The sequence below is a fragment of the Cupressus sempervirens genome, chromosome 1, assembly GCF_028749045.1.
Source record: "Cupressus sempervirens isolate cs-2001-9-10 chromosome 1, ASM2874904v1, whole genome shotgun sequence".
Classification (NCBI taxonomy): Eukaryota; Viridiplantae; Streptophyta; class Pinopsida; order Cupressales; family Cupressaceae; genus Cupressus; species Cupressus sempervirens.
This window is the reverse complement of record NC_143118.1, coordinates 49,354,671-49,426,759: the sequence shown is the minus strand read 5'-3', so window position 1 is coordinate 49,426,759 and position 72,089 is coordinate 49,354,671. Positions and strand designations below refer to the sequence as shown.

Here is a 72,089-nt window from a genome sequence, read left to right as displayed (position 1 = left end):
ATATCCTATTTTTATTGGAGTTCCTCTATTCTTTTCTATTTCATCTTTCTTCTCTCGAACTGTCTCATCCTTGTCAATTTCTGTGACCTTTTCATGCCCTAAGACTGGATTACTTTGTACCAATATACTGATAGTGGAAGTTGTTGTCTCCTTCCTTTGATACACTACAATAGACAATGTAGTGGGTATCAACAAAAATTGAGGAGGGGTTATATATATCTCTTGTGTTTGGACTTTCTCCCCTATAGATGCCTTGTCTACCTTCTCAATCTCACTAACACTCACCATTACAGGATTTTCACAAATTTTAGCCTAGGTAGTGGGTTCTACTAGTATATTCTTCAAGTCTTTCTTTATAAGGGGATTGATGTTCTAAGTTACAGTATCAGAAACATCCTTAATCTTTATAGTATCACTTTCTATATTCACCTCATGTTGAGGACTGACACTTGGTACTAGTGTATTTGGTACACTCTATTCTGTTTGCTTCTCATCCTTAGTTGGTGCCTATGTATCTTGATGTGTTTCAATGCCTTCCTCACATGCAACTATCTCAATGTCAACTATAATCACCTCAGTTACCTATTGTTGTTAATATTTTTCCTCACCTACTTTAATAGGTGCCTACAATATTTTTCTTAGGTGATGTCAAACCACATAGTGATTTCCAAATCTGAGAGGTCTTTTCTACAACACCCTCAATGTCATTTTGTAGTATGCTAAATGCTTTGTATTTAGGTGCAGATTTCCTTGCATGCTTCTTTATTTCCTTTGACATTGTCACCCTATCCAATTCTAGCATCACTTGGGCAAGTGTAGTCTCTATAATTTGTCTTTCTATTGTGAGACTATATTTCCATTTTTGCTCAACTCTATTAGATAATGTTACCATCATGATATATGTTGACTCCTCTACTTGGTTCATCTCAATTTTTCCAAGTTTATCAAACACAACGTGTGTAAGACTAGATAAACCAACATTATTCCTTATATTTTTACATTTATTGTCTAAATCTAAGGAAGGATGGTGACTTACCACTTTGAATTCGCTATTGTCATTATATTCTATCCTCTCTTCATCAAATTCAGTTGGAGATATGTACTTTCTCTTTGGTCTCTTCTTAGGCTCATCTTCTTTGTCAGCTGATCTAGCCCTCTTCTCTTTTGGTTTATCTATCTCTTGAGCCTTCTTGGTAGTAGTCCTTGTGCTTGCTCTAGTAGTATGAATAGTAGGCTTAGGTTTTGCAACCATCCTTGTTTTGATAAGTGCTAGGGCTTTGGCTTTCCTTTTCTTTGTCTTAGGTGGTTCATTGGCTTTTTCTCCCTTGACACCTTCTTAAATTTCTACTTCTTCTACTTGATCTTCTCCTTGACCTTGAGTTAAGGATAGTGATGCTTGAGAAGGCATATACTCTTCTTCTTCTTCTTTAATTTCCTCTACTCCACCAAATTTCTGCTTAAGCTTCTTGACAAGCTTGTTCTTCTTTCTAATGACTAAGGTAGTCTTAAAATCCATTGTTATCTTAGATTTAGCCATGTCATAGTTCCCAAAGGCAATAACCATAGCATCTACATCTTCTGCAAGTAGTGTTGTTATTGCTACAAAGGTTTCATCCACATTTATCTCATAGCCTAGTGGCCTTAACCACCTTACCCTTGGAATATTAGCTTGAACATGTAAAATCATTGTCAACTAGAAAGAAAACATAGTTGAAATGTTTCTCAACTAGAAAAACTAGTATCCTCAGTCTTTTCTTCATTGATTACTTGAAATCCTCAAATTAGCTTGTCATTATAGACTCAAAATTGTTTCCAAGTTACTTAATAAATTCACCTATCTACACCACAATAGATATGTTTATTTTCTATGCAATTTTACCAAAACTAGGGAATACATTCTATATATAAAAGAATATACATACAAGAATTGAACCAAATTTATTTTGTGCACTTTTGGTCTTCCTTATTGCTCCTAAATTTTTTGACAACTATTGCACCTGCAACTTGACAAGGTCATAGGTATAATCCTTCTTAACTATCTTATAGCCCATGTCAATAGAAATACATTGTACATTGTTGAGCCTGCTAGATTGAAAAAAATTATGTTCTATTATCCTCACTACAAAAGCAATTAGGGGATTTGAGATTGTGTCAATTGTCATTCCTTATTTGTTGCACACTGCCCCTGTATTCTTCTCAATAATCTCTTTAGATTCACTCCTCATGGTTTTAGGTTGGTCAAGTGTTGGATACCCTGTTACTCTATCTACAATTTTTTTTTGTGATTTTCACTAGTCCATTATCTAGCCATATAGAATTATCATGAATTCTATTCAAAACTATCTTTATCCATTCAATTTTGGAGACATTGGAGAAATCTTGGGCATGGGTTAACCCTTTCCTCTCTACAATTTTGAATTCATCTTTTAATGCTCTATTTTCACACAATTTCTCATAGGTTTCCCTAATCTCCATGTCACCTATGCTACCCACCTTTCATGTGTAGAAACATCTTACATCTTGAATCATCAAAACTCAAGGTGGTATCATTGATAATGCACTAGATAGATCTTGCTTATAAGCAATATTAGGAGTGGCTCTAAAGTTTTGTTGTCTAATCTCATTGATTATCAATTGCACATTAAAAAATTCTTTACCCTCTTTAACCTTAGGAACTAAAGAACTAAATGCCATTCTGAAGAACTAGGGTTTGCAAAAATTCAAATTGCATAGCTCAACACATGATTAATACCTTTGTAAACATGTTGTGATAGTGTCAAGTGACTATTGAATCCTGTTGGTAAACACTTGGGATGATCTTTTTCAATTCACCTTTCATTCTTCATGCTCTACTTCAAATTTGAATGATGTCAAATGAGTAGAAATTGATCATATAGACCTTAAAACTTCACATTTAATGTCCAATTCTTACATAGTTTTAAGCTTGACTTCAATAAAGATTTCAAATCACTTGGCTTCCATGAAGTTTCTTTTTACTGGACAACCATTACGAGCTCGATCAACACTATCATCTTTGATAGCTTACTATCAACTAATAATTCACTCGACAACCATTGTGAAACTTATCATGCTCAATAGTAACATGAAAAATGACAAAACTTAAAGATTTATTCTAGATTTTTTAACAATACTTTGCATCTTTCTTCTTGCAAATATAATCTTTTTAGAACTAAATCCTTGGAATTGATTTATAGTATATCTTTTAAATATTAGTCCCACACATACATCTTGATTTCTTAATTGGAGGTGATGTGATCACTTGACCCATTGGGTGAAGTGATCCCATCTAAACTTGATGTGCTACAATTTTCCTTTCTCTTCCATGTCTTGTTCATCTCATCTCTAACATTCTCAACATTTTTCTTTCCTTTTTGACCTTGTTTTAAAATTCTTACTTATGTGACCAATCTTCAAATAGCTAAAACATGTGGTTTGATTCAATCATCTTTTGTAGTCACATCTAAAATGTGTTTTTATGCAATTTTCAGCAACATGTCCATATTCTTGACAATAGTGACAACTATACCTAGTATTATAATCCTAATTATAAGAGTTGTCATTGTGCTTTACCTTTATCTATTTGTTTGATGACCATTTAGGCTTGGATCTACACTCATATGCTCTATGTCCATACTTCTAACAGTTATAGTAGTATCCTTCAAATCTTTGTGTGATTATGGTCTTTGTTCTACATTCATGTGCTTGATGTCATTATTTGTTGCATTTGTGGCAATGTCCCATGAGCTTCTACTTAGGATTCTAATTTTCCATCTTTCTTCTATAAAAATCAGCAATATGACCTATCTTACGACAGTTATGACAAGTAGGTTTGGAGTTCTTACCTTTTTTACTTCTTTCTTTGCCACTTTTGGATGATTCTCCTTCTTTAGTACTAGTGTAACCCAATCCAGAAGTGTCACTGTTGGATCTAGGGGATCTCATCAATTGCTCAAAGTATTTGATCACTTCACTAGGTTTATTGAAACTTTTAGAAAACTCTTTTTCTCTTTTCAAATCATTTCTCATTTGTTCATTTTGCAACATTAGTGTGGTGACTTCAATATCCTTTGCATTCAATTCATGATTTGTAATCATTATTTGACTCAAAGTTTCTATTGGTATATTAGAAATCTTACTTACCTCTAATGTTTTCTCTTCTAGTCTATTGGTCAAGATCCTCTTGTCATCTTCAATCACGATTTTTTCTTCTTCAACTTTCTTTTTCTACTCGATCACTTCACATAGCAATACTAATTGTACTTCTTGTTCACTCTTGAGACTTTTGATCTCTTCAGTAAGGGTACCATTCTTTTCCATCAAATCTGCAACTATTGCATCAAATTCATTGTTGTTTCTATCCAAAAACAATTAATTAGTGTTAAGCTCTTGGTAGTATGTGGCATTCTCTTCAATTTTTATTTCCTTTGTTCTTTTCAATGATCTCTTTAACTCATCTCTTACTTCATTCAACTAATGTAGGGAAAGTTGTATTTCAATCTTCTGGTTCTCAATAGTCTTTCCCAACTTGTAGACTTCCATCTCCAAGATCTTTCCTCAAAGCTACAAAGCTTTATTTTCTAGAGAACTAAGCTCTTATACCAATTTTTGGAAATACAATAGCAAAGTAAACTCTTCAGGGGGGGGGGGAGCGCAGGGGTGAATCAACACTTTAAAACTTTCAATCTCAAAATCATTCAACACACATCCATCCCACAATCTATGCATATAAATTGAAATACAAAATTAACCATATACATCCATAGCATGAAAGTAAAACATTCAACAAATGCATGACACAAGATATTTGGTTACCTAGAAACCCTCCAAGGAGAAGGTAAAATTGGGGTGAGGATGACACCCAAAAAACTTCAGCACTACAGTAATAAAGTGTATCCAATAAAGGTTACAATATTTTGATCATGAAACATGATCTACTTTATGAAAGGTATTCCTTGTTAAAGGCTTACAATATTGTTAGATCTTACCCTGTTAAAGGATTTCAACACCCTATTAGAAGTTCGCCTGGTAAAAGGACTTTAACTTACAATGAAGTAAGTACCCTATTAAAGGATTTACAATAGCCTATCTAGACTAATCTATTAAGAGATTTAACTAATTAACTTGTTAGAATATCTCAAAAATGATCCTTCAGTTAGCACTCTATTGCTTGATGTCAGTTCACATCTATTATGATGTGTACTTGATCCTTCCTAATCATATGTATCTCTACTATCTTTTAATTCCTTTCCTTTATTCTCCTTTAACTAATTCTACAATGTAACTCAAATTATAACTCCTTAGTCACCATGAATGCTTTATTTTGACATGCAAACTCTCTTCAATTCTCCTTAAGCATTTGTTAATTTTTTTAAGGTTTTTCTTCCTTAAGAAGACCTAGGTAACTTAGGGTTAGGTATGAATCAACAATTGTGATTCATTCATATTGCCACTTAATCCTTCCTTTTTTTTATTGGATGCATGTAATTCATAGGGATTCACAATTAATCTTTTTCTTATCATCTAAGATCGTAATAAAATCCTTAAGTTGGCCCAAAAATTGTTTACATAGAAGTTTGTGCCATTAAAAAAAACTATGTCAAACTTATATAAATCGACACTTAAAGTCCTTGGTGTTCAGCATCAATTTCAAATTCAATGTTGTAACTCGACCTTTGAATGACTTAACATCTACTAATCACTCGACATCTAAATAGGTTGACTCATACTATCTTCTCGACACTTAGTAGTTACTCAACACATACTAAATATCTATTGCTTGGCATATACCATCTGACAATTTATGCACAACATGTATTACTTGTTCGGCATGAACTAAGTAAATAACTTAAGTATATTGTCACTCATATGTCAAAACCAATTTGAGATTAACACAAACCTTAATGCTTAAAATCCTTCTCCAAAATATCTCCCCAAACCTATAGGATAATAATACTATATCCATTGACTTTTTTTTTTTTATGAAATGAGGAGAGGGCTCCTTATATAGTCAAGTGTGGAGGTGGGAGGCTTCTCAAAACTAATATGGGATAATAGGGTTTGATCCATGTGAGCAAAAATTCCACCAATGAGAAAAGAGGAGTGTTTGACAAGAAAGTGAAAAAGGGAAAAATAAGCCCACTTAGAAATATGTGCATTTGAGTGTAGAGGAAAAGGATTTTTATTTGTTTTTATTTGTTTTATTTCCCTTTTTCATCACAAAGAGATATTTATCTAAAATTTTTATTTATTTAATTAAAAGAGGGATTTTCTTTTAATTAAAAGGGGATTTATTTTATTTAATTAAAAGGGCAATTTTCTTTTAATTAAATGAGATTATTTTATTTAATTAAAAGAGAAGTTTTCTTTTAATTAAATAAGACTTAGGATAAAATGATCAAACCTTAAGAAATATTGAAATAATTGAATTAATTATGATTAGATCAAGGAAAATGATTTCAATTGATTTGATAAAATATCGCAAGACATTGATTCAAGCAATTGATAAATTGATAAAAAAATGGGGGCCCATAATCTAGGTGACCATTTTAGGGTGCATATAGAATGGAGTAGTAGAAGCTCATTGATTTGTTTGCCCCTTGTGGCAAGATGTGAATTGCATCAAATCATGTATATTTCTTAAGGTGATGATATATCTTAGTTTCTTCATTCTAATGCACATCTGTAGTTCTTAGGAGTAACGAACAAGATGATTTTTTCTCATTTATTTCTTTTGGTCTCAAGAAGAGTCCATATTATGAATGGAAAATATATGTAAATGTAGAAGACTTTAATTGGAAACAAACTGCTGAGCTTGTTATGAAATTATATATAAAATCTATAGATGGCTCTAAAATAGAATCAAAGGAGAGTGCTTTGGTTTGGCATTATTAGGAGGCTAGTCCAAATTCTAGATCTTTCTAGGAAAAGGAACTACTTGATCATCTTGAGAGTCTACTTGCAAATAAGCCCATTTCTATCAAGAGTAATATACATATTGTAGAGGTAAAACCTTAGGTATGAAACCTTCTATACATTAGATCATCATGTACCCTATTTTATAATGTACTATTTCTAGACTATGACAAGTTAGTAATGCATCTATGACTTTTTGATGGATTAAAGTGCTATAGATGCCATCAAATGGGACACCTGGCATCAAAGTGTCTTGAGAAAGGAAATAGGCAAGGAGAAAGGAGGGAAAAAATAGACAAGGAAGAAGAAGATCAAGGGAATAAAAATCGAGGATCTTATGTATTACCTAAAGAAGGAGAGAACCTTTCTAAAGGAACCAGTCACCTAAGAGCCACCCCAATGGAAGAATCTATTCAAATCATCATGCAAGATTGGAGGTAAGATATGTAAGTTAGTAATTGATAGTTGTTCTACTAACAATCTGATCTTTGTTGAAGCAATAGAGAAGTTGATACTGAAGAGGATTCCACACCCCACCCCTTACAAGGTATCTTGGCTCCCAAAGAACCAAAAAATAATCATTGTAAAGAAGCCTTGGGTGGAGTTCCAACTTGGAAAATACTGAGACAAGTCATATGTGATATTTTCCCAATGGATGATTTCCACTTGCTCCTTGGAAGGCCATGGTAGAATAATGTGGAAGCACATCATGGTGGGAGATAAAAAACTTACACCATCAAGCACAAAGGTGAAAAAGTAACTTTCTTGCCTCTATCTAATAGCCTTGAAGTTCAAAGTGAATCGAATTTCCTATTTGTAGGTGAGGAGTTTTTGAAAACCATGAGAGAAGAGAGAACTCCTTGTTATGCAGTATTTGTTTTACCTAAGGATAATGGGAAGAAGGGAAAAGGGATGGTGGTAGGAACTCTGAGAAAAATAGGCCCCAAGGAGGTCACTAATTTGCTAGCCAAACATAAAGGCATTTTGTCTAAAGACTTAACTAGTGAATTGCCCCCTATTAGGGAGATAAGCCACCATATTGATCTCATTCCTAGAGCCACTTTACCTAATAAAGAAGCCTCTAAATTGACCCTTGATAAGAATAAAGAGATGGTTAGGAAGATTCAAGAACTTATAAATAAGGGGTTGGTAACCAAAATTTTAAGCCCTTGTATAGTACCTGCCTTATTAGCCCCAAAGAAAGAGGGTACATGGAGATTGTGTACATATTCTAGAGCCATAAATAGGATCACCATTAGGTATATGTTCCCTACACCTAGAATTGAAAACCTACTAGATAATTTGGGGGCTGCAAAGTACTTTTCTAAGGTGGACTTGAAGAGTGGATACCACTAGATAAGAATTAGGGTTGGTGATGAATGGAAAACAACCTTTAAAATGCCCAAGTACTTCACTAAACACTTCCATGATCATATCCTTTACTATTATAAATCCATTGAATAGACTTAAATACCGGGTATATGTTTATCAAATTTTAGATGAAGAAAAATCTTATAGGGCTCCATCAGAGAAAATGCATGAGTGTAGGGAATAATTTTATAGTCTATAACTCTTTCAAAGTGACTTTCAAATTTTTGAGTTTTCATAAAAATCAATTTTTCTACCTTTCCCTTTGATCATTCTTTTTCTCTATTTTTTTTAATATAAGGGTTTTTATACTCATTTAAAACAAATTTTAATTTAATAAATAGTTCTATCAGAATATAGAGCCTATATTTGATTTTAAATTAAATGCAAAAATTAAAATATGAGATTGTGATTAAGATGTCATGTTAAACCAATTCACTTCCTAGATTTTTTTTGTGTTTGACTATTAAAAATTTAAAAATATTTAATTTGTTTTATATATTGCGGCAAGTGGATCTAAAACTACCTAGTCCATCTTTCTTTCCTTATTCACACATAAATTTTAATGTAGCAAATTCTGTCAAAATGTAGTGCACTGCAACCTTGAACTATTCAAGGAAAGTGAGCTTTCATGACATTGGAAAAATCACCATATGCCCTCAGTCACATCCAAGATTGTTATGTTCTCATGTGCCCTGTTGGTGTTTGAAAATGATAGAGGGTTTTCAATTATCCTAATGAGAATATGACATATCTAGGGCCAACTAACTCCCATTCTCAACATATCACTTCAAACATTGGGCCAACTATAAGGCATGAATCTTCTTCTACTTCAGGTTTTGTAAGACCTAGGTGGGTAGACCTTAGATTTAATTGATATCATACCAGGGAAAAACATATCCCTAAATCTATTTACTGCAAAAGAAAACCCTTTATATCTCCTAATAACTCATGAAATGACACAGATCTACAGTAGCTAAATGAGAATCTATGAATCGCGTAAGCTAAGTGAGGGTTAGACTATTCTAGCTCTATAATATAAAATGTAAAGATGATTTGAATTTGATTTTGATTTTATGTGGGTGGGGAAAGTGGATGAAAACCAAGTATGGACAACAAACTAATGATCTTGTAGCTAATCAATGCCTGATCCATTGGGCAATTCATGAATCTCCCTCATGCATTTTGGATATCTGATACTTATTAATATATTATGATATATGATCTATCCAATCACCTTGTAAATAGACATCAATGTTCATCTTAAATCTCATTCTTACTAGATATCTTCCTCAATAAACCTACAACCCTATTGAATCTCTAAAGCATTTACATAATTCCTTGAATTACAAGAAACAATGAAGCAACATATAGCCTTATGTGACTGCACTTATGATCTAGGCTATTTGTTCAAAGACCATAAAACATCACAGCTCAACTGAGAAAGGAGACAAAATTTAAACTGAAACTAAACACTTGTTGTTACTTGTATTGATTTCCTTGAAACAATACATAAAAATGCATGAAATTAACTCACAAAGAACCTAATAAACTAGACTATACAAGAGAGAAAATAGCGGGAATGAGAAGCTAATGGGATGGGAAGGGGCTATCATAGCCAAAGCAAAAGCTTCATGGTTTGGAACCAGCACATCCCAGATCTTCCATGCAGGTTTCACCATTTCCAGAGCCAATTCTACTAAATGTTTTCATTCTAGAGAAAACTTTCCAAATTTTCCAACCCCTACAATGAATGAATGAAAGAAAGATATAGGAGAAAGTGAATTCCCAGATTTGATGTGAGATTGACATGTGTCCACTTGAAATTCCCTCTCCTAGCAAAGAAAAGACTCTCTCTCATCTCTCTCTTCCATGGGTGAATCAAATCCCTCAACGGCTAATCATATCCTTTCTATATTGCCTTTCCAAATGAAAAATATCTCAGCAAAAGACAAAGATCTGCTAATAAACCCAGATATGTGCCAATTTATCAAATTGAAGCCAAAACATCACAAAAACTCAAAATAATCTGATACAAGAATCACTGAACACTTTTATGATGTTTTTTCACTGAATTCTACAACTGGTGACTTGAAACACTTGATAAAACATGTAGATCAACCTCTAAGAGAAAACCTCCTGTAGCATAAACCAATGATGTTACGTGCAAAAACTAACTCCATATTCAAAAATTTTGGTTTCTCCTGGTTCTAACGATATATAACATCGCATGTTTTGCTTACCAGGAACCTCCAAAATCTCTATTTGAAAAATACTCCTCTGCCAAGGCTCTATGACTTGCAACCTTTAAAAAAAATTTAAAAATCAAATATTTATAAAGGTCTGAGGACTGAACTTTAAAATAGATGTCTTTTTTTATTTTAAAGCCCTTTGAATGTGCAAACATTTTAAAAATAATAAAATATTACTTTGTATTATTTCCAAATTTTTCCTTTATCATCTAAAATTTGAGATCAAACTTTTGTTGACTAAATGCCACATGGTAGCCTCTAATTGGTTGCTTGAACATGCATGCACCATGTTAGCACTACTGGGACCTATTGCCAGGTGGTGCATGCCCGCAATCCTACATTTTTTATATGTCGAGCACTTTCGTAATGTGGGCATGCGCTAACCATCGGATCGCAACACATGTGATCTTGTGCTTCGCGTTTGAACCTGCACATCTCTGCTACATCACTACCAGTCGGGACCCAATGTCGCATGTCAATCTGGGGCATTCCTGCATTATTTAACTCGTGAGCATCTTCATCTTGTGGGTATGCGCCAATCATCCGATCTAGACACGTGTCTAAATCTCATGCAATCTCCATTTTGTGCATGGCATGTCATCATTTTTTCTTTTTTATTTAAAATTTTGCATTTATTACCTCCAGTTGGTCGACCAAGGTGGGTCCCTCCTTACATCACGTAGCTTCCAAAAGCCTGACCCTTTAAGACACAATGTGTTATGTGTTAGATAGTATTTAAACTTTTAAAATTTAACCACCTATTGCATGTGGGATATATATGACTTCAATGGTTTTCCTATTATTCTCTAGTACTTCAAATTTTGATACCACCTTCCTCTACCTTTGCATAGTTTTGAAACGTTTGAGCACCCTACAGCTTCAAACGCCTTCATTAAACTCACATATAGTTGAGATTGGAGATCATTGCCAATCATATTCAACTTTGCAATTTATAATTACTTCTAACCTCTGGGAGATTGGAAATGGAAATGAGGAAGGGAATTAAAAGAAAGAAAAGCACAGAGCATATTGCGGTGGCTTTTCTTCACATGTCATGTCTTTGACATACTCTTTCAATGAGGCGTGTAACTTTTTAGTCTCCCCTACAGATTCGTTGTGGGTAAAGCTTCTGTTTTTACAATATTGATTTTGTATTCCACAAACCCTGCATTTATTCTTATTCTTGTATTCACCTTTGCATGGCTCTAATCTTTTTTATGGCTTTCTCTAGTGGCAATTTCAAATTCTTCATGAGTGGCTCATAGACATCAATTATCAATTACATACATTGAAACTCTTTTTCCAAGTTGTGGGTTGCCCTACAATTGACGTGCCTTCCACTTGGCTGCTACCTCTTGACTTATTTATGTTTTTCCCAATATGTGTGGGCTTACATTCTCCAACTCTTCTGCTTGGCATGAGTCAATGTCCCTCTCTATTTAGAAATTGCATCCAACAGCCCCATGATCCAACTCTAGTGTTTCTAAAGAATCAATAATATTCACTAACAGTAAAGATGTGTTAGATGTTTTTCCCTGCAAGTTGCCAGTTGTAGAATTGGATACAACATCCATTTTATCCTCCTTAGTAGGATAATATTATAGTCTCTCATTTTTCTAGTTATTATCATTAGGCAAGGAAAGCTTTACAAGTTCATTAACAACTGATTCTGCTAGCTCTGCATCCTGATTGATTTGAACTGGCTTATTGGTATCTAGTGACTTGACCAAACTATTTTCTTGAGATAGAGATGAGCCATCTCTATAGGAAAAGCTTTTAGATTCTAGAAGTTTTTTTGCAACTTTCATGCTATCCTTTTGGAATCCATTGGCCTCAGCCAAAGGTTTACCTCCAGAAATCTTTTTAGATCTCTTGTCTGTAGAATTTGGTGGCTCTGCCCTTCCAATCATATCCTGCTTAGATGTTGCTATCTATGCTTCTATCTGTTGATCTTCCACTCGTATAATAGTTTTTTGGAGTCTCCATTGCTAGTTCTTTCTTTGCAAGGAGCTCTACTTTCTTTGTTGATTCAAAGGCAGCTCCCTAGCTGCTCACGGCTTCAAGATGGGGCTACTTTTTTTTTTTTTTTATGTGAATGTTTTTTCCTTTGACTTCTACAAAGAGTCACTCATTCATTTTTAAAAATTTAAAATGAAACTACATTGCCTCTCAAAAACTCCTTTAACGTCATAGGGTGTTTTCATCATGTAGACACACTTTCAATGTATTTGAGAACTTTAATCATGTATTCAAATAACTTGAATTATAATAATGTTTATTTAATATTCCCAATCACCCATGCCTGAAGAAATTAGTCGGACCCCAAAGCGGGTCTGGCTAAATTTTTTTTCCTTACAAACAACTTGCATCCTCATATTTGTCACTTAACCCCATTAGACATCTCGGACTAATCGAATTCAAATTCAATCATTGATTCATTATTTAAAACTCACTTTTAATCAAATTTACAAATTGTGAATTTGTGTCTGGAGGCTCACCAGTTGGCTTTAAAAACTAATTCAATAAAGTAACCAAGGCACAAAAATTGACATGAGTGTTCAATCCTACACACTCTACCATAATGCAAATTCTTAGCCCATGACAAATTTCTAGTCAAAGATTTTAATTGCCAAGCATCCATACTTCAATTACCATACAAGCAAATAGTGTTAAAAAACATAAACTAGGCTCAGGTTCGACACTATAAATTGGGTTATTGATCATTTGAGGTTTTGAAAACTAGGATATAGGTTCTTTTTCATGAGGAGAATATAATTCTATGTTTTGGGCTCATGAAAAATCACAAGACACATTTGGCAAATTTTTGAAAATAGGCACTTGGAAATTTTCAACTAGCAAATACGTCAAAAAGTATTTTTTTGCAAACGGATAGACATAAGAAAGTATGCAGATGGATTCGTCATGACTTAAGAACTGGCATACTTCAAGGATTTCAAGGACACAACACAATGTAAAATTCATTTAAGCTTACCAATCATAGAATCAAAGTTATAACGTGCTAAACAGGGGTACGGATCAATCTAGATACCTTAGCCATAACAAAATAATGCAAAGTAGGTTTGTAATCATGTTAGCAAACTGAACAAATGGATTCGTCATGATCTCAAAATTGTAACATACAAAGTGTCTAATCCCTGGAACATAATGCAAAAAGAATTTCTTCATTTGTGTCAACTGGGTCAAAGATATCATAGGTCGAACAGGGCTTCCCATAATTGTGAACAACTACACAAATGCACAAAACAATAAATGACCAACTTTAAGGGGTTCAAAACCTAGTCAAGCGGATTCAAAATGACTTGAAACTTGGAACATAGGTTCTTTGATATGCATACTAAACATCTCCAAAGCAGCGGGTCATGGAACATTCTTGGGTAAAAGATATTCAAATGAAAACTAGGAAATTCATGAATCTCCCTCGTGCATTTTGGATATCTGATACTTATTCATTTATTCAAATATATGATCTATCGATTCACCTTGTAAATAGACATCAATGTTCAAATTTTAAATCTCATTCTTACCTAATATCCTCCTCAATAAACCTACAACCCTGTTGAATCTCTGAAGCATTTATATAATTCCTTGAATTACAAGCAACAATGAAGCAACATATAGCCTTAAAGGACTACACTTATGATCTAGGCTCTTTGTTCAAAGACCATAAAACATCACAGCTCAACTGAGAAATGAGATAAGATTTAAACTAAAACTAAACACTTGTTGTTCCTTGTATTGATTTCCTTGAAACAATACATAAAAATCCATGAAATAAACTCACAAAGAACCTAATAAACCATACTATACAATGAGAAAATGTTGTCATACAAGAGAGAAAATGGCAGGCATGAGAAGCTGATGGGATGGGGAGGGGATATCATAGCCAAAGAAAAAGCTTCATGGTCTAGAACCAGCACATCCCAGATCTTCCATGTAGGTTTCACCAATTCCAGAGCCAATTCTACTGAGTGTTTTCATTCCAGAGAAAACTTTCCAAATTGTCCAACCCCTACAATGAATGAATGAAAGAAAGATATAGGAGGAAGTGAATTCCTAGATTTGATGTGAGATTGACATGTGTCCACTTGAAATTCCCTCTCCTAGAAAAGAAAAGACTCTCTTTAATCTCTCTCTTCCATGGGTGAATCAAAACCCTAAACTACTAATGACATCCTTTCTATTTTGCCTTTCCAAATGCAAAATATCTCAGCAAAAGACAAAAATCTGCTAATAAACCCGAATATGTGCCAATTTAACAAATTGAAGCAAAAACATCATAAAAACTCAAAATAATCTGATACAAGAATCACTGAACACTTTTATGATGTTTTTTCACCAAATTCTGCAACAGGTGACTTGAAACACTTGATAAAACATGTAGATCAACCTCTAAGAGAAAACCTCCTGTAGCATAAACTAGTGACATTTCAAAAATTAACTCCACATTCAAAAAATTTGGTTTCTCCTAGTTCTAGCCATATATAAGATCGCATGTTTTGCGTCCCAAGAACCTCCAAAATCTCTGTTTGAAAAATACTCCTTTGACAAGGCTCTGTGACTTGCAACCTTTAAAAAAAATTAAAAATCAAATATTTATAAAGGTCTGAGGACTAAACTTTAGAATAAATGTCTTCTTTGATTTAAAAACCCTTTGAACATGCAACCATTTAAAAATTAATAAAATATTACTTTTTATTATTTCCAAATTTTTCCTTTATCATCTAAAATTTGAGGTCAAACTTTTGTTGACTAAGCACCACGAGGCGGCCACTAATTGGCTACTCAAACATGTATCTACCACCTCAACACCATTGGGGCTCATTGCCATGTGGTGCACACTTGCAATCAAGATTTTTTATCAGTTGAGCACTTTCATAATGCAGGCATATGCTAACCATCAGATCATGACACATGTCGTGATCCTCTGCTTTGCATTTGAATCTGCACGTCTTTGCCATGTCACTGCTAGTTAGGACCCACCGCCACATGTCAATCAGGGGCATCCCCACATTATTTAACTTGTCAGCATCTTCATCTTGCAGGCATGTGCCAATTGTTTGATCTGGACACGTGTCTAAATCTTGTGTAATCTCCATTTTGTGCATGCCATGTCATTATTTTTTCTTTTTTATTTAAAATTTTGCATTTATTACCTCTAGCTAGTCGACCAAGGTGGGTCCCTCCTTACATCATGTGGCTTCCAAAAGCCTGACCCTTTAAGACACAATGTGTTATGTGTTAGATAGTATTTAAACTTTTAAAATTTAACCACCTACTGCATGTGGGATATTTATGACTTCAATGGTTTTCCTATTGTTCTCTAGTGCTTCAAATTTTGATACTGCCTTCCTCTACCCTTGCATGGTTTTGAAACATTTGTGGGCTATTTGAAATGATTGAAAAGATCTTTGAATGAAGAATGATGGAATTGGTAAAGAATTCTTTCAATCATTGTTTTGTCATTGATGTCAAACTTGCTAACTACAAGAATGACAATTGCTTAAGTGATCCAAATACTATCACTTAGTTGATTGACAAGATGTAACTAGAACACCTAGAGAAAGTTTGAAGTTATGATGTTGTAATGAAGTCTAAGGATCAGCTAAGACAATGATGAAATCATGTATTAATGACATACTTTAAGACATAGGGAATGGACACTACAAAATGCAAGGTTTGACTAAACCATTTGCAAAGACTGACTAAGTTCATTTGTGAGTGTCGAGAAATCCTTTAGGTGTCGAGCATCAAAAAAAGGTAGTGGATGCTGAGAAAATTTCTTTAGAAGCTAAGAAATCCTTACGGTGCTGAGAATCAAAAAAAGGTAGTGGATGCCTAGCAAATTTCTTCAGATGTCGAGCAAATATCTTAGGATTTCGAGCATCTGTAAATAGCGGTAGAAGCCGAGTAACCCAATTAATGTTGAGCATCAGTAAACCAATGATGTCGAGTTGTTGCATTATTTGTTAAGTCAAAAGAATTGCCAGATCAGTAATAATAAGTTTGTTACATTGAATTTTGTGAATCAATTGGATGATAAGGATAATGAGTAGATGTCATAGAATTTTATGTAAACCATGCAAACCAATTCAAGGCGAATACTGTTGGATTTTCTAGAAGAAATAGTTTGGAGGGAAAATAATTTCTAAAATCAATTCAAATTTATAAATAGGAAGACTTGAGTAGAAAATGAATAACAAAACATCTTTATAAGGAGTTATAGGTCAGAGATCAAAAATGAGAGAGTGATTTGGTCATAAGTGTGGTCCTGTGAAGAAGCCAAGAGAAGGCTAGTGTGAAGTGATAAGAAGAGGACACAATGAGGAGTAAGCACAGAGCATCAAGACTCTGAGTTGATCAAGTGACCATAGAGTGCATTAGCATAACGAGTGGAAGAACTCAAGGAGATAGATCTTGAAGGGTGGACAAGCTGTCAGCACTGCAAGGAAGAAAATCCAAGCAAAGAAAAGAACTGAAGAGTGATCTGAAATTTGCAAGGTTAGAGTTGCAATCTTCATCAAATCAAAACCTTTCTAATACTTTCTTACCATTGTATTAGATATTGAAATCCTACATTGATAGGTTAGCTTAATAGCTAGGTGGATAAGCCTCAAGAAAAGGATAGAAGATCCCCAGGAGAAGGATAAGAGATCCTCAGGAGAAGGATAGGAGATCCTTAGACAGGGATAAAAGATTCTTTTGAGAAGGTGACTATAAATCCCATGGAATTGGGTGGGCCTAATAGCTTTGTGTAAATCCTTTAATAGGATGGCATTCTAAGTTGAATGTTCTTAAGTCCTCTAACAGGGTACACTCCTAACAATGGTGTAAAAATCCTTTAACAAGGTCACATCTAATAGTGTGTAAAGCCTTTAACATGGCAGGCCTTTAACAGGGAAAACCATTAGAAGTGGTTGAAATCAATTGCGCAGTAATTTTATGGGTGTCATCCCCACCCCAATTTTACCTTCTTATTCTTGAAGGGTTTCTGGGTCACCAAAATCTCAAGTGTTACATGGTGATGCATGTTTACTTTTCATGATGGTTTAATGTTTAATTGCATGCATGATAATTTCAATTATATGTCATTAAGGATTTGACAAGAAAGTAAAAAGGCTAGTACTTCTAATTCACCCCTATTTTATTAAAAAAATTGTATTAGACATTATTCGACCTTGAATAATTGATTCACCCCTCCTCTCAGTTATTCTATAATAATTCTAATAATTGGTATCAGAGCCCACTGTTGATTTGTTTCAAGGTATTAGCAGCAGGAAGATCAAGATGTCCAAGAGAAGTTTCCAAGCTAAATAAAGACAACTTTGTTGCATGGAAAAGTTTGATGAAGTTGCACCTTGGATCAATAGGTGACTATGCACAGACCTCAGTCACGGCTGATCATGTAGACCCTGCAGGAGCCCTCACTGCAGAAGACATGAACAAGAAGAAGGACGACAATCAAGCGATGTTAGAGATTGTTTCAGCACTAAGCTATGTCGAATATGATGACATCAAAGAATGTGGTACTGCACATCAGATGTGGAAAATATTATCAAACATCTATGGAGGAGATGATAATGTCAAGAGAGCCAAAAGAGAGAGCCTAAGAGGAAAGTTTGATCACATGAAAATGGAAGAAGGAGAGAATGTTGCTTAATACGGTGCAAGAATGAAAGAAGTGGTAAGTGCCATAAGAAGCCTAGGAGGACATTTATCAGAAGAAATAGTATGTAGCAAATACTTGAGAAATTTTCTTCCTATCTATGTTATAAGAGTATTATCCATCCAAGAGCTAAGGTGTGTACCAGGCAACACATTGTCATTTGAAGGAATAATTGGAAGACTCACTACCTTTGAGCTATCCAAATTTGACAACTACAAGCTAGAAAACTTTGAATCTGCATTCAAAGCCAAGACAACAATAAAAGACAATGAGGAGGTACAAACAAAGAAAAATAGTGGAAAAGGAAAGTATGTATCTAGTGACAACAGCACTGATGAAGATGATGTAGACCAATTGGAGGCATTACTAGCAAGAAGATTTCACAGAGGAAGAGGCAAATTCAAAGGTAAGCTACCAATCATTTGTTTCAATTGTAATGAAGTTGGTCACATTGCAGCTAGATGCACACAAAAGAAAACTTACAAGGATGGAGGCAACCTCAAGAACAATAAAGAGGACAACAAGGACTACAGAGGTAAAGGAAAAAGATGCTACATTATTGAAGAAGACTCTGACGAGAATGAAGATGAAGTAGTCTATGTGGCTATGAAAAATGAATCAAATGAAGATGAAGCAACTACCCTAGTAACCTGCATGAACAAGAATAACAAATGGATCATAGACAACAGATGCTCTCATCACATGACTAGAGATAAAAGTAAGTTCATTACCTTTATTCAATATGAAAGAAATAGTGTTAGATTTGGTAAAAATGTACCATGTCAGATCAAAGGGAAAGGTAGTATCAAGCTTACTGAAAAGATATCATGTGATAATGCATACTATGTTGAAGGCCTAAATTATAACTTGTTAATTGTCTCACAATTAGGCAACATAGGATGCAAGGTTGAATTTGAAAATGGAGTTACCAAGATCTATGATTCTCAAGGAAGTCTAATAGGAAAAGGTGACCAAACTAGGAGTAATTTTTTCTACCTAGACATGGAAGATGCTTCTTATCTCATTGTTCAAACTGATGATGTATGGTTATGGCACAAGAGGCTATGTCATGTAAATTTTGACAATCTGATAAGCATCAGCAAAATGAAGAAGGTCAGAGGTCTACCAAAGTTGAAGAAGCCTGATAACACCATGTGCAAACAATGCCAACTAGGGAAGATGACCAAGTCAACTTTCAAAAGCAAGGCTTATATTCTAATAAAGTATTAGAGCTAGTTTATACTGACTTGTGTGGTCCTATTGAAGTACGAAGCTACAAAGGTGACAGATACATAATGCTATTTGTGGATGACTATTCAAGGATGATGATAGTCATTTTCCTGAAACAAAAATTAGATGCATTCCAAATGTTTAAATGGTACTTGGTTAGAGTTGAGAAAGAGACTAGGAAGAGCCTAAAATGTCTCAAATCTGATAGAGGAGGTGAATTCACATCAAGAGAATTTGAAGAATTCTGCAATGAAAGAGGGATCAAAAGGTAGAAATCAGCACCCAGGACTCCACCTCAGAATGGTATACCAAAAAAAAGGAATAGATTAGTTATTGACTGTGCTAGAACCTTAATAATGGAGAAAAATGTTGCACTCAAGTACTGGAGAGAAGCTGTAAGGACTATAGTATATACACTCAATAGAGTTCAAGTCAAGAAAGGTACAAATGCAACACCTTTTGAATTATGGTATGGGCATTCTCCTAATGTAAAACATTTCAAAATATTTGGATGCAAATGCTATATATATAAAGAGTCTAGAAATGGAAATTTTGATGTAAAGAGTGAGGAAGGCACATTTCTTGGTTATTCTACTAGAAGCAAAGCTTATAAGTGCTTGAATGTTAACACTAACAAAGTAGTAAAAAGCACAAATGTGAAATTTGATAAGCTTGTAGAAGTTCAAAGTGTTGAGAACATCAATAAAGAAAAAGAATACAAGACCTTTGTATACTTTTATGAAGGTATACCTAATTGTGGTGAAGTTGCAACTTAGAATGACAGTCAGCAACAAAATCCAATATATGCTAAGTCACAAACAGTGAATGCTAAGCAGTAGACACATTCAGAAGTCAAGCTGCAGAATACAAAGAATGTTCATTCAGATTTTGAGAACTTTCAACATGAAGGAAATGAAGAAATATTCAATGAAAATACACATGAAGATTCATATTCTGAAAGAGACAATATGCAAACAAGGAAAGAACTAGTATTTACAAAGTATGTAAGAAGACATCATCCTACAGATCAAATTATTGGAAACAAAGAGGCAAGACCAATGACAAGGAATAGACTTAGAAGTGAGACATGTCTGCTCAGAAAAATAGAACCAAAAATAGTAAGTGAAGCCATAAAAGATGATGACTAGTATAATTCTATGATAGAAGAAATAGAACAAATTGAAAAGAACAAGACATGGACCTTAGTCTCAAGACCACCTGACAAAAATGTAATTGGAACCAAGTGGGTGTTTAGAAACAAGTTAGATGAGAATGGTGAAATCACAAGGAACAAGGCAAGACTAGTCTGTAAAGGGTATGCACAAGAAGAAGGACTAGACTATGGAGAAATTTTGCTCTAGTTGCCAGAATGGAAGAAGTAAGGACCTTACTGGCATATGCAGCCTTCAAAGGATTTAAAGTTTATCAAATGGATGTTAAGTCCACATTTCTGAATGGTATACTTGAAGAGGAAGTCTACATAGAGCAACCAGAAGGATTTGTTGATGAAAATATCAAAAACAAGGTATGCAAATTGCATAAGGCTCTATATGGATTAAAGCAAGCCCCTAGAGCTTGGTATGAGAGACTTCACAAGTATCTAGTGCAAATAGGATTTGAAAGAACTGATGATAACAAAAACATGTACATCAAATCAAAAGAAGGTAAGGATATCCTTGTATCTGAAATCTTTTTGGATGACATAATTTTTGGAGGAAAGGAAGCGATTTGCAAAAAAATTCTAATAAAATGAAACATGAGTTTGAGATGTCTATGTTTGGAGAAATCAAGTTCTTTGTTGAATTGCAAGTACATCAACTAAAACATGGTATATTCATGACACAATCAAATTACATCAAAGAGATACTCAAGATGTTTGGATTGGAAGACTCCAAACCTATCAACACACCAATGGAAATAGGACATAAGCTATCCAAAAATGATGAATCAGCTAAAGTCAATCAAACAATATATAGATTCATGATTGGAAAACTACAATATGTTGTACATAGTAGACCAAACATAGTATTAGCTGTTGGAATAGTGGCTAGATTCTCTGTTAATCCTAGAGAAAATCATCTCATGGCAGTAAAAAGGATAATGAGGTATCTCAAAGGAACTCATGATTTTGGCCTATACTACAAAAAGAATGAGAAGTTTGAGCTCAATGCATACATAGACATGGATTGGGGAGGAAACATTGATGACAAGAAAAGTGCAAGTGGAGGAGCATTACTCTTAGGTAAAAGGCTTAGAGGCAAGTTGGGGGTAAAGTCCCTAGCTCAAGCAGTTTAAAGCAACAAAGAAGCTTCCCTACATCAACAGGAGTAGATCATTGAAATATCAAAAGAATGATGCAGAGGATGACAATAGGAACATAAATTCCAGATCAATCGCAAGCATGCTGACAAAGGAAAAAGACATAAGATGCAAAGCTTAAACCAAGCATGTTGAAGATGCTTCACCTTTGGCATTTATGTCAAAGAGGGAGATTTATGAGAAACTAATCAATAAAAGGTAAGAGGGAGATGTATGAGAATGTATGAGATTAGTAGTAGACCAAAAAAAAAACAAAAAAAAGAGATGAGAGAGGGAGATTCAGAAGAGATAAGAAACTGATCAACAAGTAGTTATGAAGGATTAGGAATACAGAGTAAGGATGCAGCAGTAAAGAAGGAGAAGTAGAACAAAGGATTTAGCTTGTATTAGTAAAAGAGGGAGACATGATACAAAAAGGAAGATATGTAATGGCAACCAATTTTCTATTTGGTATATAATTTTGGTGGTAACTAAGTTGATCAGCTCAATCAATTGATTAGCTTGGTTTGCCATCAATGCCAAAGAAGGAGATTGTTGGAAATGATTGAAAAGATCTTTGAATGAAGAATGATGGAATTGGTAAAGAATGCTTTCAATCATTGTTTTGTCATTGATGTCAAACTTGCTAACTATAGGAATGACAATTGCTTAAGTGATCCAAATACTATCACTTAGTTAATTGACAAGATGTAACTAGAACACCTAGAGAAAGGTTGAAGTTATAATGTTGTAATGAAGTATAAGGATCAGCTAAGACAATGATGAAATCATGTATTAATGACATACTTTAAGACATAGGTAATGGACACTACAAAATGTAAGGTTTGACTAAACCATTTTCAAAGACTAACTAAGTTCATCTATGAGTACCGAGTAATCCTTCAAGTGCCGAGCATCATAAAAAGGTAGTAGATGCCAAGAAAATTTCTTCAGATGCCGATCAATCCTTTAGGTGTCGAGCATCAGAAAAAGGTAGTGGATGCTAAGCAAATTTCTTCAGATGCCAAGAAAATCTCTTAGGGTGTCGAGCATCAGTAAATAGCAGTAGAAGCCGAGTAACCCAGTTAATGTCGAGCATCAATATACCAATGATGGTGAGTTGTTGCATTATTTGTTAAGTCAAAAGAATTTATAGATCAGTAATGATAAGTTTGTTACATTGAATTTTGTGAATCAATTGGATGATAAGGATGATGAGTAGATGTCATAGAATTTTGCGTAAACCATGCAAACCAATTCAAGGCGAATATTATTGGATTTTCTAGAAGAAATAGTTTGGAGGGAAAATAATTTCTAAAATCAATTCAAATTGATAAGCGGGAAGATTTGAGCAAAAAATGAAGAACAAAATGTATTTATAAGGAGTTACAAGTCAGAGATCAAATATGAGAGAGTGAGTTGGTTGTAAGTGCGGTCGTGTGAAGAAGCCAAGAGAAGGCTAGTGTGAAGTGTCAAGAAGAGGACACAGTGGGGAGTAAGCATAGAGCATCAAGACTCTAAATTGATCAAGTGACCATAGAGTGCCTTGGCATAATGAGTGGAAGAACTCAAGGAGATAGATCTTGAAGGGTGGACAAGTTGTTAGCACTGCAAGGAAGAAAAGCCAAGAAAAGAAAAGAACTGAAGAGTGATCTGAAATCTACAAGGTTAGAGTTGCAATCTTTATCAGGTCAAAACCTTTCTAATACTTTCTTACCATTGTATTAAACATTGAAATCCTACATTGCTAGGTTAGCTTAACAGCTATGTGGATAAGCCTCAAGAAAAGGATAGAAGATCCCCAGGAGAAGGATAAGAGATCCTCAGGAGAAGGATAGGAGATCCTTAGAGAGGGATAAAAGATTCTTTTGAGAAGGTGACTGTAAATCCTATGGACTTGGGTGGGCCTAATAGCTCTGTGTAAATCCTTTAACAAGGTGGCATTCTAAGTTGAATGTTCTTAAGTCTTCTAGCAGGGAACACTCCTAACAAGGTGTAGAAATCCTTTAACAGGGTCACATCTGACAGTGTGTAAAGCCTTTAACAAGGCAGGCCTTTAACAGGGAAAACCATCAGAAGTGGTTGAAATCAATTGCGCAGTAATTTTGTGGGTATCATCCTCACCCCAGTTTTACCTTCTTATTCCTAGAGGGTTTTTGGGTCACCAAAATCTCAACTGTTATGTGGTGATGCATGTTTTACTTTTCAAGATTGTTTAATGTTTAATTGCATGCATGATAATTTCAATTATATGCCATTAAGGATTTGACAAGAAAGTAAAAAGGATAGAACTTTTGATTCACCCTCATTTTATTAAAAAACTTGGATTGGACATTATTGGACCTTGAATAACTGATTCACCCCCCCTCTTAGTTATTCTAAAATAATTTGAATATGGGCACCTTGGAGCTATAAACACCTTCATCAAACTCACATAGAGTTGAGATTAGAGATCATTGCCAATCATATTCAACTTTGGGTTTTATACTTGCTTCTAAGCTCTGGGAGATTGGAAATGAAAATGGGGAAGGAAATTAAAAACAAGAAAATCATAGAGCACGTTGTGGTGGCTTTTCTTCACATGTCATGGCTTTAACCTGCTCTTTCAATGAGGCATGTAACTTTTTAGTCTCCCCTGGGGATTCGCTGTGGGTAAAGCTTTTGTTTTTACAAAATCAATTTTATACATATTCCACAAACTCTGCATTTATTCTTATTCCTGTATCCACCTTTGTGTGGCTCTAATCTTTTTATGGCTTTCTCTAGTGGAAATTTCAAATTCTTCATGAGTGGCTCATAGACATCAATTAGCAATTACATAAATTGAAACTCTTTTTCCAAGCTATGGGCTACCCTACATCTGACGTTCCTTCCACTTGGTTGCTACCTTTTGACTTAGTTATATTTTTCCCAATATGTGTGGGCTTACATTCTCCAACTCTCCTACTTGGCATGATTCAATGTCCCTCTCTATTTAGAAATTGCATCCAACAGCCCCATGATATCATTGGTCGAACAGGGCTTCCTAGAATTGTGAACAACTACACAAATGCACAAAACAATAAATGACCAACTTTAAGGGGTTCAAAACCTAGTCAAAATGGATTCAAAATGACTTGAAATTTGGAACATGGGTTCTTTGATATGCATACTAAACATCCCCAAAGCAGCGGGCCATGAAACATTCCTAGGTAAAAGATAGTCAAATGCAAACTGGGCCTCTGGTCACTATTTGACACTTGGGTAGAATTGCAAATTTTGACACTAGCTCAAAATGGGACTTCGCAAAATGGTTCGAAATGTCAGTTTAACTTCATGGAACACATGGATGCACTAAATGAAAGGTGTTAGAAACATGAAACACCACTTGGGGCTCAAAGGTACAACCAGGTACAATCTCATTTAAAAGCGCTCATAGGGCTCAAATTCTCAATGGTACTCAAAATTGACCAAGCAATTTTTAGTCCCAACATGCCCTTCCACTCAAATTTGGAATCAAAAGATAAACCCCTCATTTTCAATTTTCTCAAATAGTCAAAAGAGGCCAGATTAATTTCATGTGTTTTTTTGGCTCAACTCTTAAGAAGATTGAGAATGGGCCCCTCGGGGATGTTTGTGTTAGATCAAGGCCATGTCAATAGAATTGGGCCATACCATTTACTAATGATGATTCAAAGAGTAATCTTATAAAGACCTTGTATTCATTATCTCTATTTGGTCTTTGGTATCTCTTCAATATTTATTTCAACATTTATAACAAATAGGTTTTTAAGGCATATCCCTTACCAATGACAATCACAAACTTCCATTTTCTAGTGGGAATTGTAATTGTATTATTCATGTGGTATACTAGATTACATAAGAAACCTAGAATACTTGGTTCATAGATAATGATGATTTTATCTTTGGCATGTTCCTGCACCATGAGAAATTTTTTACCAACATGAACCTTGGCAAAGTTGTTTTTTCTTTAACACATACAATAAATCCATGGAGCCCTTTTCTTCGATTATCTTGTCAAAATTATTTCTTGGTGAGACATCAAATCCATTGGTTGTCAATTCTCTTGCATCTATCGTCGGTGGAGTAGCATTGACATATATGATAAAGGATTCTCTTAACTAGGTTGGATTTGGGAATCTAGTCACTTCAAACTTGACATTTTAGTTTCATAATGTTCTTAGTAAGAAATTTATGGCGAAGAAAGATGAATCTCTCAACAATATAATTTTTTTCTCAGTAATAAAGTTATGTCATTTTTCTGGCTTCCTCTAGTAACTCTTTTCTTTGAGGGTTTTAAGTTTACACCTACTTACATGCAGTCTACATGTTTAGATGTGAAGGTGATATTTCTGTAAGCTTTGCTAGCATGGGTTCACTTTTTTTCCCCATATCAATGGTATTCTGCATGATAGGTTAGAAGATATCTCTACATACACATTCTATGGGTAACTGTGTTAAGTAAGTGGTTGTTATAATTACCTTAATTCTTATCTTTAGGACACCCATTTCTCCAATAAATTTTCTCAAAATTGGTATTGCTCTAGTTGTAGTTTTTGCATATTCAAGGATAAAGAAACTAAAATTGAAGCCCAAATTGAAGGAAAACTAAGGTTTGTTGAAACTAGTGGTGAGCTTGGTTTTTGACATGATAGGTTGAGCACAGTGACAATTACCAAAATTTATGTATGATCTGATAATTAACATGATATTGTTTTTAAAATTAATAAAATAAATTTTGGCATTCACATGTTAGCAAATATCTATGTAGTCATTTTACTCTTTCTTGTAGACTCTTCTTGATGTTTTGTTTATGCAGAGAATAATTTTTTTGTCAAAAATAAATTAAAACCTAATTTGCATCAAATTATTTGGTAGTTGCATACTGTGATATAAGTAGGAAAGATCCTAGTTAAGCATTGAAACCCATATAGGCTAAATTTCTATAAAATAGAGCTCTTGCACTTAAAACCCCTGAGAGTTTTCATAGAGAAGTTATCTTATTATGTAAGTGTATGGGATGCTTTTTTGAAGGCACATGTTTTTTGGATTCTAGATTAGAGAAGCCTTCAACTAATTTGTTGAACATGTGCAAATATTACAGGTTTTCAATTCTAAACTAGGTTACCCTCTAGAAATATGTAGCTCTATCTTGATATCTCCTATTTATAACAAGAGTTTTAAATTTTTTGTGTCATAAATTTTTTTTTCCAATTTTCCTTTGAAATTTTTTGTGATTTAGAGAAAACATGATGAAATTGAAGACAAATTCTCTAAGGAGAGAGTTGCTTTGAAAGCTATATATCTGAAGTTGCATGAACCACTACATTCTAAGGTATATTTTTGTTTTCCAATTAGTTTTGGCATAATATCAATCTTTTATATTTTTTGTTATGATTTTTCAATCTATTACCTAATCTTTTGAGCACATTGTTTGTTACCATCATTTAATTATTTTTCAGAGGTATGAAATTGTTAATGGCATAGTGGATGTTGAAACTAAGGATGAGTTCCATAATGAAAATATAATAGAATAAAATAAGGAGAACTCTACCAATTTGTAGATTTGTATCATGGAATAAGTATGGACAATATTTTATAAATATTTTCAAGGGAAATTTAGTTAGTGTTAGGATTCAAATAGTTGCACTTTCCATGAGTTTGTTAGTGTTAGAATTCAAACACTTATATGCTTTGCTCTTAGTGGAATATCCTAAGAATATACCTTCATCACTTTTTGCATCAAGTTTTCCATGTTTTTTATCCTTCAATATATAAAATTTTCTTCCAAAAACTTTGAAATATTTTACATTTGGTGCACCATAACTCAAAGGGTGTGATATTTGTACCTTTCTTGACTTGTACTCTATTCAAGGTATAAATTGCATTACTTATAGCTTCTCTCTAGTACTTTGGTGCAACATTATTCTCCATCATCAATGTCCTAGGACATTTCATGATTGATTCCTCCTTTTAACTATACCATTCTATGGAGGGGTCATCGATGTAGACATTTATCTCTTGATTCCTCTATCATTGTAGAATATGTCGAGTTCCTCAACTATGAATTCACCTCCTATTAAAATAGTTTAATATTTTATCTATTTCTATTTCAACTCTAGATAAATACCACTTAAAAATTTGAAAAATATTAATTTTTTCTTTAAGAAACATCAAAACCATAATTCTAGACTAGTCATCAATAAATATAATAAAATATTTTTCACCATAGTAGCTTTGCACTCCAATAGTTCCACAAAGGTTAGTATAAACCAACTCTATAATTACATTAGAAGTATAGGTCTTTCTCTTGAAACTAGACTTTGTTATTTTCCCAATTGACATTGTTTACACATCACATTATCATGTTTCTTTAATCTTGGTAATCCTCTTACTCTCTTCATCTTAAGTTAATGCTTATCGAATTGTCAAATTTTACATGACATAAAAACTTATGCCATAACCATATATCATCACATTGTGTAAACAAACATGTATCATTAGATAGGTCTAGATACAATAAGTTACCTCTTGTTCGATCTTCACTTCCTATTGATTCACTAGAACCATTGTAGATCTTAGTATTATTAATTGAAATTCAACACTGTAGCTTGAACTATTTAACTATGCCACAATAGAAAAATTTCACTTAAGTTCTTCAACCTAATAAGCATTATCACATCTGATCTTATCACTCAATCTTATTGATCCTTTACCTTTCACAAGACATGGTGCATCATTACCAAACTTAACACAACTTCTTTTATAATGTTCTAAAATTTCAAACTTACTTTTACTACTAGTCATGTGATGTGATCAACCATTATCAATCTTCCATATATCACCCTTACTCACATATGAAATAAGTACAATTTTCTCATCTTTATTAGAATCATCTTTCATAGCAACATAAACAATGTCTTCATCATGACTAGTAGAATCATCACCAGTCTCTTCTTCAACAATGTAACAAGACTTCTTTCCATTTCTTTTTTAGTCTTTGTATCCTTTGTTGTGTTTTCCATCTCATTTTCCTTTGAACTTGATGTCTTTCCTTTCATCCTTGTCTTCCCTATCAAGACATCCTGCAACACTAAGACAACCTTTATTGCATGAAAAATAGAGTATAAGAAGTTTACCTTTGAATTTACCTTTTCCTCTTGGTACTCTCCTAGCCATTAATTCTTCAAGATCTTTAAGATCATCATTAGAAGATTCACTCTCACTATCCTCATACTTTTCCTTTCTTCTTCTGTAATGTCCCCACTAATTAGGACATTAATACCTATAAAACCAAAATTAGAATTTATAAAAATATCTATATAAAAATATATTTTACTATTCTAACCATTTGGCATCTAGCCATTCATATAGGATTACTCATCTCTCACACTGGCACTAAAGCCATTCACACAAGGAATGTAACTCCTATACTGACACTATGAGATTTCATTTACTCAACTAGTCATTCATATAGAATTACTCATCTCTCACACTGGCACAATAGCCATTCATACAAGGATCTCATCTACTATACTGTCACTATGAGATTCCATTTTCTTATTTAGCCTTCATATAGATTTCTCACATTCTCTACACTGGCACATAGCCATTCATATAGAGATGAGCATAGTTCCTACACTGGCACTATAGAGTTTTAATTAACCAACTAGATATATTAGAAACACATCACTATAATATCTTAATAATATTGTTAATTCATTGAGTCTCATACTTAATTAATATTATCTTTAAATACTATTTATTTAACATTACCACTTATATATATATACATATATATATATATATATATATATATATATATATAAACGATCAATGATGCATAATATAGCAGAAATATATTAAAGGAAACTTAAAAACTATATCGTCACCTTTCATGGGCTCGTACCTGCAAGCCTTGATCATTGTTTAGTGTACATTGGAGCCTACACTAATGTCTTCCTCCAAAGTCTTCGCTTGTAACGTTAGACTCCTAATATTATATTTTAACATCTTTAACAAACTCCCACTCTTGATTCTGGACACATGCTTATTTGCCACCTCTCCTTTGTGTTGCCCAGTGTGTGATCTGTGTGGAGGCTCGTACCTTGGTAGTAGCATCTTTCACATGCATTACGTATTCCTATGCTTGAATGGAACCTACCGACCTCGTCCACATCCTAAAAATTGTACGATCTCTACACTCCAATCTTCGAAAGGTTTATATAAAACTCCTTCTCCCCCCTCCTTTCGTGGACTCTTTCTTGCTTTTATATGTGTAGATTTGAGTGATCATGTCACTTCATGGTATAATAAAAGGGCCCACTTTATTATTATTTTATTTATTTGTTTCACTCTCTTAAAAAAAATTGTTTGATATATATATTAGCTGGGTAATTTGTTGATTTAATAACTTTGATATTTGATAAGATATCATTTATTTAATTATTATTTACTCATTTTTATTCATTATGGATAAAAATTAATAGCATTAATACTATGATTATTTTATTGATTAATTATTATATTATGTTTAGATATTCAAGTCTAAAGAATAATTCTTAAGAATAATGTACAGACATATGCATTCGAAGTATTATTCAGACATCAATTTAGGCCCATGACATCTTCTTAGACTTATGTAAAACCAATTGTGACTTAAATATAGATTCAATAACAAGGGCAGTAAAATTATCAAAATTTGAAAATTCAAAAGTAGTAGGAGTATATCTTAGTTCTTGTAATGCATAAACCCCAATAACATAAATAGGAAGTAAGGTTCTCAGTACCTTGTTGATCATAGTCTCATCACTGATATTTCATTTAGCTCCTCTAGTAGCATTCACTACTTCATTGATTCTTCCAACATATTGAGTAATGTTCTCACCTTCTACCATCTTCATGTCATAAAAATTTCCTCTGAAGCTTTCTAATTTGGCTCTTAGTAAATTTTTATCTCTTCTATGGATCTTTGTCAACTTTTTCCACATCTTCTTTGTAGTGTTGCAGTCCTTTATATCATCAAATTGTGATTAGTTTAAGGTAGATGAAATCTCCAACATTGCATGTTTATACTCTTGTTTCTCTTATATCTATTCGGTTGTCATAGGTTTAGGTACTGCTATACATTCATGATCAATTTAGTATAGTGTCGAATGTCCAATTCTATAAATGTTTAGCTTCATCAAAAAAATTCATGTAATTTTTTTTTCCTTGTTCGACTTGGGTATCTCCTTTCTATACATCTTGATCTTTAGCTATAAGTAAATTTAAAATTTTCTTCACAAGTACCAAATCTCATCTGCCAATTGTTAGAATGAATTAGAGTAACTAAGAGAGGGAGGGGGGGGGTGGGGGGTGGGGTGGAGTGTGTGTGGAGGTGAATCAATTATCCTTAGGTCCAGATGTACCAACTAAACTTTTGAATACTTTAAACAACTTAGATCTATTCTTTAAATATCTCGATCTCTATAACAACTTATAAATAACATAAACTTGCAGTCCAGTATCTTGATATTCACCTACTTACATAATGTAAAACATTAAATAGTAAAACATCTCAAACAAAATTCACACAAGTATAACACCAAGATCTAATGAGGAAATTCAAATTGGAAAAAATCACCAGTAACATGCTACCAAATTTTCACTCTTCTGAAGTGAGCTTTGTTAGGAGCCAACCCTATTAAAGGTTACAATACAAATTGCTAGGTGTGACCCTTTTAAAGGATGTAATCACCCTAATAGGAGTGGCCTTATTAGAGGACTTAAGAATATTCCATTAGAATGTCACCTTGATTAAAGGATTTATAAATGACTATTAGGTCAACCTTGATTAAAGGATTTTAAATGATACAAAGGTTGGAAAGTAACAATAGGTTGATCTAATAAATATAACTTTAGTTTTACAAATATAGATCATAATGTAGCTCATCTACTAATTCATTGGCATAACTTCATTCATGTCTCCATCTCCAATCTTTGTTATTCTTGGAATATCCTTCAAGCAACCACTCTTCACCTTTTCTCTACTCCTTCCTTACAGTCTTCTACTCTAGCTCACTAGTCAATAAAATCAACAGTTGCTAAACTCTTTTGGTCAATCCTTATGCCTCCTTAAATAGGTAACTTTGATCTTTTACCACTTAAAAATAATTGTTGATCTTAGGGTTAGGTCAGATTCATCGAATCCTTCCATAATTTTGTTTCTTCCTTCTCCTTCTTGATAATTCTCAAAAAAATCTTTGAATCCATGCCTAGGAATGCTATAGCATGGTTTCTTAACATTAAATGCTCCAGCTCATCAATACTTATCATTCATGCATTTTGACCAATCTAAAATTTACCTATGTTAGCTGGGAATCTAAATTCCTTTATAAACTATGAAATTCTATCACTTGGTCAATATTGTGTTCCTTGGCCTCAATCAACACTAGATAAATTCATCATCACTAAGCTTTCTTGCTTGGCTTATTGTTGAGAATAGATTGAAGAAGTTAATCAAAGAAGGAGATTGTTGAAAGAGGGAGATTGGTGATAATATACAAGTATGAAAAATATGCTTCAATCATTTTTTTGTCACTAACGTCAAACCTGCTATTTGATGGTGAGACAATTGCTTATAAGATTCAAGTACTGTCACTTATTTGATTGATGAAGAGGATTTGATCAAAAGATGTAACAATAGAACCTATAGGAAAGGTTGAGTTATGATTATGTAATGATGCACAAGAATCAATTAAGACATTGATAGCATGATGTATTGATAATCTACTTAAGGTTACAAAGGCTGGCTACACTAAGAAAGTTTAGAAGAACAAGTTACACAAATTTTGTCTGCCAAGCTTGACCAAGTGGATAGTAGATGTCAATCAAAGGCAATGCAAGCCAAGTAGAAAATCAATTGGAGTCAAGTAAAAGTTCATTCTAGTGTATGCCGAGTAGAACATTGGATGCCATGTAAAGTCTAGTTGATGTTGAGCATCAGTAAACTTTAGTTCATGCTGAGTAATTTCATAGTGGATGATGATCAACATAGTATGTGCCGAGCATCAGAAGTTTGATAATGTCGAACTACTACATTATTTAAAAAATCATGAATTTGATGAATTTGAGTTGACAAGTTTGTTTTCTTAGATTATGTGAACCAAGTGAAAGATAAGGTTAATGAGCTGGTGGCATAGAATTCAAGGTAAACAATTTTAAGGTGAATTCTAAGTGGATTCTAGGAGAAATTCCTATAAGAGATATGGAATGTGGGGTAGATTCATTGTATCCTACCTAATCCATCAAAACCCTAATTTGGACGATGGAGAATGAGTGATAATATCTTAATTTTGTATTTATAGGAATGGCTAGTCATGAAGCAAGTTTTTCACGTGTGAGAACCTAAGGAAGACAAGCGGTCAAGGGTTTCTCTTCATCTAGTGACCTAAGAGAAGAGTCTACAATGGCATGCTAAGAAATAAGGCTTAAGGTACAAATACTTAAAGGGAAAACAAGTTATCAAATCTATAAAGTATGAAGGCTAAGTAGAATTGAGGATTAAATAGTGATCTATAATCTACAAATGAAGTTGTAAGTTGTATCACATCAAAGCCTTACTATTACTCTCTAAAAATTGTATCATTCTAGGGTAAATCCTTTGGATTAAGGTTGACCTAATAGTCATTTGTAAATCCTTGAACTGGGTGGCATTCCAAGTAAATGGTCTAAAGTCATCTAACGAGGCTCACTCCTAATAGGATGATTGAAATATTTTAACGGGTTCAGATTTAACAATGTATATTGTAACCTTTAATAGGGTTGGCCTTTCACCGGGCATCACTTAAGAAGAGTGAAAAGATTAGCACATTACTAGTGGTTTTTCGATTTCCACATAAATCATTGTGTCAATTGTGTTAATGAATCTATTATGTTTTATGGTTTACATTTTTGTAAGTTGACTTGATAGTAACCTACAAGATTTAAGTAATTGCATAATCTTATGGATGCATCCATGATGAATAATGTTTTATGGGTTCACTAAGCTATGAAAATCTTTATTTATACATCTAGACCTTGGATAACTAATTCACTCCCCCCTCCCCCTCCCCACCCAGTTATTATAAATTATTCCAACAATTGGTATCCAAGCCATCTACTTAAGAGGACTAGTTTGAAGGTACTAGAAGCACAAAGATCAAGATGTCAAAAAGAGAAGTTCCCAAGCTCAATTGAGATAAAATTCCTGCATAGAAAAGTTTGATGAAGCTACACCTTAGAGGACTTGGAGATCATACATAATCTACCATTTTCATTGAGCATGTTAATCTTACTGGTGCCCCAACTGCTAAGGATATGAAAAAAAAAAAAAAATGCAACTTTGCAATGCTAGAGATTGCCTATGCCCTAAGCACCTATATTGAATTTGATGATATCAAAGATCTTGATAGTGCAAAGAAAATGTGGGATGCCCTAACCACTATCTATGGAGGAGATGCAAATGTTCTAAGAGCCAAAGTTGAAATTCATAGAGGTAAGTTTGATGATATGAGAATGGAAGAAGGTGAGAATATTGCCCAATATGTTGCAAGGATAAAAGAATTTATTAATGCAATAAGAGGAGCTACTAGTAAATTAGATGATGACATTGTGCTAAGTAAAGTCTTGAGAACACTGCTCCCTATATATTCTATTAGATTGTTTGCAATTGAAGAACTGAGATGTATACCAGGGAATGATCTATCACTTGAAGGTCTGATAGGTAGACTCACTGCTTTTGAGCTATCTAACTTTGATAATTACAAAATTAAGAGTATTGAATCTACTTTCAAAGCTAAGGTATCATTAAAGGAACTTGAAGAGAAGAAAAATAATAAGTATGTGTCTATTGATAGTGATACAAATGAGGAGGATGTAAAACAACTTGAAGCACTATTGACAAGAAGATTCCACAAAGGTAAAGGTACATTCAAAGGTAAATTACCTATCATTTGTTTCAATTGCAATGAGGTTGGTCATATTGCTACTAGATGTTTAGAGAAGAAGAATTATAGAGGTCGAGACAAATATAAGATCATAAGAGATGAAGATAGCAAGGACCATAGAGACAAAGGAAAAAAATCATGCTACATTGTTGAAGAGGAAATAAAGGATGATTCTGATGAACATGATGATGAAGTAGTGTATGTTGCAATGAAGGACAAATCTTATGAAGATCAAGAAACTACACTTGTGACTTGTCTGAACAATAATGATAGATGGATCATTGACATTGGCTATTCACATCACATGATTGAAGACAAAAGTAAGTTCATTAACCTGAATTGTTATGATGGAAATAGTGTAATATTTTGTAATGATGCACCATGTTTGACAAAAGGAAAAGGTTCTATCAAATTCACAGATAAGATTTTATGCAACAATGCTTACTATGTTGAAGGAATTAACTATAATTTGTTGAGTGTGACACAACTACATAATTTGGGATGTAAAGTTGAGTTTGAAAACAAGATTGCTAAGATATATGAAACTGATGGGAAAATGATTGGAAAGGGTGATCAAACTAGGAGTAATCTATTCTATCTTGACATAGAAGATGCTACTTGTCTTGTTGTAAAATTTGATGATGTGTGGCTATGGCACAAGAGGTAATTTCATGTTAATTTTGATAATTTGGTTAGTATAAGTAACATGAAGAAGGTTAGAGGTTTTCCTAAGTTGAAGAAGCCTTATAATGTAATGTGCAAACAATGTCAGTTAGGCAAAATGACAAAGTCAAGTTTTAAGAGTAAAACCTATACCTCTAAAGGAATACTATAGATTGTTCATACTAACTTGTGTGGACCAATTTACGTGCAAAGCTACAAAGGAGATAAGTACATTATGCTACTTGATGATTATTCTAGAATGATAACAGTTATGTTTTTGAAATAGAAATTTGATGCTTTCCAAATTTTTAAGTGGTACATAGCAAGAGTTGAGAAGGAAATAGGTAAAAGTATAAAGTGTTTGAGATCTAACAGAGGAGGAGAATTCACATCCAATGATTTTGAGATGTTTTGTAATGACAAAAGAATCACAAATAGATATCTACCACTAGAACACCTCCATAAAATAGAATAGTTGGAAGAAGAAACAAATCTATAATGGACTGTGCTAGAACACTCATGATGGAGAAGAATGTTACTTTGAAATTTTGGAGAGAAGCTATGAGTACAATTGTCTATACCTTGAACTGTGTACAAGCCAAGAAAGGTACTCATTCAACACCTTTTGAACTATTGTATGGATACTCACCCAATGTAAAATATTTTAAGGTATTTGGAAGTAAATGTTACATCCTTAAAGACTTCATAAATGGTAAAATTGATGCAAAAAGTGATGAAGGTATATTCTTAGGATACTCCACAAGAAGTAAATCTTATAAGTGTTTAAATACTAGCACTAAAAAAATTGTGGAAAGTGAAAATGTGAACTTTGATGAATATACAAAGGTATATGAGGTTGAACCTTTGAAAGAACCAGAAGAATAAAAATCATTTTTATACTTTTATGAAGGTATGCCTACTAAAGAAGATGTTCCAAATCAAGCTACAAACCAACATCAAGTTTTAGTGTCTACTGAGTCACACTCTATGAATGTTAAGTTGCATTCAAGAACCAAGCTACATATAGATACAGAATGAAATGGGAGCACATTCTAATTTTGAGATTAGTGTACATGAAAGAGATGTTGAGCTACCTAATAGAGATGTACATAGTGACTTTATAGTCGAGATACAAAATGAAGAAACAAGATTTGAACTATGATTGTCCAAATATGTGAAAAGACACCATCTTGTTGTCAAATCATTGGAGATAAAGATGCTAGACCAATGACAAGAAATAGATTGAGAAATTATAAATGTTTTCTAAGCATGAAGGAACCCAAATCAATGAGAGATGCATTAGAAGATGTTCACTAGAGTAAAGTCATGGAAGAAGAGATTGAACGAATTGAGAAGAACAAAACATGGAGTCTAGTTCCTAGACCAGAAGATAAAAATGTGATTGGCACAAAATGGGTATTTAGAAACAAGCTAGATGAAAATGGTGAAGGATTAGTTTTCAAGGGATATGCACAAGAAGAAGGAATTGACTATAGAGAGACATTCACTCCTATTGCCAAGTTGGAAGGAGTAAGAACTTTACTTGCTTATTTTGCATAAAAAGGTTTCAAATTTTATTAGATGGATGTTAAATCTACATATTTGAATGGTCTATTAGATGAAGAAGTTACATAGAACAAATAGAAGATTTTTTTGATGTTAACAATAAGAACATGGCATGTAGACTACACAAGGCTCCATATGGTTTGAAACAAGCACCAAGAGCATGGTATGAGAGACTTCATAATTATCTTGTGAAGATTGGATTTGAGAGGACTAATGATAACAATAATTTGTACATGAAAATAGAGAAAGGAAAAGGTATTTTGTTATCTGAAATTTTTATTGATGATATCATATTCGGAGGTCAAGATGCTTTATGTAAGGATTTTGGAAATCAGATGAAGCAAGAATTTGAGATGTCTATGTTTGGAGAGATCAAGTTCTTTGTGGATTTGCAAGTATATCAAATGAAATATGTTATATATGTCACTCAATCAAAGTATGTCAAGGAAATATTAAAACCTTTGGATTGGAGGATTCCAACCAGTAAGTACACCTATGGTGATAGGACACAAGTTGTCAAAGAATGATGATTCAACTGAGGTGAATCAAACATTATACAGGTCTATGATTAGTAAATTGTAATATGTAGTGCACAGAAGACCTAATATTGCATTATCCATAGGGATAGTTGCATGATTCTCTACCAATCCTAGGGAGAATCACTTGATGGCTATGAAGAGAATAATGAGATATATCAAAGGAATAAAAGAGTTTGGTCCATACTATAAGAAGAATGTGAAATTTGAATTGAGAACCTACACTAATGCTAATTGGGCTAGAAACATTAATGACAAGAAGAGAACTAGTGGAGGAGCATTTTACTTAGGCAAGAGGTTGGTTACATGGACTATCAAGAAACAAAACTACACCTCAAAATCTATTGTTGAAGCTAAATGCGTTGCCACTGCTTTAAATTGTACAAACATTGTATGGATCAAACAACTACTAAAAGGAATGAAGGAAGATATCATAGAACCAGTGACATTTTATTGTGATAATACAAGTGCTATCAATATATCAAATAATCTAGTGATGCACACAAAGACTAAGCACATTGTAATCAAGTATCATTACTTGAGAGAGTTAGTTCACAATAAAGAGGTGAAAATGGAATATGCCAACACAAATGAACAAATTGTTGATATCTTCACAAAAGAATTACCGAAGAATGTTTACGAGTATCTAAGAGGTAAACTAGGAATGATACCCCTATCTAAGGCTATCTAAGTAACTGTACATAGTGTATTCACATATTCATGAGACTTTAATACAAAATGTAAGATATCATTGTTAAAATGTAAACTCTACAAATGTATCATGTTTCCCTAACTACAACTGCTAAGAAATATCTTAGACCAGCATCTTAGTGATAGTTCTAGAATGGGAGTATGCTTAAAATACAAATCTACAAGAATTCATGCAAGATCTATAACTCTAATACAAATTATATGTAGGTAACAACTCTTAGAATGCTATCAAAAAGGACATGCAATAATCTAACATGTAATAAATGATACTAAATAATATGAAAACAATGTTAAAATGCTATGAACTTGCTAAAATGACAATGCCAAAATGATAAAAAAGAATGTGCCTATAGTGCAGATGCCTAAAACTTGGGTCCTTTAGCTCTTGGATTTCCCTCCTATTTATAGTATTTTAGAAGGGGTTGGGGTAAGAATCAATTTTTTACCTTTGACTGGTGGATAAAGATGAAAATTAGAATGTCTCATAAGGGACTAGGAGGAAGAGTCCAACAGACTTGGTTTTGAGGATAAATGAGGATTTTTTAAATTCTTTTAAATGAAAAAGGGGGATTTTCACTTTTGTGAGGATAAATGACTTTATTGATTTAATAAATGTCTTATTTATTTTCAACACTTTGTCTTTTTCTTCCTCCCTTTTTGAATTTCATTTTATGATTTTGAATTATTTTTCTCCTCTTTTAAAGTTGATTTAGGTCTTATTGATTTGATGGATAATTAATGACCTGATGTGATTTTTTATTTGAAAGTCTATTGTGTTCTTCTTATTTTCTCCTTAATTTGCATTGATTGATTGAAATTGTGTAATTCAGGTCTTTGCAAATTTTTGGGTATCTACAAATGCCCCTCTTTGAGCTAATATGTGAAGCATATTAGATCAAATACTATTTTGATTTTCTAATTTTAGCTCAAATTTTGATGATTGAATGTCTAGTCAGTGATGTCTTGATATTTCAAGGTTGTCACGGTGTCTGATTGTTGATGGCTTGATGCCTGATCATTGATGACTTAATGTCTTGATTATCATTGATTTTGATGTTGTGATATTTTTACTAGGGTACCCTAGTTTTTGGTTAATTTGATGTTTGAAATTTTGGCTAGGGTAGAACTTTTTTCATTTTTTGGAAAATTTTGATGCCCTAGTTTGGATGCCCTGATTTTATATGGATATACTACACCCTCAAAAATGAAATTGGAAAAAAAATGAATGTGCAAAAATTAAGGAGGTTCTAATTTTATTTCTAAAATGTTTGATAATTGATAGATAAAGATGAGCAAGTTGGTTTAATACAATACCTAATTCATGAAAGTGAGCAAAAAAAAGTTCTATTTTTGGGTAAATAGAGTGCCCAAGTGATATAAAAGCCCCTAAGGAGGGTTAAATAGGTCAAAAGTCCCTTTACCCTTGTCATTTTCACACTCTCTTTGGACATTTGGCAATTTGGAGCTTTGAGCTAGCAAGGATGGTGGTCCCTTTATGAGAGAACATATTTGAGAGAGGTCACAAGTACAAGCATCCAACAGACTAAGGTGCCTCAGTAAGTCATCGAGGTCCTCCATTGTTAAGATTTTTAGTTTTTGTGAATTTTGCACGAATTTTTATGGTAGATGTGAGAGTTGAGATATTTTAGTAAATTTATCTTTTCATTTAGCGCATTCAAACAATCTTTTAGCACATACGTGGGGCAAAAAAACACATATGAAACTCTAGTTTTAGAGAAAAATAGCACATTCATTAGGAAAATAGCATGTGTAGCTTTAAATAGCACATTTGAGTGTTTAGGTGCATTTAAATGATTTTGTAGTGCATATGCATTGTGTTTTAATACTTTTGTTTAGAATAGTGTTGATGCACTATTAAATAGTGCATATGATCATTTTTATAGTGTTGATACATGATATAGTGCATCCGACATGGGAAATAGTGCTTCCAAGCATTGTAATAGTGCATAGGTCTATTTTAGTGTATGTAATTAATTTGGTAGTGCAAATGTCTTAGGAAATAGCACAAATGAACTTTGAAGAGTTGAAATAGACTATAAAGCCTTAATAAGTGTAAGATAATGCAAAAGGCTAGATTCTAGGTTTGTCAGCATGGGATTCATCATAGCAATGAACAATAGCAATCAGATAGTCATGAAGTAATGTTGTAGGATCAGTCTAATGATAGATAGGTAAAGAATGATGCCCTAGCTTAGGATACAAAGTATGGAAAACAAACAAGTCTAACTCAAGATAGAGAAGGATGAGTAATAGGTCCAAGACAAAACTAGTACCTAAGTGGCTAGATATAGATAGTAGACTAATGTATGATGATCACTTGCAATGAAAAATTATGTTGTTGTTTGTTTGTTTAATGAAAAATAGATATGTGAGAAAAAGCTCATGGTATGAGGACTATATCTGTGACCCCTGAATGTGGTAGGCAAATTATTAGTCATAGATTGATAGGTGATAGATAGATGTATTTATTTACTATAGATGCCCCAGTTCCAAGTGAACAGAGGGCTATTGACTGATGTGACTGAGCAATGGCACATGAACTACAACAGTGTTCATTTGCATATGGGTGAGATGACAATGATGCCAAAGGATGTGTATCGATTCTTGCGGATCCTACCAGTGGGAGATTTAGTGTACTACAATTAGACTACAAATGGTACTGCCTTCAAAAATTTATTTGGAAATGATAGTGTATCATGGTTCTAGATGTTGCAATATGAGCCATTGCCTACGATTTTGGCAAGATTGATAGGAGGGTTTTTGCTGCTAGATCAATGAGGGCAAGGATGTCTAGTTGGATGGGGCCAATTGATATAGGATATGATTAATCAACCATGGAGATCTGCATAGGGTAGCTACATTTTGGCCCACTTATATCATGACTTGCATCAAGTTGTATATTCTAGAGCTTCATTGCTATCAGAAGGTGTGATATTGTTACAACTATCAACATGGGAGCATCTACCCATTACTCATCCTATATGTGTGCGATAACATCCTCAGGATATGCCTTCTATGTTCTTACTTTGGTGTGATCATGCAGCCTCATTTGGACAAGACAAAGTATTAGTGATAGTTTTTGGATGACATTGATGAGGTTTTATGGAGACCATATAGTTTACTGAGCCATGAGGTGAGGATGATGATAAGATGATATATTTATTTGGTTTGAGATATTTTCTTGGCCAAATGCCCACAGTTAGAGAGAGATTTTATTTTAGGTGGGTTGTGAGATAGTTTGGGCAATGGCAGGGCATGCCAAAGGGGTCATCACATTATGCTTAGGTTCAATCAGAGAGGGTAGTGTGGCGGGCAACCTTGGAGTATGAGGCATGACTAGAGGCTTTTCTATAGATGATAGGTACACCATAACCATGGGCATTATGAGACGGAGAGGAAATTGAAAGGATGGAGGAGGACTATATGTGATGGTCTCATGAGCATCCATTCTTGAGGTACATAGATTAGTGGAGCCTATTTCAAGCATTGATGAGCCATCAAGTGGGGGAGAGGTAAAGGGAGATGATGGCTAGAGAGAGAGTGAGAGGTTTGGTTAGAGCACGAGGGAGATTTGGAGGGAGAGGCCAAGTATTCATGGTATTACTGTAAAGGGATATGGCACAAGGTCTAGTGCATAGACCAGGAGATTTAGGTACAAGGAGACTTGGAGGGATCTAGGGCCATGGAGGTGCAAGGATGAGGGGAGGGATGGGTGGTGGTGTGAGAGCTGGTCACTGAGACAGAGGTGTTGGGTAGGGTAGGGTAGAGCAAGTAAGGGCTAAGTTGCCTGATGATATATAGTTTATCCAGCAATAAAGGCTACGAGTATAGGCTCTGATCAAAGATCCACAGGATGTACATCCATAGGGGTAGTAGTAGGTGTCATTGGATGCATAGCCATCACCTAAGAGGCCAGGGGGATCAACTAACTTAGAGGGTCGATTGAGTGGCATGGAGACTCAGATGGGTGAGTTAAAAAGTACACTATAGGCATTTAAAATGTTGATGACACCGAGGCTGCCACCACCACCACCACCACCATCGAGGATAGATGGAGCTTTGACTAGTTAGACAACCATAGCTAGACATGTTGTAGTGATTATAGACGAGATCAAGTAGGCACCATGAGAGGATAGAAGTGCCCCCAACAAGCAGGGATCTTCAGGTCAACCACATGTGCATGGATGAGTATATATTATGTGTTATGGAATTACTCATCATTATGTATCATTATCCATTTGATGTTCATTTGATATTCATGTGGTGGTGCTTGGCGATCTTTGGATGTTCATGTGGATAGGCATTGTGATCATGTTCATGTTATTTGATCATTTGGATGTTCCTGTTGATGCAGTCCATCTTATATTCACGTTGATTTGACCTTTTGGATGCATTGTTCATTATTTTGCTTTATGAGATATCCAAGTTTATTGATGTTTAGACATGTGCACTTGTTATATCATGGACTCAGTATGCATGTGATGGTTTGATTTGATGGATATGGTAGGAGTGAATATTGATATATATGTGAATGATTAATGCCACATGATATGTGGATAATGATTGAAATAATTAAATGGCAATAATGATGTAATGAATAAAAATGTGATGTGATAGTATGAATTTAATGCAATAAAATAACATGTGGTAAAATGAAATTTGATGTAATGAAAATAGACATAATGGAATGTAATGAAATGACATTTTGGGTAATGAAATGTGATGTAATGATATATAATGGAATAAAGTGAATTGTGAAATGTGATGTACTAAAATGTGATGAAATAGGGGTGAATGAAATGAAAGAAAATGTGGTAAAATGAATTTGATGTAAAAATAGATGTAATGTAATGTAATGGAATGACATTTGGTGTAATGTAGCATGATGTAATGAAATGAGTTGTGATAAATGGAATGTATTGAAATGAATTTTGTGATAACATCACATGATAGAATGGAATGAATTTAGATAAAATGGAGCTAAAGGAATGATATGAAAATGTGATAAAATGTAATTACATGAAATTACAATATAACGAAAATGTGATAAAATGTAATGTAATGAAATGAGATGTAATGTAACATAATGGAATGATATGAAATGTAATAGAATTTAGTGTAATAATATCAAATGGAATGAAATGAAATTTAGAATGTGATGAGGTGTAATGAAATGAATTGAAATTTGTAAGTGAATCAAAAATGTGATGGAGTGAAATATGATAAAATGGAATGAAATGGCAATGATATGAAAATGTGATGACGTGGAATGATAATGTAATGAAAAGATGATAAAACAGGATTTAATGAATTGAGATGATAATGTGATAAAATGTAATGTGATGACATGTAATGGAATGGGAATGTAATGAAATGTGTAAAGGAGATGGGAAAATGAGGTGAATGAATGTAAAAATGGAAGGAAATGAATGTGCTAGAGATGAAAAGACATGGGATGGGACTCAACCTTTGAGACTCAAAAGCCATGAAATGAATAGATGAAATGCATGAATTAAATGTAATGTGATGGGATCAATGGAATATAATGTCACAAATGTAGTGAAATAGGGAAAATGAAATATAATGAAATGAAATGAACTATGGTATGTAATGAAATAAAATTGGATGTCATGAAATGTGATGTAGGTAATTGTGATAAATGAAAGAAAAGCGGATGAAATGAGATGTGATGAAATGAAATTGTTTGAGATTCAAAAGCCATGCAATGTAGTAGATGATATGGTGTAATGAGGAATGAAGTTTAATAAATGGAAATAGTGACTAGAATTGTTTGAGATTCAAAAGCCATATAATGCAATAAGTGGAAGGAAAATATGAGACAATATTGTGTGATGCATAGTGATGTTGTGAGGAGAAGACAAAGTGCATAATGATTGAGTATTAAAAGCTTGCCTTGATATTGATGTTGTTGTCTATTATTGGATAGCGCTTCCTAAATTTGTTGAGGGATGTTTTGAAGGCTTTCTTGTGTAAACCTAATTTATGTGCCAACTGTTTCTTTTCAAGGAACCCAAGAGGAAAATGCAAACTAAATAAATGCAACTAACTGTCACTTTTTTTAAAGAGATGCAAATTAACTGTCATCATAGAGTTCTTAATAAAAAGTGACTAAGTACAACCACCACTATCTTAGTTATGGTAATATGAATACTATGTCATGCTGAGAAGTACCAAAAAACATCAACAATGTACATGAAAAATATGACAATTACTAGAAAACAAAAGTTAGAGCTGCATAAGAATAAAAATAGGCATGTAAATAGTAATGCGTCAGATAAAAGAACTCACGTAAGATATCATACAAAATTGGCCGAGGTACACATGGCCTTCCAAACAAGAGGAGGCACTTACAAGTGGACACCAATAATGCATGAAATCAGAGGATCATTTGAGTTAAATAGTGAAAAACCAAAGGAAAATAAATTATCATGACTTCATCTTGGTACCTCTAGTCAAACACATCATTGAGGTACTAGAAGTACACAATAGTGGAAAAACCCATATTCACGGACCAGCTATGTTAATAGTTGTGTGTAATAGTTCAAGTTTGTTCAATTCTGCCTAGAAGTAACTATTGTACTAGTCAAATAAGAAAGCATGAGATGTGTTAGCAATAATTTAGCAGTAGATTCTATTAGGTGATGTGAATCAATGAGAATTAGAGTGTCAAGGTGTTAGAACCAAGGGTTAAGTATACTTTGTACTAGGGTGACGAGATGTAGAGAGCGGATATGTGGTAAGATCGATAAAGAACAAGTCTTGAGCAAGCGATAACTATAAATAGGCAGATATCATGGGGATGTAATAAAGCAAGGTGAAGAGTATAATATGGCCATTGTGATTATTGAGAAGTGTGAGGAAGTGTGCAAGAAAAAGCATGTCGGGCTAACTAAATCAGACATAGTAGGAGGGTGATGTTAGCTAGGGAAGGTGGATTAGGCAAGGGCAAAGTAAAAAGTACATTTGGTGAACCTTAAAGGAGCTGGTGTATCAACTCGAACTACAAATGTAAATTCCAAAGCAAGGTGAATCAAGTCATGCAAGATGGGGGTTAGCACAACTTGAAGATGTAGGGATCAGGGTAGAAGAAACACCCTTGTCAGTGTTAATGATGTTGTCAGGGACTATAACACAATAGGAATTGCAAGTGGTATTGGATGATGATGAGCCGATGATGCAGGCAGAGAATAGTCTACCTAAGATGATGAAGAGTATGTCCAAAGTGAAGGAGGAGGCAGAGGAGATAAAATCTCCTAAAAAGTCTATGAGAAATTTCTTAGGGATGTGGGTGATGTTAGTGTGGGTGAGGGGATGAGTGGAGCATGTCAATTGATTACCCTCAAAATTCTAAGACAAGGGCCAATAGAAGAGGAACTGGGTAGTATAAATGTGGAGGAGCCACAGCTAGAGGCAGGGGATGGAGATCAAACATCAAGTGACGTAGAAGAATTATGGAGAATGCTGGCTTTAGAGAGAGTCCAAGTGGAAAATGTAGAATAAGAAGTCACATTTTTGCTAGGATTGATGAATAAGGCATGGGAAGAAAGAGCACAAATGGATGCAAGATAGCTCCAAGCAGTGGTGAATATGGAGCAAGCACATGTATAATCACTAGAAATGAAACTATGTGTAGAACAATCATGAGTGGAAGGAAATCATGTACGGATGTAGGCAAAGGGGTTGTAGGCTCAAAGGTTGTAAGAATATCTAAAGATGGCACAAGAAGTGTTGGATAGCATGCAAAATGAGCAATGTTGTTGTAGTCATAATCTATATCATTTAGGGAGGTGATTGCAAAATCAAACTCCTTGGCTTTGAAGCTAGAGGACTAGTTAGCATTGAGTGAGTCAAAGGTGAGGCAATTGAAGTAGTGGTTGGGTGAGGCAAAAGTGGACATGGAGCATTCATGAATGACAACTAATCAAATGTAGTAGGACTAGGATATGGCCCAACGAATGATCACTGGACCAAGAGTAAATAAGCTGGTGGAGAATGTGTTCGTGGAGATGCACTAGATGACAAAGGTACACCAAGAAGCCACTTATTATATGGGATCTTATCATTAGGAGTTCTTGGATGAGGACTAGTGAGAGGTGTAGTTTGTGGATAGGGAATTTACACAACTATTGAATGTGCAATTATATGGCAGGAGGTTTCTGATTCCCATGGATGTGGTGTCGGTATGTAGAGGATCGACACCAGGGGCTTCTTCTTCTAGAGTTGGGTTAGAAGAAATGCCATTGATTGGACACCTTGTCTTGCCACCTCTCCTAGGGAGACTAGAATAAATAACCTACCAGATGCTATTTGAATGTAATGTTGTTATTATCATTGTAGGAGAATAAGAGTTGTGTTTGTTGTTGTGGCAAGCAATGAGATAACTAATGTTGATTGTAATGCATTGTCATGTTTTTTCATGGTATTTTTCGAATGTTTTTGGATATTTTAGGCATTTTGAGGAATATGTGAATGTTTTTGTGATTTTTAATAGATATTTTAATATTTTTGGTTTTTTTTTATAGATATTTGATTTTTTATGGGATTTTGCTAAAATATTTGGAAAGGTGTCAACCTTCGTAAAAGTGGGAACAATATGATCTATGTGGGCTCTCAATAAAAGATGAGTGTAACATTTGGAGAGTCAATGGTGGAAAAAGAAAGAAGTGCTAAACCATGAATTGTTAGACACAATTTTGTATACATTGATAGCCTTGACAAGAAAGTTTAGGACCAAATTTCATATTTTTCTCTAGGTGTGTATCGAGACAAACACTCACGAGGCTTGCAAAAAGGAGTTGGGGCCTACAGGAGGCTTTGGTGGCCAAAAGAGGCCAAGAAGGACCTTGGAAAAGGTGCTTAGTGGTCTGAGAAGGATGTTTGGGCCTTGAAAAAGGCATCTAGGCCCTGAAAAGGCTCTTGAGGGCCTAAGAGATTACTTTAGGACCCAAAATAGGGCCTTGAAAAATGTGTTTAGGCCTAAAAAGGCACTTTGGGGTCTAAAAAGGTGCTTAAATGGCCTAAAAAAGGCACTTGAGGAGCTTGAAAAAGGTGTTCTGGCCTAAATAGGTGGTAAGGGGGCCTGAAAGAGCCAAAATAGGGCTTGGTAAAATGTGTTTGGGCCTAAAAAGGTATGTTAGGGTCTTAAAAGGCACTTGAGGGGCCAGAAAGGGGAAAACAGGGCCTTGAAAAAGGTGCTTTGGCCTAAAAAGCTACTTGAGGGACCTAAAAAAGGCACTTGAGGAGCCTGAAAAAGGCGTTCAGGCCTAAATAGGTGCTTTAGGGGCCTGAAAGAGCCAAAACAGGGCCTGGTAAAAGGCATTTGGGCCTAAAAAGGCACTTTAGGGTCAAAAAAGTACTTGAGGGGGTAAAAAGGAGGGAAACAAGGCCTTGAAAAAGGTGCTTTGGCCTAAAAAGGTACTTAAGAGGCTTGAAGAGGTGCTTGAGGAGCTTGAAAGAGGCATTCATGCCTGAAAAGGTGCTTGAGGGGCTTGAAAAAGGTGTTTGGGCTAAAAAGCTACTTGAGGGGCCTGAAAAAGGTGTTTGGGCCTAAAAAGGTGCTCAAGGGGCTTGAAAAGGTGTTTGGACCTAAAAAGGTGCCTAAGGGGCCTGAAAAAAAGCACTTGGACCTAAAAAGGCATTCAAGGGGGGGAATTCTCACAAACTTATGCTTGCTTATTCTGTACCCCCTATTGGTGATGATAAAAGAGTCCGACGAATATCTAGGCTTTCGGGATAGCATTGATATATTTGTTGAAGTGGTTTAGATCAACCGTGGCCACTACAACATAAATAAGACTAATAATCTATTGGTAATTATTGTTCTTAATGAGAGGAAAGAAGAGGGAACTCTGACAATGCCTCTTGTGCTATTCATGTTGTCCCATATTTTTCAAAGCCTAGCAAGATGTTTCAAGACATAACTACGCTGCTTCTTAATACTGTTGAGGCACTCTTATTATTTTGCCAGAGGTGATGGAGCCATAAAACATGCAATTAAATATTTAAATATTTTTCAATATAGTGTGCCTCACCATTTATTTCATATAAAATCAGTCGAGGTATGCAAACTTGTCCCGAGGGAGTAGCAATTATAGACAAATACTAGTTCAACATGAAATCAATAGATCATTGGTTTGAAAAATACATCAATAATTTAGGCATAATTAAATAGCCCATTTGAGTTGAGGTGAGCCCTGCTTGACTAGAATTTTGGGATGTTGTTAATTTTTAGGATTTTTCAGTTATGTATGGCAATTATTACCTCCTTTTGAATGTTATTGGCATTTTTTGAAGTATATTTGGTAATTTTTTACTAGTTTTGAATTTTTTTATCATTTTTGACAATTTTTGAACTTTTTAAATCATTTTTGACAATTTTTAAATTTTTTTGATCATTTTTGAAAATTTTTAAATTTTTTGATAATTTTGGATAATTTTTTTTTTTTAAATTGATAATTTTGGACAAATTTTTTGACAATTTTTTAACTTTTTAAATCATTTTTGACAATGATTATTCCAGCCAAGGAGGATGTTGAGGAGCAAGGCATTGATGATTCATGGCTCAGGAGCAACATATTTTGAACAAGGTTTACCTTGGGGGGAAAGGTATGTCAAGTTATTGTTAATGGAGGTAGTTGTGAGAATATTGTTTCTAAAGAAATGGTAGATAAACTAAATCTTGAGTGTGAAAAGCACCCTCGTCCTTATCAGACTGCATGGTTTAAGAAGGGAGGTGAAGTCACAGTAGATAAGAGATACCTTGTTAGATTTTCCATAGGGAAGGTCTACAAGGATGAGCTATGGTATGATGTGATTCCAATGGACACATGTCATGTCCTCTTGGGTTGTCCTTGGCAGTATGATAGAAAGGTTATTCATAATGGGGAAAAGAATACTTACACCTTTTGGAAGGATGGATCTAAGGTAGTCTTATTACCTCTCAAGGGAGATGGAAAAAATGAAAGTATGTTGTCTGAAAAGGAACTTGTCAAGGAGATGAAAGTGATAGGGTTTTTTTATGCAAGGGAAGGGAAGGGGAAAGAGGAAGACTTGAATATACCACCTGAAGCAGTTACAGTATTGGAAGAATATTCAGACGTCATTCCAAAGGAGCTACCTAATGGAATTCCCTCAAAATGAGATATCCAACATCATATTAATCTTATTCCAGTAGCAAGTCTCCCCAATCAAGAAGCATATAGAATGAGTCTAATACTACATGCAAAACTAGACAAAAAAGTGAGTGAGCTCATACAAAAGGGCTTAATACAAAAAAGCATGAGCCCCTATGTTGTCCTAACATTATTAACTCCAAAGAAAGATGGAACATGGAGCATGTGCATAGACAGTTGAACCATCAATAGGATAACAATCGAGTATTGTTTTCTTATCCCACATTTCGATTACATGTTTGATGTTCTTGCTAGAGCAAAGTATTCCTCCAAGATTGATCTATGAAGTGCATACCATCAGACCCACATCTGAGAGGGGGATGAGTGGAAAACAAATTTCAAAATTAGGGATGGTTTGTATGAATGGAAAGTTATGCCTTTTGGTTCATTAAATGCACCTAGTACTTTTATGAGACTAATGAACACTATGTTGCGTCCCTGCATTGGTAAGTTTGTAGTAGTTTATTTTGATGATATACTAAATTTTAGTAAGGGAAGGGAAGAAAATCTGCAACACTTGAGGATCATATTGGGGGTACTGAGAAAATAAAAACTCTATGGTAATTTGAAGAAGTGTAGGTTCATGCAAGAAAGCTTAGTTTTTCTAGGATTTGTCATTTCTATAGATGGTGTCAAGATGGATCCAGAGAAACTTCGAGCCATTCTTGAATGGCATAGTCCATATAGAATCACTAAGGTGAGAAGTTTCTATGGCTTGCTTACTTTCTATAAAAAGTTCATTCATAATTTCAGTAGCATTGTAGCACCTGTTGTAGATTGCACTAAGGGTTGAGAGTTTTCATGGACCAAAGAGACTGAAGAGAGTTTCCAATACCTAAAGAAGAAAGTCATTGAAGCTCCGATACTAGCACTACTAGATTTTGACAAAGTGTTTAAAGTGGACTGTGATGCCTCATATGTGGGCATTGGTGTTGTACGTAGCCAAGAAGGTAAACCCATTGCCTTTTTTAGTGAAAAATTGAATGATGTACAAAAGAAATATTCTACATATGATATAGAATTCTATGCAATTGTGCAAGCCTTGAGGCACTAGAAGCATTATCTAGTAGTCAAAGAATTTGTGTTATTTACAGACCATATTGCTTTGAAATACTTGAACACACAAAAGAAATTGAACACTAGACATGCAAAGTGGGTCTCTTTCCTACAGGGGTTTACCTTTTTTTTGAAGCATAAATCAGGGAAATAAAATCAAGTTGTAGATGCCTTGAGTAGGAGAGTTTTTCTTCTTACCATCATGGAAATAGAGGTGGTTGGCTTCAATGAAATCAAAAGCTTGTATGAATCTGATAGTGACTTTTGGGAAGTTGTTGATCAGTTGAAGAATCCAGTACCTAGACATGTAGACACTATTCAAGGTGATTATCTAATGCAAGACAGTTACTTATTCAAGGGGAAGCATCTATGTGTTCCTATAGGCTCAATGCAGGAAAATATTAATCAAGAATTTCATAGTAATTGTTTGGCTGGGCATTTTGGTAAGGAGGATGAGGTAGACTGGACACACACCATACCCATCAAAAAGAGAGAAAAGGTTGAATAGATTCTAGACAAGAAGAATGTTCAGACTCACTAGAGTGACTACAATAGATACCTCGTGCAGTGGGAAGGGTTGGCACCAATAGAGAGACTTGGATTACAGAATGGGAGTCGTAGAAGCTAGATGAGCCTAAATGGAAGCAATTTGAGGACTAGAACTCCCAGGAGCTTCGTTCTATTCAAGCATGGGTGAATGATGCAGGGGCATTCGAGGATCAAGGTTGTTGACTCAGATGAGGGTTTTGGTCAAGATTTAAAGGTGATTATCTAATGCAAGATGGTTACTTATTCAAGGGGAAGCATCTATGTGTTTCTATAGGCTCAATGCAGGAAAATATTAATCAAGAATTTCATAGTAATGGTTTGGCTGGGCATTTTGGTAAGGAGGATGAGGTAGACTGGACACACACCATACCCATCAAAAAGAGAGAAAAGGTTGAATAGATTCTAGACAAGAAGAATGCTCAGACTCACTAGAGTGACTACAACAGATACCTCGTGCAGTGGGAAGGGTTGGCACCGATAGAGAGCACTTGGATTACGGAATGGGAGTTGTAGAAGCTAGATGAGCCTAAATGGAAGCAATTTGAGGACTAGAACTCCCAGGAGCTTCATTCTATTCAAGCATGGGTGAATGATGTAGGGGCATTCAAGGATCAAGGTTGTTGACTCAGATGAGGGTTTTGGTCAAGATTTACTTCCGAGGGTCATAACTTTTGACTCGAATGTGGATTTTGGCTGTAATTTTATACTAGTTGCACTAGAAGGAGTTATTTGGGTTGTTGATGAGCTCAGCTCAATAGGTGGCCATTTCAACATTTTCCCAGGAGCCTAAAATCTCATCTTGACCTCTGAAATTGGCTTTTTGTGTTTTTTCTAGTCTTTTTAGAAATTTGTTTTTGTAATAAATTCAAAATCATATTTTTGATTGTGTCGATTAGTTGGCAATTCATATTTATTCTCATGAGAGATGGATTCATGTTGAATCACTACTCATGAAATATGTGTCATCGAGTTTGACTCAAAATCACACAGTTAAATCCTAATATTCACATCACAATTTGACTAGCTGTGGAAATCATCTCCTACTTATCAATTCATATTTCCTTAGTTGTGGGCTTTTCCTAGGAAAAAATAGGATTTGTAGAATGAGTTTTTAAAATTACCAAAAATGGAAAAATGTATTTTTCCCAAGAATCTTCCAAATATGGTAATTTTTGGAATTTTAATAAGTAGGTGTTGGTTTTCATTGGAGAGTAGAGTAGAGTTGGAGAAGTTTTAATAAAGAGTTATGGTATTCTGAATCATCTACCTTGTGTTAATTTATGAATTGTTCTCTGACGAGATTGGGTTACATCAATAATTAATGACCTGATGTGAATTTTTTATTTTAAAGTCTATTGTTTTCTTATAATTTTCTCCTTAATTTGTGTTGATTGATTGAAATTGCATAATTCATGTCTTTGCCAATTTTTGGGTGTCTACAGTAACAAGAGGAGTTCCCTACATCAAAGAAGTTGATGTTCATATATTACACATTGATGCAGAGGATCTTACTTTAGGAGCTACCTAAAGTAATCAAAGAGATGAAACTTCAAATCAGTCTCAAGCAAGGTGACAAAGGGAGAAATTGAAGAAACTCAAAAATATCTGTCATGTTAAAGATGACAATTCTTTAGCATTGTTGTCAAAGAGGGAGAGTTTTACTGATCAAGAGGGAGAGATTATATCAAGAGGTTGTTGTCAAAGAGGGAGAATTTACTGATCCTAAGTGGGAGATAATTGCTGAAGGATATAGTTGTTGATCAGGAGAGCAAAGAATAGCATCTACTGGCAATAAGAGGGAGATACAATAAAGAGAGAGATATAAGAAGAATAAGAAGGAGTTATAAGAAAGAGTTTGTAACCTATTCAGAAGATGGAAGTTGCTGATAGAGGGAGAGATTTCAATAAAAGTTTTATTTTTGGTATTGTCTTACTATTTTAACCTAGTCAGTTTGGTTGAACAACGTGTTTACTATTTGGTTGATTTGGTTGATCAGTTTGGTTTTCCATCAATGCCAAAGAGGGAGATTGTTAAGAATAGATTGAAGAAGCTAATCAAAGAAGGAGATTGTTGAAAGAGGGAGATTACTGAGAACATACAAGTATGACAAATATGCTTCAATCATTGTTTATCACTAATTCCAAACCTACTATTTGATGGTGAGACAATTGCTTATAAGATTCAAGTACCATCACTTATTTGATTGATGAAGAGGATTTGATCAAAAGATGTAACAATAACAACTAGAGGAAAGGTTGAGTTGTGATTATGTAATGAAGTACAAGAATCAATTAAGATAGTGATAACATGATTTATTGATAATCTACTTAAGGTTACAAAGGATGGTTACACTAAGAAAGTCTAGAAGAACAAGTTACACAAAGTTTGTCTGCCAAGCTTGACCGAGTGGATAGTAGGTGTCAAGAAAAGTTAGTGCAAGCCAAGCAGAAAACTAGTTGTAGCCATGTAAAAGTTCATTCTAGTGTATGTCAAGTAAACCAGTGGATGTCGAGTAAAGTTTAGTTGATGTCGAACACCAATAAACTTTAGTTCATGCCAAGTCATTTCACAGTGGATGCCAAGCAACATAGTATGTGTCAAGCATCAAAAACTTGATAATGTCGAGTTGTTGCATTATTTAAAATATTATGAATTCAATGAATTTGAGCCAACAAGATTTTTTTCTTAGATTATGAGAACCAAGTGAAAGATAAGGTTGATGAGCTCGTGGCACAGAATTCAAGATAAACCATTTTTAGGTGAATTCTAAGTGGATTCTAGGAGAAGTTTCTAGAATATGGAATGTGGGGTAGATTCATTGTATCCTACCTAATCCATCCAAACTTTAATTTGAATGATAGAGAATGAGTGGAAAGATATCTTAATTTCTTATTTATAGGAATGGCTGATCATGAAGCAAGTTTGTCACATGTGAGAACCTAAGGAAGACAAGGAGTCAAGGGTTTTGCTTCATCTAGTGACCTAAGAGAAGATTTTGAAATGACATGTTAAGCAAGAAGGTTTAAGGGTATGAATGCTTGAAGGGTGAACAAGCTATTAGAATTGCAAAGTATGAAGGCCAGGTAAAATTGAGGACTGAACAATAATCTATAATTTGCATATGAAGTTGTAAGTTGTATCAAATCAAAGCCTTACTATTACTCTCTAAAAATTATATTAGTCTAGGGTAAATCCTTTGGATTAAGGTTGACCTAATAGTCATTTTTAAATCCTTTAACTGGGTGACATTCCAAGTGAATGGTCTAAAGTCCTCTAACAAGGCTCACTCCTAATAGGGTGATTAAAATCTTTTAACATAGTCACATTTAACAGTTTGTATTGTAACCTTTAACAAGGTTGGCCTTTCACAAGGCATCACTTCAAAAGAGTGAAAAGAGTTGCATGTTACTAGTGGTTTTTCCCAAATTGGGTTTCCACATAAACCATTGTGTCAAGTGTGTTGATGAATTTGTTATGTTTCATGCTTTACATTTTTACAAGTTGATTTGACAATAACCTACAAGTTTTAAGTAATTGCATAATCTTATGGATGCATGCATGATGAATAATGTTTCATGGGTTCACTAAGCTATGAAAAGTTTTATTTACACATCTAGACCTTGGATAACTGATTCGCCCCCCCTCTTAGTTATTCTAAAGTATTTCAACACTTATACTGTCTTTTCTTAGACTTTTATTGATGCTTGACCAACCCTATTTTTTGCTCGGTCATAATTGTTTACTCAATCAACACAAGAATAACTCAATTTCTACTATAAGTTCCTTAATCTTCTACTAGGTAGCTCAATTTATCATATGCATATGGTCCTTCATTGATCATCTCATCTAGGTTTCAACTCAACTATCTTCTTTACTTAGTGTTACGATTAAACAACACATTATCTTGTCAAAGTTTAACTGATCAAGTGCCCATTGTAGTTCCACATAACTCAACCTTTCTACTAGGTCTTCTTGTAATCTTTTCTTCTCTACTCAAGTAGAAACTATCTCAACAATATGGCTTGACATTAATGACAACATAACAATTGTTCCAATTGGAGCTTCCAATAGCCATTTGGCTTAAGATATTGTGTTCTAATATTAGTTTTGATATGAGACAAATTACTATTTGTTGTGTTAGCCAAAGTGTTATCTGTTTAGAAAAGAATGTCACTTTTCATGCTAGAACAAAGCGCGTTGATGTACAATATCATTTTGTTTGTGATATGGTGGAGGATGGAAAGGTGAAGTTTGGAAAAGGTTTCTATTTTGGAGAATGTTGCAGATGCATTGACAAAGTTAGTGAGCATTGAGAAGTTTAGATGATGTGTTGTTTCTATGGGCCTTGGGGCCTATGTTGTGATACAGTAACTCCTATAAGGTCTTCATCAAGTGGGAGATTGTTGGGATAAGGTGACATAGCCTTATCATGATTTATCATTTTATTTATTATTTTTAGAAAGATTATAAATGAAGATGAACTCTTCCACAAGGATGGATTTGGAGAAGAAAATAGAATATTTCCCTTCTTTCTTTGATTTATTCTCTTTGCTTTGTTTTTAAGGCAAGAGTTATGCATAAAGAAAGTTTATAAAATATTTTATAGATGTGTTGAATCTAGCTTCTTTAGAAATTATTTCCTCTTGTATGAAAACTCTATAAGTACTTGAGGCATTGGTGTAGAGAGTTGTGTGAAAGAGAATAGTTTGAAGAGTGTTGTTATGCTACAAGAATGATTTTGGATTTAGATATCATAGATGATTTTTCTTGGAGATTTGTGTCTCTAGAGATTGTATTGTAACTTTGTTGTTGATAATACAATTTAGTCCGACTTTAGAGTGGCGATTTTTTCCTGAAAGGGTTTCCCATGTATATTTGGTGTTTTGTGTTTACATGTGTGAAATCCATTTCATGCATGTGTTTATTTATCTTGCAATACTCTAAGGATCTATGAGATAAATTTCAGCATCATTTGTCCTATTAGATTTATTATTTGGAAGCATTTTTGCACTTTGGGTTCCTTTCAAATATTGTCTTTTGATATAATTCTGCTTTGGTGTGATATGTGCCACAATTTTTCTTCAATTTTCTTTCTTTCTTTCTTTTTGGAACCCAAATATGACTGTAGAGGCCAACACATTTTTGTGTGTTCTTAGTTTAAAAATTATTAACTTTCAAATTCTTTTTTTATTAGTTAAAATCATAGCATATTACATCATGAAGTGGGGCATTCATACTTGCAATGCATGCAATTTAAGATATTACCTCCATGGACTTTAGTATGTTGTCTATGATTGCACATTTTTGCATGCAGGTATCGACATTTTATTTGAGTATTGAATGATGTTTGTGTAAGCCATATGTTTTCATATACTTGTGTACCACAACATTATGAGATGGAAGGCAACAAAGTTTGATAATATTGTTTGCAACATTTACATATTTGAATCAACTTGTATTAATGAGAGTGCTTTGGAGTTGTGAATGATAATCAATCTAGTTTCATATTGAGTTTATTTACAATTTAATTGTTGTTAAAGTAATTTATGAGCTATATGAATCTTAATTTTAGTTTTGTTGTTAGAGTAAGTTAAGAGCTATATGAACCTTATTTTTATTTTTAAGTTAATGATTCTATTAGCAAACCTTACGAGATTCTTTTTGTGTATCTATTTTGGAAGGGTGTTGAATCTGGGGATTCAGGCGGGGGGGTAGAAGAAAATAGTCCTAAATATATTCTTCTTGCCAATAAAAAGTTGTTGACAAATTCTTTGGCCAAAGCTAGTAGTTTTCCTATGTTTTCTCTATGCATGATCATTTTGTTTCACCCCCTCGTCATATCTTTGACTATATTTTATAATTAGGTATATATGCTTGTAGTTAGTTTCACGATTGCACCAAACCTATTTGATCCACTAGTTTTGTTTTTATAGGCTTCTCATTGTAGGGATCAGGGAGTTCTTCATGCTAGGAAGAACTCCGGGGGAGTTGACCACTCTATGGATGGGCTAAAAAAATGATTGGGCCACACTCCCATTTTATTCAAGAAGATGGATGCTGTCAAATGGCTAAGGAGTCATGTGTTGTCAATAATTGACTTTGACTTTTGATGGTTCCACATTTTATACATGTATTTTGGCATGTGATGTGTTTGAGAAAATATGGTCTTGACAATCACAAATTGATTGTCGATTGTCTATTGCTTCTTCAAAATTTTCCTTATAGTAATAAAAGCTATCAATTCTTGGCTCTTAAATCCTTCATTATCTCCGGTTATGGTAACCATCATTATGTTTGGGCAACCCTTAGAATCTTGTTAATATGAGACAATGTGGATTTCCAATCTATACAAGTTGCTTTGACATTTATGGCAGGTACTCTTATTCATGCTTCTACCAATGACATTATAAAAGTCCATGTATTGTAACCCTAACACCTAGAACAACTCTTATGATTTTATTTCTCAAGATAATGTCTATTGCCATATTTCATTACCCTCAACAAACACTAGTTTAATTATATTTATATAATTACCATAAAAAATAGAAAATCATTATCTCTTAATACACAACAAACATTAAAAAAAACATAATAACATAATTTAAAATATTAAAAAGCTGTAAAAAAAAATTGTTTTCACTTTATGTTGTGGTTCACACTCACTGTTTTATTTCCCTTGAAAACCATACAGAACATACAACATATATCATAATGTGTTGTACAAAGTTACGGTGCACAATGCTCTTGGGTCCCTTCTACAATGACGGCACTGTAAGTTGGGAGGACATAATATGGTAATGTGGGATGGATGGTTCGTACAAATACGGGAATTGGGGGGGACCGGTTTTTCAGATTGTACCTGCCACGTGGAATTATATGTGTACACAACATAGTTTCTCTCTTTTTATCCAAAGGTTGACCAATAACATGTAGAGTTGGCCTGAATGTCACACGTGTCTAGGGAATTATTTTATGAATAATTTTTTTAATTTTAATTTTTTTGGGGTGTAAGTAAAGATGCTGATTTGGAAAGTTTATTGGATTAACAATATTTTTGGTAGCCATATGTCTAAGTTTGATGTCAAATTTGTGGTTATGATAGTAATAGTAATATTACAATTTGGATTTTAATAGCAATATTACAATTTGACTTGTATCTTAATAGCAAATGGTCTTTTTTCACCTTATCAAAGACGTTGACTTTGATGTTCAATAATATCTGTATATTTTAGTATGATGAGAGATCTACATGTGATATCAAAACCTCAACCAAATTTTCATAAACTTAGAACCAAAATCTTGTGGACTAGCCACAAATCTGTAATGTTATGGTCTTGCTTATAAGAAACATGCATCTATTTTTTAAAATTCATTATTCTAAAATATAATAAATCTATTCAAGTTGAGAGAACAATTTCATTCGGATTAGTTTTCTTTTCTTTTTCTTTTCGAAAAAATGCTCGCAGCCCAACTTGCATTAAACTTTGAAACACATAAAGTAGGAGAGAGATATCTTAATATGTCTGTATTGAATAAAGTTGTAGTTACAAAGTACTTTTTGAATTTACTATGAGTCGTGCTAGGTTGGCTGTCACATTTCTAGGAACTAATTTTATGGATGAACCTTCATTCTTGTTATAAAATATTATGTTTACTTGGTGAAGTTTATAATTCAAAGAGCCTATAACACAATGGTAACTTGCGATCCTCTCACATAATAATTAATTTCCACCATTACCTATAAAAAAAATAAAAGGTCATATTTGATACAAATTAAAATGTTGATTTAGAACCTTCTAGTTTAGTCATCATAAGATAAACAAGAGCTTTATATGAGCTTGAGTCCCTGCCTTGAGAGTCTGAAGGAGGGTTGTTTGGTAAACATATAACGAAGGATCATATGATTGTATCCAAATGAAAAAGTATTTTGACATAGACATCCAATACCCTTAAAAATGCGTTTGTAAAAAATCTTTCACTTTGAGATGTTTATGAAAAAAATGATTGAAATCAAACTTAAAAACTATTAAAAAATGTTGTAAAAGAAAAAATACTAAATTATGTAATTTGAAAAAATAAATTCAATATTTAAATAGTTTTTACTTATAAAACTAAATAAATTGTTTAGTAAATTAAGTTCAAAAAATTGAAATAAGAATTAAGATTTGAAATTGAAATAAAATATATACAAATTAATAAATTTAAAATCTTAATTTTCTTTTAAAATCAAACACAAAAAGTTTAAAATATCTTATAAAAGAAAATGAATTTATTTAATGTTTTATTCATATTATTAAAATTGTTTTGATTTTTTAACAAAAATTATTATGTATTTTTTGAATTTTAAATATAGTTAGTAATAATAATTTTTAAAAATAAAATAATAATAAACTTTAATAACACTTAATAATCATACATACAACTTCCCCTCTTTACAAATCCAAAATTTTATATTTTATATTTGCAACCATGTTTCCCAAATTCTATGTTTAAATTGAGTTGTGTTTGATAATTAAGTACTCTTTGGTTCGCATATGAATAGTATTCAACTAAAACATTATATGTTAATAAAGTTGTCAGACATAGAAATGCCCTGAACTATTACAGGTGGAAAGTGCACACAGTAAATCTAAAACTTCGATTGTTGTAAAATGTGGCAATTGGACCAATTAAGTTGGACTGAAATTTCGAGTTGAAAAGAGAAAGAAGTTTCTCGAAAGAAAAAATTTTCAATTTTGGATGCCCAAAAAATATTTTTACCCCTAGCTTATTTGTTACCAGCCAATCACAAAATATAAATTACTCATTCAAAATTAATTAAAAAATAGACTGATTTTTCAACTTTAGAAATGTACAGCTTTGATTTTTGAAAAAGTGAATCGTTTGCATGGCCGGAAAACATTAGTACCCTGCCGTATACAAAACAGACGCTAATAAAAATATTGATTTCAAAGTCTACTAACATCTATAAAAATATTGATTTCAAAGTCTACTAACATCTATAAAAATATTGATTTCAAAGTCTACTAATATTTATAAAAATATTGATTTCAAAGTCTACTAATATCTAGATATTTTCGTGAACTTCAAATCTACCTAAATTCAAAAGCTAACGACCAAAATAATCACACGACCTCTCGAGACAAATCAGTGACGTATATGGCCAGTTTCATTTGTCTTGTCTTGCATATGAAAACAATTCACACGATCTCTCAAGACATGACTTTTGTGTCGCAGCAAATGATGAGAGCTCCATGTTTAGCAGCTGAATCTTCAATTCCCAGACGCCTCTTCATTTTTCATTTTCCCAGTCTCCGAAGAATGATTTAATAAGGATAAAATTGAGCTTAAAATTGACCGCCCAAACAAGAATCATCATCAAATTCTCGTCGTCCACTAAACCCACAACAAGGTGACAAGTTTGAAAATGTTTTTTAGATTTGTAGATGTAAGACCTAACCAAATTCATTTTTGGAGTCATAGATCTAAATCTCGCATTTATAAAATTTGAGTTATAACATATTCTAATCAAGTATCTCTTATTAATTAACCCTAGTCAATCTAATATACACTTGCATTGACTTGTAAACGTTAGTATCTTTGCAGATCTCTTGAATTAGTATGTATATGTATGTACAGGTCCATTTGGTCATGTTTTATTATTAATAATCTTATAATTTGCATATGGAAGTAAACTAATTATGCTAAACAATAAACATAACCATGCAATAAGAGAACTCATAACACCATATTTTGTTAACTAGGGAAACCTTGGCCAAGAGAAAACTCTGGTGGGGATGGTACCCACAAAATAATCCACTAATCAAAAGTATCTGGTTACAGATATTGACCTTGTTAGGAGTCTACTACATCTGTATAGTGTCTCAGTCCTTGTTAAAGGACGTAAGCCTTGTTAGAAACCTCAACCTTATTAGGAGTTGTTATATACAAATACAGAATGTATGCAAGATGAGTCCACTACCCAAACATGCAATATACAATGTGGTTCCTTAATACAAAGAGTTAGATATAAAAACCTCTTTTATACTATTGTTGATATCCTCAATATCTAATATTGCCTTTGCTTCTCAACACAAATCTTTAGTTTGCATTCCTCTAATCATACATCAGAATTCACATATCCCATATCACATTCATTCACACTTTAACTTTGCATTTCCAATCTTTCCTTTATAGCTTTTCAATTATAATATTATTGTCTAGTCGACCTTCATGCTTTTACATGATTTACAAAATGTATTATTATAACTCGTTGACCTAGGGTTAACATCTATGATGTCATCCCCAATTAGTAAAGTAATTCCTTAACCCAAAATACCCATTTCTTTGTTATGCTTTGTTCTGTTTGTATATTACCATAACTTGGTAATCTACTCATAACTATGCTTGTACTAGCTTGCGCTAAGGCATACATCATCATCATAGTCTATACTACCTTTCCTTATGTGCCCACATGCTAATATGACTTATGTGAAGCTTGCCAACCAAAACTCTATCGATTCTGCCAGATAAATTTGTATGATACTTAGACAATTTTCTAAGTATGAATGTCTTAACTTAATCTTAAAGCACCACCTTCTTCATATTGAAGATATGTTTCCATAAATGACAACATCCAATTTCTACCTTAGCCAAATTGCCAACAATATGGATAAGGATTTTGATAAGATGAATAGATAGGGTATATGAATGAAATATTAAGTGGTTGGTTGAAACTTCATTTTCTTGAATCAGGGGTGATCTTGATGGCACACAAATAAATAAATGAGATCGAGGAACATTTGGATTGATAGGAAATAATAGTTCCAAATAAGAAGACAGACCAAGCACTTGTACAATACTAAATTAATTTAAGTGGGATGTTATTCCTTGTGGATTCAAAAAAATGATATTTCTCCCCACTTTAGTTAAATAAAAATGTATCTCCCCTTGGTGTCATATTTGAACATGCAAAAGGGATAGCTAGGAAATGAAAGGTTGTGTACAACCTTACACCCCTTACCATAGAGGATTATCCTTTTCCAAAGTAAGATCTATCCCTCCATATGAAGACACAGTGTGAGCATTTCCCATTTCTAGAAATGGTTCACCACAAGGAATAATAAGAAAAAGGTCTTAAACTAGGAGGAGACGGATTCTCCATAGTCCATTTAAAGTGCAAGATATTTGAGGCTCAAATTTATAGATGGAAACTAAATAATAATTTCAATTATAAGGGAGGAGAGGGTAACCCACTCTCCACTTTCACTTTTCTATGGTGTAAATGCTTTAGGGTATTAGATAAAAAATAAACAAGAGTCTACTTCCAAGAGGGGTGTAGATATCTATTAACTCTTTGATCTACTTCATAGAAGTGATTTATTTCCTAGTTAATTCATTCCATTATATTGTCTTTTTTTCATTTGGATTTAATTCATAAGAGAAATAATAGAGCTTATTGAAATATAACCTTTCGAATGTCCTTGGAAGAATTAATTTTGACCTTTTATAATAGAAGTAGTGCATATAAAAATATAGACTATTGAAAAATAAAGATAATACGCAACATTTTTATGTAGAAAAATTCTAACACAATAAAAAACTATAAAAATTAGTATATCTAAAATAATAATGAATCTCTTTTATTCCATCATCACACATGCACCAATCTCGTTAAGAACATTTAAAATAGTTTTATACATTGTACAAAATAGAAAAATAAATAAATATGAATGCTATAAGTAAAGTTATGACAAAAATACATAAGATATTACTTTTTAAAAAAAAACTGAAGTTGATATTATAAAAAACAATCATAAAAAATACAAAAGACTTCATGGACATGGAAAAATAGTGTGAAGCTCAAAATCTTTTACTCTCTAAATTCTTAAATCTATCCAAACTCTTGGTGATCATTTTTGCTTTCATATTGATATTTTAAGTTAATTTTTAAAAAATTCTCAAATTTGTAAAATGTATTGAAATATGATCATTTCATTCTCTCAAATAATTTTTAAAATAAAGTCATTGCTATTATAACAATTATGGCATGACTTCTTTCATTCAATATAATATGTATTTAGCATCAAATAAGGTTTTCAAGTATTTTTTTGTGACTAATGGTTAGCATGTGGATAATTTTTGTTCATTTAATCTAATTTATTTAATTTAAAATAAGTAAAGATACATACATAAAAATTTTGATAAATTAAATTGGTTGATAAAATTTTCTTGTTCTAAGGTCACAAGATCACAACTCCTCTTTTTCCAAAGGACATGATATTGAAGGACATGTTCTAAAGTCTAATTTTATTTATATTAAATAATCAATTAAAAGATATCTTTAAGTGATATCTAGCCTTGCCTTTCATAATCAGTTAACATTCAATAAATCTGTGGTCCACTAAAGAGATTGTGTAAAAACATGTTTCTAGATTACACAATATTAGCAATAACTAATTTCAGCTCAATCAATATCATGCACCGCTCCTCGCGTTCATCTACATGTATGTACGGAAACCCATGGGGTTTTGGATAGGAACACGCCTAAAGCTATGATTGAAAGCTGATAAAGGCAAGAACTAATGATAACATTATTTTATAATAATATCATATAACACACTAAAATTGTATTAAAGAACGCTTTACAATATCCTATTCCTAATTAAATCGACTTCAAATAACCACCTTTTTTAAAGCAGTAGGCTCGATTTCTCTTTGCAAATTCACCTTCAATGAATCATCCAAGTTAGGCAATTTGGACTACACGAAGGTCAATCAAAACTCTAATCACTGATATGGTGTTGGGAAACATGAGAAATATAAATGACATTTTGGACCTTTTCCACAAGTGCCCAACTTGGAATCAAATGTGATCGATAACCTAATTATTGCAATTAGTATTCACACAATAATAATAAGATAAGAGAGCTGAATTTTAGTTGAGTTAGTCAAATTGGGCACTGCATAATTTATTTGCATTTAGGTAAAAAACATATTTCTAACAAACAATAATATGTTAGCAATTATGTTAACTAAATGTATAAATATGTGTTAGTAATTTGCAAACACTTACAATTAAATAACATAATTGGTAACATACTATTGTTTGTGATTCGATCAATATGTTTTTTACCAAGGTGCAAATAAGTTGTTGTGTAGACAATGCCATCAAATCACAACCTTTTCAACCTGGTGTCAGTGCCAAATGTTAACAGAAAGATAATGACAAATTTAATGGAAAAGCTGTCACGAGAAATAACAATTAAAGGACATCTAACAAGATCATCTCAAATCATGTCAACAATATGTTTTTGGTTAGTATTAGATTAGAATTAGCAGGGAACCAAGCATTAGCTTTTCTTTGGTAAGCATTAAATTAGAAGGGAACCAAGCATTAGCACTCATTTTGTTTTAATAATTTTTATGGTGATATATCATCCAATAGTAATATAGTTGATCATCTCTATCCCATCAATTAGTTTATTTTGGTCCTGGTTTTTAGATATTCAATTCCATTGATATTGAATTGAATTGAAAAAAAAAAAAAAAATGTGCATTTAAAAAAATGTTAAAATCAAAAGGAAATGTCAAAATTAGTAGTCTGGTAGGGATTTCATTTACAAGTTACACAATTTAGTGATTGAAGCGATCACTCCAAATTTCATCTGCTACATTTGACTTACTATTCAATTAGATTTTTCTTTGTAGGATTGACGTGTCAAGTATGAGAATCTTTATATGTCCACATCCACTCTAACATGGTTCCCTCATACTTTTATCTAGATAAGATTTTTTAAATTTACTAGCAATCACACCTTTGCATGTAATAGCTATGCTGAATAGATATGAAATGTCAACCAAGTATTTGTGCATTTTTTCTTCTCCCCCTCTCATCCTCTCTATACCTCTTTTTCTCTCTCTCAATCTAATTCACCATCTATATTTCTTTAGCTTTCTCTTCATGTCTACCTCTCCCTCTTTCATTTCCTCTTTATAGATTAATATCTTCCATCCTCTCTCTCTCTCTCTCTCTCTCTCTCTCACACACACACACACACACACACACACACACACACACACACACACACGCACGCACACACGCACACATCCCTCTCTTCCCTATATTCTCTTCTTCTCAATCCCCTCTTTCAATAGTTTGAAAAAATGTACAATAATGATGATGAGTTATATTTAACCATGTTTCATGCTAAGAACCTTTAGACATGTCAACTAAGTTGCAATATGCCTTTCATTTAGTGAATAAATAATTCACATTTACAAATTTAAAGCATGTGAAGCGAACTTGTATATGTTTATTGTGGTTTACATTTGATTGCAATTAATTTTACACATTTTAAAGAATGTGTGGTAAATGGTTGTTGGAAATCTGTTCAACGATCCCCTCGAGATTCATGACAAGGGCTTAACCACCTCCTACGTACTATAAGTTGAGTGGTTGTATTGGGCATTGACAGATCAGTCTTTTGGTGCAACAACAATCCCATTCTAACAAGTGGTATTAGAGCTTGGTCATAGGTTCAAATCCTTAGACCCTCAAGTAACAATGAGGGGGAGATTGTTGGAAATCTATTCAGTGTTCCTCTTGGGATTCATGGCAAGGGCTTAACTGCCTCAGGACTATATACTATATGTTGAGTGGTTATATCAGGCATTGACAGATCGGTCTTTTGGTGCAATAGCAACCTCACTCTAACAATAGTAGCTTATATTTTACCATTGTCAATCTCATATTATAGATCCCGATAATCATATGAAAATTAGGCATCTACATTATTTGTCAAAGTCAACTTCCTTTTCTGGTTGAGTGGATGTATTTCATCATCCACAAAAAATGTTTGTATTATCTGTGACAAATACAACTAAGAAGTCTTCAAGGTGAATGGTTAAGTCCTTAAGAAAATGATGTATTGGATTGGTCATTGTTACACTCACTATTTATTTCTCTCTCTTGATCGACCTAATTCTCTAATTGTTATGTCCCTTTACATCCTTTTGTTTTTATTAATATCACCTTGTTTGCCACTCTTTTTATACTTTCATGTATCTAGATCTTGATCTTGATCTCTATATTTCTCTAGCTAAATTTCTCTGCCACTCCTCTCTTTTACTCTATCTCTCTAATGTATATTATTCTCTCTCTCAATATTTATATATCATTATCTTTGTCTCTATTTCTCTTCAGCACTCTCTTTATTTCATTATATTCTTTTTATTGATTAAGTTTTCCTTCCATTTATCTCTCTCTCTCTCTCTCTCTCTCTCTCTCTCTCTCTCTCTCTCTCTCTCTCAAACACACACACACACACACACACACACACACACACAATATCCTCCTCTCTCCCTCTATCCATCTCCACTCTCTCCCTCTCCTTTTCATATCGCTCATAGTGCCCTTGGAAATCACCATTTTGAAAAAAATTAAAGCAATAATGAACCTGTGCACATCTGCATAAAATGTAATATGTTTGTTTTGTTTGCATTTTTTTTCAATATATGACACAAGATGAACACTTGCACATAAGCTCACAAATATTGTGGACTAATACACATTTTAGAACTTTAGACATAATATGTGTTACATTAAATAAAATAGACATACTTTCATGTACAAAAGTTCATATTTTCCATATCAATCTTAATCATATATTACCTATACATTTATACTTTGATTTTATACCAGAAATTTGTAATAATTATATTTTTTAACAATATTGCTTCAATATTATAAAAAATATAAATTAAATGTAAATCTAAAATAAATATTATATTTCTATAATAATTTATAAATCCTAGACTATTCATTCCTTCTCATATGACTGCTTCAAACATAGATATTCTCAAAGCATTTTTTTTCTAAGAATCAGTTAAAGCATCCCATAAAATCCATATAAAAATAACCATGAAAAGTACTAAATAGACATCCCATGAGGATGAGATGGTATATAACTCTTTGAAGGGTGAATGTGGTGCAAAACCTGCTGAGCATTCCCACTTATGTTAAATACATAAGGGAAACAAGCCAGTTGCCACCCATGTATGTAATGCTACCACATTAACCATTACCTTTCCCCCCTAATTACTGCCCAAAGAAACCAAATCACCATGAACACAAATAACCATTCACTTCTATCATTTTTTAGTTTTCTTGATTGCTGATTGGTCCATTTGTGAAAAAAGTACTATAATGACTATTGGGGGATCTTAGTGGTAGGTATTGGGAAAATATTTTAATATGGAACTTTTAGACTACCTCATACTATATGAGTTCCACAAAGAGCTCTGTAAATGTGGGAAATAAAAAAGCTTAGTTTTAAGCTCTTCACTCACCTATGGAGGTTCACCGAAATAATTGAAAAATTTTGACATATACATTAGGAAATATAGGTGCATGAAGTTAGACTAGGTGGCTAGTGGGTCGTTTCCCCTATTTGACCAACATGAGATTCTTGGAAAATATTTTTCTCTTTTGTTTCAAAATGTGTGTTGGATAAGGTGAATTGACCACATAGCTCATTACTAAACTTGACGGCCTCAATTCCTTTCAAGCCATTAAATGATCTCAACCGTCAAATTAATCCCCTATCTCCAACACAAAGAACACGTTTCTTGCAATGGAAGGCATCCCATTATTTGTACCTTCGCAGTACAATGTAGATTCTTAGAATTGTTTTGTAGGTATGAGATTATTTGAGGTTGAACCTTGTTCCTACATATACAAATCTAATTTTTGAAATTTTAAAATGTTTATATTCATCTGATTCTTAGATAGGATAGGGACTCAAGGTTCGTCAAAAATCTTGTTCTGAATCACTCCATTCATTAGATGTTGACACTCTTTTAGGTATGTGCAAGATCATGGTCAACCAAACTATGACTTTAAGTGGCAATGAAAAACTAGCAAATCATGGTTATGTTAACTTGACACATAATTATAAAGTAGTTATGAAATTTATATGAAAATGTTGTAAGAAAATAATTTGTAGGAAATTTGATGTAGTTTCTAAACTACGAGGCTTTATCTAGAGAAACAATTATTTGATTTGTCAAAATTTTGGATTTTAATGCAGTACAACAAAAATTTTAGGAAAAAAATAAAAAGTAGGTGTATGTCCTAGCACCTTAATCAAAATCAAATGATTATATATATATATATATATATATATATATATATATATATATATATATATATATATATATATATATATATATATATATATATATATATATATATATATATATATATATATATATATATATAAGACTCATGCTTGGATGTGAGACATATTTTTGGATATTTTTATTCCAAACAAATAATTAAATATGAATTTTCTACTATAACTTATTCAAAATAAAAAAATTCCCATGCCTAACCACCTTAACTAATTGAAAACTTTACAAAATTATTTTTTTCTTTTTTCTTTTTCTTATATTAGGTAAAGCATAGAATGTGACACAACTTTTGGATTTCAAAAATGTTATATCGCTTGAAAGTTATAGTTATTTTTCAATCAGTATGTCAATCAACAATTTACAGAAATCTTCATTAGAAATTAACTAATAAATACTTATCAAACTCATAATTTGATAGCAATTATATCGATGGAATCTTGAGAGTGTTCTCAAAAAATTGTTTTCATTTCATTCAATTTGGATGAAAAAAATATTGTCAAATGGCCAATCAAAGTCTGAATTTCAGGGAAACATGTCTCAAATACATTTTTTGAGTTGACCAAAGAGATTTGGTAAATACAAAGCCTAATCAAGTACCCAAAATGTGGCGGCAAAACACAAAATTTTTAATTTGAGATAGTGGGAACCAATTGTACATTTTAAATCAAAAGGCTTAAAAACATATTTAAATATATTTTTACATTTAAGATATAATGATATTTGAATTTTTTTATTTTATTTTTTTATTATATATTATATAATAAATTTTATTGTTATAATATTATATGATATTAAATATGGTTAAATAGTATATTAGGTTCATAGTACTATATATTATTATATAGTATTCTATATTATCTATAATATAATAAATATTATCTATATATTATTACTACTACATATATAATATAAAATAAATATTATTACATATACTACTATAATATATATATTTTAACATAGTATTAGAATGCATTATATAGCATTATATAGTTTATTAAATTACAATATGATCGATTACGATATATCCCTAGGGGTCCTAGGACCCTTAGGGACACATGTTGAGATTAAATGGGTCAAATGGTGTCATAGGCTAAATAGGGTCATGAATTAACATTATCTTGGAAAGGTCAAAGGACATGTTGTTCTTCACCACCTTGAGAGCTAGATCAACTACCTCACATGACACACTGTTGAGACGACTAGAGCTATATCTTTTATGTGTTATCATGTGAATTCCAAATTTTAGCTCCATGTTAGTCACACTATTGATCTTCATGCCTCTTCCATCCCTCTCGGCAAGAGTTTTTCTTTCCAGTTCTATCTGAATTAAGGTTTTGGTAGTCTTTGCCTTGTTCAACATTGGGAGCCTTATGATTCGATGAATCATTTTCTTCATTATTTGAATAGGCTGCTCCAATCATAACTACCCATTGTGTACATGGCTAAGGATAAAAATTATCCATTTTATCTGAAAGTCTCAAGGCATATGTGGAATGTGGGTTAAACCCTTGGTCTCCAAGTGTTGATGCTTAAGTTTCAACACACTATTCACACATAGTTTTTCTAGAGCCTCATCCATCTCTAGGGTTCCAATGTCTTGAATTGAATAGTGAAAATGTGAATGAATATCAAAGTAGTACCTTTGGTGGAATCTACAACTAAGCTCCGAATAGATCAAGCACTTCTACAATTTTTGGATTCAACTTGAAGTCTGGTGCCTTCCAATCAACTCCTTGAACCAACATTTTGGATCCTTTCTTTCTTTTTCTACTAGAGGATGCCATGCTTGGTAGGGTTTATGAAAAATTTCAGCAACAAAATGCACAGATCACTTGGAAACACAAAAATTGCTCTCATAAAATAGCTCTTCAAAAATTCATGGTGATAAATGAATTTGATTCCTTTTCTTTTAACATTTTCACTTTCCAATTGCCATAAATGCTTGGTACGATTTCTTTTTCAGTGACAAATTATCTTCCACTTAGTTTGACCTTAGTGCTCGATAGAGTCATTCATGACTCAGTGTCCACACAGTGATTTAGTGTATCGCGAGCTTGCTTGGCATGGTCTTGCAACTCGACCTAGCTCAGTAAGGTCTAGATTTTCTTTAGAAACTCATTGATCATTGTCTATCTTGAATGTTGATATGGATCTTTCCTTCTAGCTAACTAGAACTAATGTAAGATATCTACTTTAGAGTCTTAGTTCTAGTTATCCCTGTCATATCAAGTATAAATGCTTGAGTTGCCCAATTCTTGAGTGACATGTGCTTCATGGCTCAGACTTGCATTCTCTAAAGATTTCAAAATTCATTATTGCTTTAATCTTAATTTATTTTTGATTTTGTCAGCCTTGATTTTCTTTTCATCTTCAATTCTTCTAGTGTTCATACAGTTCTTGACAAGGTGTCCATGTTATGTACAAATAAAACATCTTCTAGTGGTGTCTCTTGTCTTCATGTGATGTTTCACATAGTTTTCTCTAATGTGTCCAAATTCTCCACAGTAGTGGCATCTACACCTTGTGTTGTAGTCTTAACCAAATATGGCTTTCACAGTCTATTCTGTTGGGTTCAATATCTTGTTTTTGCATTCAAAAAATTTGTGCCCATGCTTCTTGCATTTGTGACATTTTCCTTCAAATTTAGGTTTCTCTTTCCATTCGTTAGCTCTATGACCATGCTTATTGCAATTGTAACATTTTCAATTGAATTTAGCTTTACCATTACCCCAACATTGGTTTGATGTATGACCTAACTTACCATAGTTATTGCAATTAGGCCTTTGATTCTTTTGAGCTCATTGCTTGCATGATTCACCTTCTTTTGTGTATCCTATTCCTACTTTACCTTTCTGTCTATATTGACTTGTTCATTCAACCGATTCATGTCTACTTGAGATTTTATCATCCTCTCATTGGTTTGCTTTTTAGTGTTTAGATTATTTTGCAATATTTCATTCTCTGATCTTAGACTCATGATTTCTTCATTTTCATGATCAATGAAGTTTTCTGTTGAAGGGATAGGTGCTGAATTTAATTGTTCTTTCCTTCTATCTCCTCTTTGGCCTTGTCTTTTTCTTCCATGACTTCACGCAATCTTACAGACTGAATTTCTTGTTCTCTTTTCAAATTTTTGACTTCTTCTTGAAGGTTACAATTATTTTCTAATAGTTCTCTGATTGCCTCATTAACTTCATTTGAATTTCTTTATGAATAGATATCTTCAATTCTTTCTTCAGTGTAGAGTTTGTCATCCATCTGTACTACAAGATCTTTTCTTCTTATCAAGGTTTGAGAGAGTTGCTCCTTTTCTTTCTTAAGTTTCCTAATAGCCAATTCCAAATCCAACTTTTCATTGTCAATAGCCTTATCAAGTCTGAATACCTCCATTGCCACTGATATTTAATCAAGTTGTTAAACTTCTTATTTGAGAACCATAGAGCTCTGATACCAATTGTTAGAAATATAAGACAGTCTGGGTTACTAAGAGGAGAGGGGTGAATCAAGAACAAATAAAAATTATTCTTAATTCACCAATTAATCCGTCATATGCATTCTGATCTAACTGCATGCATGAAAAACTAAACGCATTAAAACACTCATAAAACTTTGACACAAGATATGGTGACCCAAAAACCTTCCAAATAGAAAGTAAAACTGGGGCGGGGATGATGCCCACAAGCTTTAGTATTGTAGTATAAAGTTGGTCAGTTAAGGCTTACAATTGATCACTTTTGATGATCTATCCTATCAGGAGCAATAAGGAGTGCTAGGTCCACCTTGTGAAAGGATTTACAAAACATACAATGAAGTATGCACTCAGTAAAGAGATTTACAAAAGATTGTTAAGTCTACCTTGTGAAAGGAT

At 33.3% G+C, this 72,089-nt stretch overlaps 1 pseudogene; it reads left to right on the top strand.

Annotated features, from left to right (window-relative positions):
• Positions 1–25,236: 25,236 nt before the first annotated feature.
• Positions 25,237–26,377, top strand: LOC149576116 (phosphoenolpyruvate/phosphate translocator 1, chloroplastic pseudogene; annotated as a pseudogene).
• The last annotated feature ends 45,712 nt before the right edge of the window (positions 26,378–72,089 follow it).